The sequence below is a fragment of the Onychomys torridus genome, chromosome 2 (genome assembly GCF_903995425.1).
Source record: "Onychomys torridus chromosome 2, mOncTor1.1, whole genome shotgun sequence".
Lineage (NCBI taxonomy): Eukaryota > Metazoa > Chordata > Mammalia > Rodentia > Cricetidae > Onychomys > Onychomys torridus.
This window is the reverse complement of record NC_050444.1, coordinates 78,328,022-78,400,110: the sequence shown is the minus strand read 5'-3', so window position 1 is coordinate 78,400,110 and position 72,089 is coordinate 78,328,022. Positions and strand designations below refer to the sequence as shown.

Below are 72,089 nucleotides of genomic sequence, written 5' to 3'. Positions count from 1 at the left end.
ATAATAATAGAGTATTTTAAAAGACAACCCAGGGGGCTTGACATGATCAGTAAAGAAGATCTTAGTGGGGTGAAACTTAATGTGGGGGTGGGGGGGGTATGAAAACCCAAACAGCTCAGCAGGGGGACAGGAGGTGACACCACATATGGATGTAAGGGGTGTGAGGAGTTCTCAGTGGTGGATCAGTGGGAAGAAAGGGCCAATCCTACCTATAAGCTTCTGTGACATCTTCAGAATGTCTAAGTATTGACTACGTGAATTCATGCATTTTTTTTTTTCCATAATAGCTGTTTGCCAGTCTCCCTGCTTAAATGGTGGGAAATGCATAAGACCAAACCGGTGCCATTGTCTCTCAGCCTGGACAGGACACAATTGCTCCAGGTAAGACAGCCCAAAACAAACGGTGAGCTACAACTCAACTGTATGGCAGGGACAATAGAAGTTCAAGAGCCAGAAGGTGTCTCTAGCTGCAGTGTAAACTTTGTTAATCACGGGATATCTAGGTATTCTCTCCAAACCGTCACTAAACCCAAAGCATGAAGAAGATGAGATCTCAAAAATGAACAGTACTGGGCTCCCTTCAGCGGCACATATACTAAAACTGGAGGCATACGGAGACTGACGTGGCCCCTGTGTGAAGGTGATGCATATGGAACTTGTGACCCTCCTGCCTCAACCTCCCAAGGCCTGGGACAGACTTTTCCATGACTAAAGAAAAAAAATTCAGGGCTGGTGGGATGGCTCAGCAGGTGGAGGTGATTTCTGTGAAGCCTGAAAACCTGAGTTTGATTCCTGGGATACATGTGCTGGAGGGAGAGAATTAGTTTCCGCAAGTTGTCCTCTGACCGCCACACATGAGCTGTGGCACAGGCACATACATGTACACACACACATACATGCATGCATGCACACTACATAAATGATAAAGATAATATTCTTGAACAGAAAATAGAAAATAAACAATGAACTTAACATATTTTATTGAAAATGTCCCAGCAAGGTAGAATATAATGGTGTACATCTTTAATCCCAGCATTCCAGAGGCAGTGACAGGAGGACCTCTGTGAGTTCTAAGCCACTCTGGTCTACATAGCAAGTTCCAGGCCAGCCAGAAGTGCATAGTGAAACCCTGTCTCAAAAAAATAATAAAAAGAAGGAAGGAAGGAAAGAGGAAGGGAGGGAGGGAAAGAGAGAGAGAGAACCCCAGCCAATGTGTGAGCTTTTTGACTACACTATCACTATTGATGTTGATAAAAATGTTTCCTAATACTTCAATTTTTCCATGCCCCTTCCTTCTCCCAAGGAACAACCCTCATCCTTAACAAGTATTTTTACAGATATGCCTACGGGGCTAAAATTTACTGCCCCCTCTCCATGAGTACCCCAAAATTCCTCCCTACCTCAACTTCATCGCTCCTCTTGAAGCTATTGGTTTTGTTATGTTTTCTTTCTTCAGGAGGAGGAGAACTGGGTTTTGACACCCCCCCACCCCCCACCGCCTCTCCCGAAGCAGGGTCATCTCCTCCTGGTAGCTCCTGGAACTCACACCAAGGAAGACCAACACGGTGCTTGGGCTTGTTTGTTTTATAAGCTTAAGGTTGACTTCTTAATTTTGTGATCTATTTTGTTATTCTTTGTGACGTCCTTTCTTACATGTTTCCATTGTTTAAATATGCTTGCATTTTCTATATAAAAAGTTATATTAAACAGATGCTGCTCCACCCTCACCAGATGTACATACTCTGCTGTCTGCTGAGAAAGTCCCTGGAACACATTTTTGTTCAGTTACTTAAAGATGACTTTCCATTAAAATATATTTTGCTACTAAATAAGATTTTGCTGGGTAGTAGTTTTTTTCTGAGGCGTCTGGGGAACAAAGAAGAGGACTTATGAACTTCCTTCTAACCCTCTGGCAAAGCACATGGTCACATGAAATGCACTGAACAGTTAGGATAAAAGAGGTCTCTCCTTTAGTCCTATCTTGTTTACAGTGTGTGGCTGTAGAGGGCCCCTTTCTTCAGTAAGAGGACCCCTGTTGGACCCAGTGCCCTCTGCAAAATCCTGTCCTGATGTTGAGGGTGACACTTAGAGGATCCTTTTCCTCATTTGGAAAGCCAAAGACATCAACTTAGTGGTGAGGGGTGGAATGATCATAATTTATGAGAAAATATACTCTGAAAATTTCTAAGAGGTGTCTCCTGGGTCCCCTGGAAAGAAGGAAAAAAGGAAGGAAGGAAGGAAGGAAGGGAGGGAGGGAGGGAGGGAGGGAGGGAGGGAAGAAGGAAGGAAGGAAGGAAGGAAGGAGAGAAAGAGAAAATTACAGATGGTAGCCAGAAGACAGTCCAGCTGTACACAGTTTCCATGACTTCATCTACATCCATCATTACACTTACTTCAGAATAAAGACTTCCCAGACTTCAGAAAATGAAGCCAAACCCTAGATTTTGTTTAATATACTGAATATATAACTATATTGGCTCTGCTGTCTGGGAGAACTTCTCCCATGGGGCACAGGGCGCACTGTAGCACAGCAGAGATACAGGACAGGTGACAAGGGTCTTGCTGTTCCTGATGGTCTCTTTGTCATTGGCTCATTCTCTTGACATCCCCCACTTCTCATTCTTATGTCCTTACAGGCCCGCTTGTCATTCAGTTTGTCTACAGTTGGGCTTCCATCCTGTGTTGATCCTTGTCATTTATAACCATAAAAATGCAAAAATAAAGGTTAAAATCTATGACTAATGAAAAGAAAGCCATTGATAGTAATACTTGATTCTCAGGGTACTACTGATGAAACACACCTGTAGCTTCTGTTACTTTGAATAGGTTTAAAAGTTTAGAATTTGGATTCTTTTACTTTGAATGGATTAAAAGGGTTATAAATCCAAAGTAAGCCAAATTAGATGTGTTAGGCAAGGTTTTAAGGAAGCAACCCATCATATAAGTGAGGGTTTTTTTTTTTTAATCTTTGGGGTGGGGATGTATGATATTTAGGGGGGTGCACATGTGTGTGCATGCATGAACATACACATAGTGGTCTTCACCTTGTTTGAGACAGAGTCTCTCATGCACCACGGCACACACCAGGCTTGCTGGACTGCAGGCTTCTAGGAATTCTGTCTCTGCTTCTGATCTCGCTGTCGGAGCCCTCGAGTTGCAGACATGTGCTCCTGCACTATGCTTGGACCACATAGTTCTCCTGCTCTTCAGAGCAGCTGTGCCTGCTTGCAATAGAGCATCAGGAACAGACCCGCAGGAATAACCGCTCCCTTGGAGAAGGAGGTGACAGGGCAGCTTCCTGGACCCTCACCTGAGACAAAGCCAAGCAAAAACATGTTTTAGGATAAGGCAGCTCACCATGGCACTGTCTTTATCAGTGAAGGTATGCACATAGACAACATCCAATGTTAGGAGCCCTCAGGTATGCTAACTTTATATTTGCAGAATTAAATATTATGCAGCCCTCAAAAATAATGCAGCATCATGGAACTTTTCAGAAGCTGAAAGCCATGGTGTGACAGGTGGTAGGTGAGAATCAGGATACAAAATGTTCTAGACCAGGGTGTAGTTCAATGGCAGAGTAGGTACTTATGTGCAGGAGACCCTGGATTTAACCCCAATGATCTTCTTACAAACTTCCTTGGCAGAAGACTTAAAAACTCTGTTTTAAAAATAAGAAGGAAAGGCGGGGCAGCAGTGGTGCACATCTTTAATCCCCGCACTCAGGAAGCAGAGCCAGGTGGATCTCTGTGAGTTTGAAGCCAGCCTGGTCTACAGAGTGAGATCCAGGACAGGCACCAAAACTATACAGAGAAACCCTGTCTCGGAAAAAAAAAAAAAAAAGAAGAAGGAAAATGCCCAACATCACAAGTCATCTATGTGCATTATGTCTCAATTTAAAATGTGAGATGACTCAGATATTAAAAGCACTTACTACTCTTGCAGAGAACCAAATTCAGTTCCCAACACCCACATCAGGTGGTTCCCAACGATGTTAGTTCAGCTCCACAGGATTTGAGGCCTTCTGCAATTATATTCATAGGCGCGCACACACACACGCACACACACAATTTAAAAAAAAAAAACTGAATTTAAAAAAATTTAAAACAAGGTATGTGTGGACCCAAATATCTCTGGGTCCAGTCCCGGTGGCTTCTCCACAGGGAGAAAGTGGAACAGAATTAGCCGTGATCTGAAGGAGAAAGAAGCAAACACAGGCAGCAGCACAAGGAAGTCTTCTATTTGCGTTTTGCAAGATATGACAGGCCCTGGTGTGTCATCACAGTCGACAGATGAAAGCCCAAGGGCAGTGTCATGTGATTTAAGATGGTTTTTAAAAGTGAGACAGACAAGATCAGGCGTGTTCAGGGTGGTATGGCAGTAGACTCCAAGAACACATCAAAACAATTATCCACCATGATCAGTAGGCTTCATCCTAGGGACGCAAGGGTGGTTCAACATACGAAAGTCTGTCAATGTAATACACCATATAAACAAACTCAAGGAAAAAAACCACATGATCATCTCACTAGATGCTGAAAAGGCCTTTGACAAAAATCCAACACCCCTTCATGATAAAGGTCTTGGAGTGATCAGGAATACAGGGAACATACCTAAACATAATAAAGGAAATTTACAGCAAGCCAACAGCCAACATCAAAGTAAATGGAGAGAAACTCAAAGCGATTCCACTAAAATCAGGAACAAGACAAGGCTGTCTGCACTCCCCATACTTATTCAATATAATACTTGAAGTTCTAGCCAGAGCAATAAGACAACATAAGGAGATCAAGGGGATACAGATTGGAAAGGAAGAAGTCAAGCTTTCCCTATTTGCAGATGACATAGTATACATAAGTGACCCCAAATTCAACCAAGGAACTCATACAGCTTATAAACACCTTTGGCAATGTAGCAGGATACAGGATTAACTAAAAAAAAAAAAAAAAAAAAAAAAAAAAAAAAATCAGTAGCACTCCTATATACAAGTGACAAATGGGCTGAGAAAGAAATCAGAGATACATCACCCTTTACAATAGCCACAAATAATATAAAATACTTGGGATAACTCTAACTAGACAAGCAAAGGACCTGTATGACAAGAACTTTAAGTCCCTGAAGAAAGAAATTGAAGAAGATAACAGAAAATGGGAAGATCTCCCATGCTTATGGATAGGATTAATGTAGTGAAAATGGCAATCTTACCAAAAGCAATTTACAGATTCAAAGCAATCCCCATCAAAATCCTAACACAATTCTTCACAGACCTGGAAAGAACAATACTCAACTTCATATGGAAAAACAAAAAACCCATGATAGCCAAAAGTATCCTGTAAAATAAAACAACCTCTGGAGGCATCACAATCCCTGACTTCAAGCTCTACTATAGAGCTACAGTAATAAAAACAACTTGGTACTGGCATAAAACTGACATGTGGACCAATGGAACTGAATTGAAGACCCTGACATTAATATACACACCTATGAAGCCCTGATTTTCGACAAAGAAGCCAAAACTGTACAATGGAAAAAAGGAAGCATCTTCAACAAATGGTGCTGGCATAACTAGATGTTAACATGCAGAAGATTGCAAATAGATCCATATCTGTCACCATGCACAAAACTTAAGTCCAAGTGGATCAAAGACCTCAACATAAATCCAGTTACTCTGAACCTGATAGAAGAGAAAGTAGGAAGTAGTCTTGAATGCATTGGCACCAGAGATCACTTTCTAAATATAACACCAGTAGCACAGACACTGAGAGCAACAATCAATCAATGGGACCTGTTGAAACTGAGAAGGTTTTGTAGAGCAAAGGACATGGTCAACAAGACAAAGCGACAGCCTACAGAATGGGAAAAGATCTTCACCAACCCCACATCTGACAGAGGGCTGCTATCCAGAATATATAAAGAACTCAAGAAATTAGACCCAAAATACCCAACAGTCCAATTAAGAATGGGCTGTAGAGCTAAAAGTGAGGCAAATGCCAAGAGTAAGGAATGCAGGGATATCCGGTTCACTCTTGAAAGGAAATAACCTCACCCTCATACAATCAAGGTGAGTTAGGAGTGTGACTATAAAGAGATTTTTGCTGCTGTTGTTGTTGTTGTTTTTTGAGACAGGGTTTCTCTGTGTAGCCCTGGCTGTCCTGGAACTAGCTCTGTAGCCCAGGCTGGACTTGAACTCAGAAAGACTCACCTGCCTCTGACTCCTGAGAGGTGGAATTAAAGGTGCACACCACCACCACTGCCTGGCGATAAAGAGAATTTTAAGTGACTCCAGTCTGGAAATAGAAGCAGGAAAAAAAACAAAAAAAAAAAAAACCACTAAAAGTAAATCTACATCCTAAATCATGGTTTCGTCTCTGTATAATTGGATTTCATATTACTTCTCTTATCTCTTTTGTTTCTAAATATTGTAGCTTTTTATACTGATAACACAGATCATTAAAAAAACATTATTACTAAAAAGTAGGGTTACATGAAAATGCAGTAGCTTGCAGGGAGAGCAATTCAAAAGAATGTAAAGAAGAATAATTGAATTAAGACCAGTACTAGAATGCAATTCAGCTTCGAGTAGCTCAGTTTGTTGGTGTCTATGGACTAAAAGGAAAAACCTAGAACACACAAACGTAGGTGATAAGCTCTCACTGGTAGCTTGGGGCCTCTGAAAAAAAACGGATCAAGACAGGGTCAGGCAAGTGAGAAGAGAGTATTAGAGGCGGTGCTTACGAGACAATGGATAATGAGAACAGGGAGTTCCTGGGCTCTTAGTCACACACTGTTACTATGACAAAATGTCCGAGGTAATCAGCTTAATAAAAGAAAAGGTTTGTTTTGGCCATATTTCAGTCCAAAATTGCTCAGCCTTATTTCTATGGGCACGTTACCACAGGACATCAGGGCAGGAAGAATGTGCTAGAGAAGGCCTGTTGACTTCATGGGAAAAAAAGACAGACAGTCATGGGCCAGGGTCCTGAAAATCCTCTCAAGAGCACAGCTCCAGCGGCCTGCCTTCCTCTCACCTCTCAAAGACTGCACCAGCTCCCATCAGCACCTCGGGTGGGACCCGCCTTCCAACACACAGACCACTCACTGCAGGCCTGACCTGACCCTAAGGGAAGAGAGGACAAACCAGGACTAACATGGCACCTGACAGACAGGAATTCTCGGGGAGTTGAGCGGGACCATCGGAGAGAAGTTGCCCCAAGGAAGGGAGAAGGAGCTCTCAAACTTGTCCCTTGACCTCCACACACTGTGCAAGTGTGTATGACCACACTCACAAGCATACCTCTCTCTCGTGTACAATAATAGTCCATTTAAACAATTTAAGGAAGGTATCAGTTAATGTCCCTATGAAAACACTTATTTTAGACAGAAATATGAAAAAAGCAATCTGGTACCAAGAGAAAGAGAGAGAAAGAGTGGGGAGGGAGAGAGAGAATACTTGTGGAAAATAAAGAATTATCTACATTTTTTCCTAACAAATTGGCAGACCTGCTGCTGCTGGTGGTGATGCTGGTGATGGAGGTGATGGTGTGATGGTGATGGTGTGATGGTGATGATGGTGATGGTGATGATGGTGATGGTGATGGTGATGATGTGATGGTGATGGTGATGATGGTGATGATGGTGATGGTGATGATGGTGATGGTGTGATGGTGATGGTGATGATGGTGATGGTGTGATGGTGATGATGGTGATGGTGATGATGGTGATGGTGTGATGGTGTGATGGTGATGATGTGATGGTGTGATGGTGTGATGGTGATGATGTGATGGTGTGATGGTGTGATGGTGATGGTGTGATGGTGATGATGGTGATGATGGTGATGGTGATGATGGTGATGGTGTGATGGTGATGGTGTGATGGTGATGGTGATGATGGTGATGGTGTGATGGTGATGATGGTGATGGTGATGATGGTGATGGTGATGGTGATGATGGTGATGGTGTGATGGTGATGATGGTGATGGTGTGATGGTGATGATGGTGATGGTGTGATGGTGATGGTGATGATGGTGATGGTGATGATGGTGATGATGTGATGGTGATGATGGTGATGGTGATGATGGTGATGATGGTGATGATGGTGATGGTGATGATGGTGATGATGGTGATGGTGTGATGGTGATGATGGTGATGGTGATGATGGTGATGATGATGGTGATGATGGTGATGATGGTGATGGTGATGGTGTGATGGTGATGGTGATGATGGTGATGGTGTGATGGTGATGGTGATGATGGTGATGGTGATGATGGTGATGATGGTGTGATGGTGTGATGGTGATGGTGATGATGGTGATGATGGTGATGGTGATGGTGATGATGGTGATGATGGTGATGATGGTGATGGTGTGATGGTGATGATGGTGATGGTGTGATGGTGATGGTGATGATGGTGATGGTGTGATGGTGATGGTGATGATGGTGATGGTGATGATGGTGATGATGGTGATGGTGATGGTGATGGTGATGATGGTGATGGTGTGATGGTGTGATGGTGTGATGGTGTGATGGTGATGGTGTGATGGTGATGGTGTGATGGTGATGGTGTGATGGTGATGGTGTGATGGTGATGGTGATGATGGTGATGGTGTGATGGTGATGGTGTGATGGTGATGATGGTGATGGTGATGATGGTGATGGTGTGATGGTGATGGTGATGGTGATGATGGTGATGATGGTGATGATGGTGATGGTGTGATGATGGTGATGGTGATGGTGATGGTGATGATGGTGATGATGGTGATGATGGTGATGGTGATGGTGTGATGGTGTGATGGTGATGGTGATGATGGTGATGGTGATGATGGTGATGGTGATGATGGTGATGGTGTGATGGTGATGGTGATGATGGTGATGGTGATGATGGTGATGGTGTGATGGTGATGGTGATGGTGATGATGGTGATGGTGATGATGGTGATGGTGTGATGGTGATGATGGTGATGGTGATGATGGTGATGGTGTGATGGTGATGGTGATGATGGTGATGGTGTGATGGTGATGGTGTGATGGTGATGATGGTGATGATGGTGATGGTGATGATGGTGATGGTGATGATGGTGATGGTGTGATGGTGATGGTGATGGTGATGATGGTGATGGTGATGATGGTGATGATGTGATGGTGTGATGGTGATGGTGATGGTGATGATGGTGATGGTGATGATGGTGATGGTGTGATGGTGATGGTGATGATGGTGATGGTGTGATGGTGATGGTGTGATGGTGATGATGGTGATGATGGTGATGGTGTGATGGTGATGGTGTGATGGTGATGATGGTGATGGTGTGATGGTGATGGTGTGATGGTGATGATGGTGATGGTGATGATGGTGATGGTGATGGTGATGATGGTGATGGTGATGATGGTGATGATGGTGATGGTGATGGTGATGATGGTGATGATGGTGATGGTGATGATGGTGATGATGGTGATGGTGTGATGGTGATGATGGTGATGGTGTGATGGTGATGGTGATGATGGTGATGGTGTGATGGTGATGGTGATGATGGTGATGGTGATGATGGTGATGATGGTGATGGTGATGGTGATGGTGATGATGGTGATGGTGTGATGGTGTGATGGTGTGATGGTGATGGTGTGATGGTGATGGTGTGATGGTGATGGTGTGATGGTGATGGTGTGATGGTGATGGTGATGGTGATGATGGTGATGATGGTGATGATGGTGATGGTGTGATGGTGTGATGGTGATGATGGTGATGGTGTGATGGTGATGGTGATGTGATGATGGTGATGGTGTGATGGTGATGGTGATGATGGTGATGGTGTGATGGTGATGGTGATGATGGTGATGGTGATGATGGTGATGGTGTGATGGTGATGATGGTGATGGTGTGATGGTGATGGTGTGATGGTGATGATGGTGATGGTGTGATGGTGATGATGGTGATTGTGTGATGGTGATGGTGATGATGGTGATGGTGTGATGGTGTGATGGTGTGATGGTGATGGTGTGATGGTGATGGTGATGGTGTGATGGTGATGGTGATGATGGTGATGGTGTGATGGTGTGATGGTGATGGTGATGATGGTGATGGTGTGTGATGGTGTGATGGTGATGGTGATGATGGTGATGGTGTGTGATGGTGATGATGGTGATGGTGTGATGGTGTGATGGTGATGGTGATGATGGTGATGGTGTGTGATGGTGTGATGGTGATGGTGTGATGGTGTGATGGTGATGGTGATGATGGTGATGGTGTGTGATGGTGTGATGGTGATGGTGTGATGGTGTGATGGTGATGGTGTGATGGTGATGGTGTGATGGTGATGGTGTGATGGTGTGATGGTGATGGTGATGGTGATGATGGTGATGGTGATGGTGATGATGGTGATGGTGTGTGATGGTGTGATGGTGATGGTGATGATGGTGATGGTGTGTGATGGTGTGATGGTGATGGTGTGATGGTGTGATGGTGATGGTGTGATGGTGATGGTGATGATGGTGATGGTGATGGTGTGATGGTGTGATGGTGATGGTGATGATGGTGATGGTGATGATGGTGATGGTGATGATGGTGATGGTGATGATGGTGATGGTGATGGTGATGATGGTGATGGTGATGATGGTGATGGTGTGATGGTGATGGTGATGGTGATGATGGTGATGGTGATGATGGTGATGGTGTGATGGTGATGATGGTGATGGTGATGATGGTGATGGTGTGATGGTGATGGTGATGATGGTGATGGTGTGATGGTGATGGTGTGATGGTGATGATGGTGATGATGGTGATGGTGATGGTGATGATGGTGATGGTGATGGTGATGATGGTGATGATGGTGATGATGGTGATGGTGTGATGGTGTGATGGTGATGGTGATGATGGTGATGATGGTGATGATGGTGATGGTGTGATGGTGTGATGGTGATGGTGATGGTGATGATGGTGATGGTGATGGTGATGATGGTGATGGTGTGTGATGGTGTGATGGTGATGGTGATGATGGTGATGGTGTGATGGTGTGATGGTGATGGTGTGATGGTGATGGTGATGATGGTGATGGTGATGGTGTGATGGTGTGATGGTGATGGTGATGATGGTGATGGTGATGATGGTGATGGTGATGATGGTGATGGTGTGATGGTGATGGTGATGGTGATGATGGTGATGGTGATGATGGTGATGGTGTGATGGTGATGGTGATGGTGATGGTGATGATGGTGATGGTGATGATGGTGATGATGTGATGGTGTGATGGTGATGGTGATGGTGATGATGGTGATGGTGATGATGGTGATGGTGTGATGGTGATGGTGATGATGGTGATGGTGTGATGGTGATGGTGGTGATGGTGATGATGGTGATGATGGTGATGGTGTGATGGTGATGGTGTGATGGTGATGATGGTGATGGTGTGATGGTGATGGTGTGATGGTGATGATGGTGATGGTGATGATGGTGATTGTGTGATGGTGATGGTGATGGTGTGATGGTGTGATGGTGATGGTGTGATGGTGATGGTGTGATGGTGATGGTGTGATGGTGTGTGATGGTGATGGTGTGTGATGGTGATGGTGTGTGATGGTGATGGTGTGTGATGGTGATGGTGTGTGATGGTGATGGTGTGTGATGGTGATGGTGTGATGGTGATGGTGATGATGGTGATGGTGTGATGGTGATGGTGATGATGGTGATGGTGATGATGGTGATGGTGATGATGGTGATGATGGTGATGATGGTGATGGTGATGGTGATGATGGTGATGGTGTGATGGTGATGGTGTGATGGTGATGGTGGTGGTGGTGGTAGTGATGGTGGTGACTGTGGTATTTGCCTAATATAATGTGCAGTTGGCTGTTAGATAAGATTTCTGAGGCCACTGTAGTGGGTGGAAACAACCTGTCCTCGGAACAGTTGGTAACCATGAAACAAAACCACTTAAAGCAGGAATTTATACTTTTAGTTCAGTAATTCTCTGACTCAGAAGAAATCCCATAAGGAAACCTAACTTTGCAGTATATATGTGCATAAAAAAATTATTACTGCATTATTACATCATTTTAAAAGGTGACGGTTTGTATAATTTAAAAACCTGGACTTGCCTCTGTGGTTCGTGGTTTATTTATGGAATTAAATATTAAAAAGCCATTAAATATTTTGTAAATATATTAACAAAGATTGTTAATGACATGAAAAACCAGTACGACATGGTATGATTTGAAAACAGAATGTAAAACGTGTTTCTAGTGGTTTTCAGTTCACACACAAAGTACGCGGATATCTGCCGAATTTTGCTAATAGTTACTTTCTGTAAGACAGAGAACTGTGGGTAGTTTTTACATCCTAATTCAGTTTTTCCTTCTATGACTGACTTATTTTCAATGAATATATGTCACTTTTAGAATCAGATGTGATGGGACAGGCCTGCAAATCCTCATACAGGGTGGGAGGACCCCAAGTTTGGGGCCATCCCTGTGCTAGATATCAAGTGCCAAGCCAGCCTGGACTATATAATGAGACCCTATTTCAACATCAAAAATCAAAAGCTGCATCACATTTACATTTGCAAATATGCTTTCCTACCCTTTCTGTAACAAGTGATGATCTCCATAAAAACTCATTGAAATATGATCCCCACATGAATGTCTATGTACATATAACTGGTTCATCATATTTGTAGGCAGATACCATATAAATTTAAAACCTGCCTCTATTTAGTTTTGTTTAAACACACCTTCAGAAATCACTGGAGAAGAATTAAGATCACAATGACTATTAGTTTTGTATGATGTAGGGAAGCTGCCAGATGATTAAACTAAGGTGTTTATAAGTCAAGCATTAAAACCAACCCTGCCATTTAGCCTTGTGTACTATATATTCTCCAGGTGAAGGGTTCTACAAGAGGCAGATATTTATAATATCTCAAATTCCCCGGCCATGTCCTACCATAATTCATTCTGCGGTTCTTTAGCAACCAGCTTAACAACCGGCCGTGGATGACGGCTCCTGCGGTACTCTCCTCCTGGACACTTTAAGACAGTGACAGCAACCTCCTTTTCCTGTTAATGTTAGATAAGCCAATTCGAGGAAACCTCGGCTCAGTGTTTGTGTTTGTGCAAAACCTGAATGAACAATCAGTCCTGACCATGAGAAGTAGTGAGCCAACTACCACTGGGCTTCAGGGAAGCATAGTCCCGTGTCCTCAGCTGCCAAAGCCACTTAAAATGCATGCCTTTACAGGTCCAACATTTCTGAATACCTTGGGCTTTTGGAGAGTGAAGCCACAGTAAATAGCTACCCCCCCCCCAAAAAAAAAAAAAAACAACAACCAGGGTGCTGGATGTCTGGCCAGTTAGAAACCAAGCACTGCACACCTCCTCTTGTGCTCACCGGAACGTTTATCAAGTACATTTTCTCTTAAGTTCTAGGTCCTGAGCTTGTCTAATCACACACCCACTCGTCCGTCAGTCATTAAGATTTCTCTTTTCATCATGTCCACCTGATCTCTTTGCTGTCCCAGCAAGGTTCAAGGGAGGTTAATGCTTCTTTAACTCAAAGTATCTCCTATCATGGCGGGTAATTGGGAGCTGAGTCAAACTAGAAAAACCTGCCAGGAGAGACTGAGGCAAAAACCGCAAAGAGGCTACCTACCTGCATTTCCCAAGAACACCACCTTCTTCAAACTGATTCTTGTGAATGGATGATGTGGTTCGAGGGGAGATACTCCCAAAGCCTTTCTTGACACACCTTGAAGTTTGTATTCTGCTTTGTCATTTAAAATGCATTTTTCCCTACACTGTCATCTAAAGCTTCAAGGGTTCAAAGCTCTTTGGACATCTGTCATTTTACGAGTAAGCAAATCAATCTCTGTGGGCTCTTCTTGTCCCTGCTTCCTGCTCAGCCTCTCCCTAGCTGCCTTGGCACATTCTACAAAGCTCCTCTTTCACTAAGAACTCAGAAGCACAGAGGAGTCGTGACCAACCCCAAACCCAGGTCAGGCCATCGTGGCACCCTTTCCAGGGAATGATCCTTAGCTGGGCCCTGACCTCAACATTTTCAGCCTCATGGAAGGTTTATTAGTGTGGTGGTTTGTTCATTACAGCCTATGTGTGTGATGTTTGCGAAAGAAAATGTCCTAATCACAAGGCACCTCTGGTTTAGGAGAGAGTCCCACCAAATACCCCCAGGCTGTGTTTAAAGAACAGCTCAAATGTTCCTGAAGTCATAACTGTGAAACAAAGAGGCACTCATGATGAATGGCTTCCGGTCTCTGACTACGACGGCCTCTCATCCGGAGGCCTTTGCACAAGGTATTTCCCTTACTGGTACCGCCTCTCTCTACTTCCTGGTCCCACTAGCTTGACCTTCATGACCCCACCTTCACAATACTCTCCCTACATCTGTTCTCCTGTGGGTGCATGTTTGCGTGTGCGTGTACATGTGAGGGGCAGAGGGTAACCTTGGAAGTCACTGTCTTGTTGAAATGGTCTCTCACTGGCCTGCAACTCACCAAGTAGACTCGGCTGACCCTTCACCAAGCCGCAGGGACCCACCTGTTTCCATTTCCCCCAGCACTGAGATTACAAGCACTCACCACTATGCCTGGCTTCTTTACTGTGGGTTCTGGGGTGTAAACTCAGACCCTTCAGCTTACAAGCCTTAACTGAATGAATTATCTCCCCAAGAGCTAGCATCTGTTCCTGAGCTCTCAAGTGCTATTGACCTTGATATACACCATGCTCAACTAATCTAGGAAAGTAAAAGAATGAACTCTGCCCTTTCCTGTCCCAAGGTCCCTTCTAGTCAGTGATGAAAATGAATAGAAAAGACAAATGAACATGGGTACCCAAACATAGAAGGAAAACACTGTGCATGTGTGCGAGCGCGCGCGCACGCGCGCGTGTGTGTGTGTGTGTGTGTGTGTGTGTGTGTGTGTGTGTGTGTTGAGACTCAGGAGAATCAATAAGTTTGATATTAACACTCTCACACATATACCACAATCTATTTATCACTAGTCAAACAAGTCCATGACCTTGGTGTTGACTCACTGCCTAGCTTTGTAACCAAACAGGCACCAAAACATAGACCTAGACCCCAGGAACAGAGGCCTACAGTACAGTGGTGTTTCACCCCTGTGTTCCAAGAGTATCCTGCATGCTGGAATTGTGGAAGGAAAAACAGGCACAAACTGGAACTGAGGCCTCACTCTGCACAGGCTGCCAAGGCGGTCGAGCTGACAAGCCTACAGTAAACATGAGTCGAAACAGGAAGGCACGCCCCATATTTGTATCCTGTTCTTGTGTGCATCTTTAAAGCCCTATACTATTTTGCTAATTCTGTAGTTCCACTGAAGGCAAAACAGAGGTTCACAACACAGTTGTGCTTCACCCCTTCCAAGCAACAGAACTGGTCTTCGTGGTCTGGTCCACTGAACGGCTGTCTGACTTCATGAACCTCTTCCAGAACAGAAATGTTCACTGGCCGGGAGGTGAAGCTAATTAGATCTCAGATACTCCTGAAGATTGCTTGTTTATGCTTTAGATTTCAGCCATGTTAATACACCTCTGAAGATTTCGGGATCCAGAGCCTCAACTAGGAGTAAAAGAATGTACAGGGCACACAAGCGTGGGACAGTCAGCTCTCTCCATTCCTAAGGACACACAAGCGTGGGACAGTCAGCTCTCTCCATTCCTAAGGACACACAAATATGGGATAGTCAGCTCTCTCCATTCCTAAGGACACACAAATATGGGACAGTCAGCTCTCTCCATTCCTAAGGACACACCAGAGCAGGACAGTCAGCTCTCTCCATTCCTATGCCCTCCCCTCTTAGACATGAAAGATTATAAACGATCGCAGAGAATTCTTTCTGGCTTCTCCCCTCATTGTGCATCAGGACACATTTTAACTCAGCCATTTAACTCCTTTCCTTCCTGCTGCCTTATCTCGTACAGTATCTCCACACCCCTCTGGTCCCCATTGACCAGGAAGTGTTGCCCTGCAGTCCAGTCTGGAGCAGCCACTCATCTGGCCTCCTCCTTGGAGAGAATCATTGTGTCTTCTTCATTCATTTATCCTTGGTAATATTTGGTGTCTAGCAAGCAATAAGCACTGTGGAAGAGAAAATTAAGACTTAGAGGAAGAAATAGTTCATACAATTTAAGTAAAAACATTCAGGAGAGTTTCTAGGAATATTACATCATAAAAAATAATGGAATAGCCTAGATAATGTTTTTATGTTCCTGTATATACAAACACACAGCTGATTTTTTTTTTCCCCTCAGAGCAAAGCAACCTTTCTTTACTTTTAATTGGAAGAAAGCACTTGTGGCCTACAGTTCCAGAGCAAGAGTCCATAATAACAGGGAGAGGCATGGCAGAAGGAAGCCAGAGCAGGAAGCTGAGAAATCGCATCTTCCGCTGCAACCATGAAGCAAACAGCAAACAGGAAGTAGGGTGAGCTTATGAATTCCCAAAGCTAACCCCGGTGATGGACTTCCCCAGCCAGACTCTAGCACCCCCCCCCAAAACCTAACATTTTAATTCTGATTTTATAACCTGTCTTTCCAACACCAAAGACAGAATAAATACATCTGAAAGATACAGTCATTGATAGGTACCATACAGTGGAGGCTGGCTACATTCATCGAGTACCCAGAGGAGCTGTGCGTGGCCACACATGGATGTAATGCTGAGGCTTGGAAAGTGGTTTAATGATGAAAATGACTTTATCCAAAGAAACGTTCAGAAGCACATTAAATCACTTATGAGGTTTCCAGTGTAAGTGACCACCTTGCTGGGGAGTGTTGCAGCCCAGCTCCTCTGGAGCACTCACCGCTGTCTCGAGGCCTCGGGTTCCATCACTGCCGATTGTTTATTGTTATACTTTTAACCTTACACATGAAGTTATGCTTCATCTGCTGCCCGTAAAAACTCTGCATTCTCTTTTATCTCCTCACCACGTAATTGTTCATTAGAAAGGTTTTGAATCCATGGATACAAGCTCTGAAAGTACTGAGCAATAAAATGTGTTGTTTCTTCAAATGACAATGTGGCTGATTCACTCCCAAGCTCAGGTTACTTATTAGCATGTCAGCTCCTTGAACCTAACTAACTCTCCTTTGGGCTTCGTAGCACTTCAAACATCTCTCCATTAAAGCAAACATCTCTCTTTGCAGGCTGGCTAGTTTATATGTCTGGGAATCTTTAATAGCAAGGCTTATTTTTTATTTATGGGTGCAGAGCTCTAGAACTCCACCACCCACATCAATTGGTACCCAGACCCTACCAGCCGAGTGACTTGGACAACGTGCTGTTCAAATGCCTCAGTCTCCTGCTAGTGTAATGGGGGCACGGATGGAGTAAAGGTGAGGCCTCGGACTACAGGTACTCACCCAGTCTGTTAAGTGAGTCAGCTTCTCTCAATAAGAACCCTTCTGAGTGAGTCCATGGTCACACTAACCATTAATGAGACCAGGCTCTAAGCTCTGATTTCCTAACTCCACACTGGATCCACTGTAAACAGAAGTTTCTGTCCCACCAGCAACTCCCAAATCGTCAGCAGCCACTTCCCAAATTATCACACAGAGGCTTATATAAATGATAAATGCTTGGCCTATGGTTCAGGCTTCTTACTAGCTCTTACATTTAAATTAACCCATATTTCTTATCTATGCTTTGCCACTTGGTTTGTGGCTTCTTAGCTCATTTTCTACACACCTTGCTTCCTCAGTGGCTGGCTAACTCCACCCATCTCCTTCCCAGAATTCTCAGTTTGGCTTTCCCACCTAACTTCCTGCCCAGCTTTTTATTAACCAATGAGAGTAATACATATTCATAGTGTGGAAAAGGATTATTCCACAGCAATCCACCTAAGTGGGTTAAATTGAAGAAGCCTACACAGCTACCATCACAATTATATCTGCAGCTGAGAGACTCCCTTCCCAGAGGAAAGGACAGCCAGCATATGGCTCTGGAAACTTAGTGTTCCCAAACCTCTTCCAGGAATGAAGAAGGACCAACATTAGGAGGTGAGGCTTTGTTGGAGGAAGTGTGTCACTGTGGAGGTGGGCTTTGAGGTCTCATGTATGCTCCAGCCACTCCCAGTGAGACAGACCACTTTCTGCTGCCTGTGAGTCAAGACGTAAGCATGCTCAGCTCCTGCTCCAGGACCATATCTGCCTGCATGCTACCATGTCACACCATGATGATAATGGACTAAACCTCTGAAACTGTAAGCCACCACAATTAAATGTTTTCCTTTACAGATTTGCTATGGTCATGGTATCTCTTCACAGCAACAGAACACTGACTAAGACATGTGTTCTGAGATCTAGTGACCAAAACATTTTTGTTCCAAACCTCCCTTCCTGGTTCCTCTGCTACAGTAACTACAATCCTCCTCACTTAGCTTCACAGGCCTCTGTTCAACGTTCAGTCGAGGACTAATGAAACCTCAAACAGAAGCACCCCACCTAACACCCCCAGATTCAAGTGTCTGAATCTCAATCATACTTTTCAACCAAGTTAAGCCAGTGAAGGCGTTAGATTCATCCAAAAACCCTTTTTCACGTTTGACATCTCTGAAATGGGAATACCTCTTCTCACAACAGAAAGGCACAGGGAGAGTGTATGACACTAAGAGTTAATGATGCCTCTTACAAACTTAGACTCAATGAAAACTGATCGAACTAAGCCCGCAGTGTCTATCACTGTCTCGTGATACTGCGCATAGGAAAACGTACAAGCTCAGGTGAATCAATCACCCCAGACTTGTGTTTTCTGCGTCTAAGAAAGCCATGTGATGCTTTTGTCTAGGAATCTTGTTCTTAAACTACTGGACTGCAGAGACAGCTCAGCTGGTAAGAGCATTTGGCTGCTCTTCCGCAGGACCTAGGTTCAATTCCCAGCACCCATGTGATGGCTCACAACCATCTCTAACTCCATTCCCAGGAGATCTGAAGCCCTCTTCTGGCCTCCACAGGCACCGGGCACACATGTGGTGCACAGACGTACATGCAGGTAAAACACTCGTACACATAAAGAATAAAACAAATGACTACTCCACTATTTCTAAGAAAAAAAATGAAAACAAAGGAAAGCAGTGTTGCGTGAGTTCTCTGAAACTCTGAACTTGAAGGCACCTCCTTAAGCATTGGTTTTTGGTTGTTTGGTTGCCTGCTTGCTTTTTTTAATGAGTCACTTTGCACCGTGCACTGACTCGCTAAACACTGAAGGGGCCTGGTCATTGATTTCCCTAAGAACTGAGTAGAGAATACGAGAACAAGGAGTCAATTGAGAGCTTCTCTTTGCCGTTTATAACAGGCTCATCCACTTTCACACATTCAGACTCCCTCTCCACCCATCACTGGCCATGTCATCCATTCTCTGGTGAGTCACATAGACACACAGCAGTCATACCTCTTTGGCAGCAGTATCTGGACTCCGCCCTCCCCTGCTTTGTCTTCCTGTTGCTAGTAAGATCATTCTTCTTTTCTCTCTTGTTTGCTTCTGCTTCAGATCATCTGGGAAATGATCTCCCAGCACCATCTTCTGCAGGGAACCAGGACTCTTCAGCCCCCTCCACAGTGCAATGCTTAGAAGGGGACTTAGCTCAGCGCTGTACGTCTTTAAGGATCAGGGCCTGTCTTGATGTTCGGATCGAAGAATTAAGGCTCAGGTAGTGTGAGAGTTACCATAGTGACATCATCGTCAGTGAGAGAGTGGAAAATAACCACTCAGCCACTGCCTCCAGCCCTTCCTTCCTCCAGGTTCCTGGCTCCTTCAGCCTTGCTATCCTCTCTCAGCTCAAGAAGAGCAGAGAAATCATAACACCATCCATGGTACAGTCCTGGAGTATCTAAAAAGGTATGGTCATGCACTGCACACTACTCTTATAACAGTGCCTTTAAAGATACAACAATGTGGTCAGAAAAAAAGCTTAAAAATGTGTGTGTGTGTGTGTGTGTGTGTGTGTGTGTGTGTGTGTGTAAATAAACTGTGAACCAATAGCTGAGGAGCCCCCATGGAACTGGACTAAGACCTCTGGATAAGTGAGACAGTTGTTTAGCTTGAACTGTTTAGGGGACCCCCTAGGCAGTGGGACCAGGACCTGCCCTTGGTGCATGGGCTGGCTTTTTGGAACCTAGGGCCAATGCTGAGACATTTTGCTCAGATTCAGTGCAAGGAAGAGGGGATTGGACCTGCCTCAACTGAATGTACCAAGCTTTCCTGACTCCCCAGGGGAGATCTTGCCTTGGAGGAGATGGGAATGGGGTATTGGGATGGGGAGGAAGGCTGGGGGGTGGGAGAAGGGAGGACAGGGGAATCCGTGGCTGATATGTAAAATGAATAGAAAATCTCTTAATAAAAACAAAAAACAAAAAACTGTGTGTGTATGTCTTTGAGAGCAAGGAAGGGAGATGAGAAAATGGTTAAGTCAGTAAGTGCTTGCACCATGAAAATACGAGGCTCTGAGTTGGACCCCACAGAATCCACATAAAGAGCCAAGTGTACCCCATCTCTAACCCACAGCACTGTGTAGGGGGACAGAAATAGGAGGATCCCTGTAGACCACAGGTTGGGCAGCCTGCTGAAGCAGTGTGTATAAATGGAATGACTGAGGGAAATACCAAATACCAAATCTGAGCTCCACACACATGTGCACACTAAAGCACACACACACATGCACACATACACACACACACACACACACACACACACACACACACACACACATGCCACACATGAGCACACACATACAGGGAGAAAAGAAGACCCATAAAGAGAAGATGATGTGAAGAATCAACAATGGGTGTGGTCCAAGCTTGTCCTTTGGCATCCTCACTCAGTCAGACAGTAAGTCCCCACTCTTTGCTGCGTCTCCTCCAGGTTCCTTTCCTGGCGAGATTTCTTCATTGCCCAGTTTTTGCAGCACAATTATATGGTATTGACTGAGAAGCTGTCCTTCTCCTCCCTAGGTGTTTGCCATGGTGACCGCCCTTCTCTCTCAAGCAAAAACATTTGGTAACACATGCACAAATACACATACACACACATGCAGGAACAGACACATAATCCTATCAAGATTCAGCAATTCTGTACTATGTAAAGACAATAAAGTCAAAATTCAACAGACTTAAGTGGTGGGGTGCAAAGGGCCAGGTGAAGTGAGTTCTGGCCAACCACTGGACCCCTTGCTTTCTAAATCAGTGTGGCCCTCCCTTCCCGGACTTCAGTGAGGACACCCAGCATTATAGAGAAGCCAAGTCAGAAATTTCCCCTCTCTCCTCTTCTATATTCCTTTAACACTGCTTGCTTTTTTTTTTTTTTTTCAAAAGTTCTACCTCTCTTTGGCACTGATTCCTAAGTATACAACACCTCTGGAATACACATTAAGGAATTATTTTCAGCACCTGCCTTTTCCTACCAAATGTCCATGCCCGTGTTGATATCCTGTGCCAGTCAGACCTGCTTACAACATGCTTATACTGCACACCCATTGTGGCGACAGTCTGACCTGACGGACGTCAAAGGGCATTCATTCACATCCCCAATGCCATACATATATTTGTGGAACACCCAGTCATCTTGAGGATAATTCCAGTCATTCCTCAGAGTGGGATGGAAGTCCAGTCTCTAAAACTCTGTTTCCCTACATCCTGCTCTTTCTTCCCAGCAATAATCCCCACATACCTTCCACTTAAAGCCTGGTGTTTTGTTTTGAAATTTCAACATGTATACTTTCAATTTTTGGAAGTGATTATGCAGTCTCCCAGGCCTCTCTGCTTTGCTTTGCTCTGTGTTTTATCTATTAAGAAGTAGAGTGTTCCTACTATGGCCAGGGTATGTTGTTGCAGAATAGTATAGTTGTTGAACTATGTAAAGATGTGTTACATTTGTTTAGGCTGCATTTGTTTAGCCATGTAAAGATGTGTTACATTTGTTTAGGCTGCATTTGTTTAGCCATGTAAAGATGTGTTACATTTGTTTAGGCTGCATTTGTTTAGCCATGTAAAGATGTGTTGCATTTGTTTTACCTTGTCTGTCTAAGGCACCTGATTGGTCTAATACAAAGCTAAATGGCCAATAACTAGGCAGTTGAGGGATAGGTGGGACTGTGGGCAGAGAAATAAGTAGGAGAAGGAATCTAGGCTTGAGAGAGAATGGGGGGGGGAGTGCCAGGGGCCAGCCAGGCAGCTGCCAGATAGAAGCAGGAAAGTAGGACATACAGATTGAAAGAAAGATAAAGAGCCCCAAGGAAAAAGGTAGATGAGGAGAAACAGGTGAATATAAGAGCTAGTGGGACAAGCCTAAACTAACACTGAGCATTCATAACTAATAATAAGTCTCCGTGTCATGATTTGGGGGCTGGTAGTCCAAGAAAGTCTGCTACAGTCTGTGTTGGTGTCCACGGCCTGTATTGCCACTGAACACTATGAGGATGTCCGTGATCTGTGCTACAGCCTGAAGCCATGTTGATGTCCAAGGGCCATACTACTTCTGGGGACCATATTGATGTGAGTGGCCTGAACTGCCGCCTGAGGCCAAGTTCATGTCTGTGATCTGGGCTGCCTCTGAGAGCCTTGTCTAGATTCATGGTCCTACTGCAGATGAGATCAGTGTTCATGGTCTGTGCTGTCACCAGAAAACATGAAGAAGCCTATGATCCATGCTCCTGCTGACTGTGAAGAGCAAGGAAGCTACTTTTACAGTGATACTCATGACTGCAGATGCACAGTTGAGAAAGAGGCATGTGGAAGGCTTCTGTGACAACCCTACCTTCACTGCACCCACCCTCACCTCCCCTCCAAAAAATAACAGCCAAAACAGGAAGCCATGGAAAAAACTCTTTAAAATCTACGGTAAGGACGCTAACATGTAGCTCTCCACTACTGAGGACTTCTTGCGGGGTGCTGGAGGAGAAGGACTCAATTCTATTTAAGGAGCAGGCCTCTGGGAGTTTGACCATGCTCCAGTGAGTATACAAATTGGACTTGGTCCCCCCCCCCTTTTTTTTAATTTAAATTTTTTCGGGGGGGGGTGTCACAAGGATCAGGGGTGGACATGGAAGGACTCAAAAATGAGTGTGATCGGGATACATGATATGAAATTCCTAAAGAATCAATAAAAATATTTTTTAAGTAGAATGCCTCCAGGTTATAAGGAGGGTGATCAACTACCAATGCCAGTGCCAAGGAAGACTACCACAAGTGGTTTTGTTCAAGATATATTCATATTAAGCAAATTTGGAATCATGGACCATGCCTTTTCCACATCCTACATATACCCAGCAGGCTTTGATACAGTTCTCAAAATAGACAATAACTGTCTTGGTTACTTTTCTAAAACACCGTGACCAAGGCAACTTCTAAAAGGAAGCATTTAATTGTGCCTGTGGTTTCAGGGTGTTAGAGTCCAGGATGGCAGAGGCACGGGGGCAGGAACAGCTGAGAATGCCCACCTTGATCCATAAGCAGAAGGCAAAGAGGGAACACTAGAAATGGCCCAAGTCTTTTGAAACCTCAGAGCCAGACCCCAGTGACATACCTCCTCCAACAAGGCCACACCTCCTAAGCCTTCCCAAACAGTTGTACTGACTGGGGACCAAGTATTTGTATGAGCCTATGGGGCCATCCAACCACCACAATGACATTCAGTCAAGGCAGAATTATGTTGAAAACCAGCAGTGGCAAAGGTGCAGGGTTTCACAGGAGACTGTTTATGCAAGAGCTAGAGGGTGGGGAGTGCAGATTGGTGGTGGAGCACTTGACTAGCAGGTGCTGAATTCTATCTCAGGAAAGGTGGGAGGGTATCATTGTTTCCTTTCCCATTGCTATGATAAGATACTCTGATAACAGCAACTCAGGAGAAAGGGGTTATTCTGGCTCACAGTTCCAGGGAGACACAGTCCATCTGGTGGGGAAGGTATGGCAGCAGGCAGTGAAGACATGGAGGCAGAAGCAGGAGGCTGGATGGTCACATTGCATCTGTACTGAGGAAGCAGAGGCAGTAACAGAAAGCAGGGCCAATTATAAAGCCTTAGAACCTGTTTCCAGTGACCCACTTCCTCCAGTGAAGCTCCACCCCTTAAAGGTGCCACAGTTTTCCCAAACAGCACCACCAGCTTGAGACCAAGTGATTAACTGCATGAGCCTATGAGGGCCACATCACATTCAAATTATATCAGGAGGCTTCAAAAAAAGAAAAAAATACAAAAGAAATACAATACAAAAGAAAGAAAGAAAGAAAGAAAGAAAGAAAGAAAGAAAGAAAGAAGGAAGGAAGGAAGGAAGGAAGGAAGGAAGGAAGGAAGGAAGGAAGGAAGAAAGAAAGACAGGCAGATAATAGGCTTAGCCAGGAAGGAAGGAAGGAAGGAAGGAAGGAAGGAAGGAAGGAAGGAAGGAAGGAAAGAGAAAGAAAGAAAGAAAGAAAGAAAGAAAGAAAGAAAGAAAGAAAGAAAGAAAGAAAGAAAGACAGGCAGGTAATAGGCTTAGCCAGGCATGGTAGTACATGCCTTTAGTCTCTGCACTTGGAAGGCAGAAGCAGGCTGATCTCCAGGTAACCTGAGTTCCAAGCCAGCCTAGTCTACATAGTGAATTCCAGGCTAGCTAGGGCTAGAAAATAGACCATGTCTTAAGGAAGAAAAAAAAAGGCTTGCAAATAGTGAAATTTGCTGTTTTGTCTTCACGTTGCATATACATGTGCACAAAAGCATGGCTTAACACAAAAAAGGGGGTGTAAAGAATTGTTAGTTAACTAAACTGCTCTATACTGTAAATTCTCTGGATTGTTTTGCTTCTATAATGAAATAGTTTTAGCAAACTCCCAAAGATATTTTCCCCAAACAAGCCGTGGCGAGAAAGTCCATTTCAATACACTCAAGACCTAGGCTTTATTTCCTTTTAACTATTCATCCTTATCCCTGAGTATAAGTACCCAGTGACTAGTAGCTTAGTGTGGTTCATGGCTAACAGACTCATTTCCATAGATAATCTCATTTGATCCTCAAAACTCAGTAAGATCACCCCACTTGATGGAGTAACAGCCATCAAACATGTTTAGGTCTGGAGTAGGCAGAGGCCATGGTGTCTTTTGAGGAACAAAATGGACTAGTAATATGTAAGTTATATAGTTCTTTACAGGTTCCAGGGTAGGCAACATTTGACTACAGAGCAAACAAAAGCCATGTGGGCTAATGACGGGATGATTAGCCAAGACTCTTCAGAGAAAGAGAGCCGTGTGTGTGTGTGTGTGTGTGTGTGTGTGTGTGTGTGTGTGTGTGTGTGGCTTTATTGAACGGGTTCATAGGATTGAGACTCAAAGATGACAAGCCCATGATCTTCAAACAACAAGCAGGTTTGTCCTTTACCCTAAGTCTCCAGGATGAGAAACAGAACAACTCATAGTTCAAGGTCAAGACAAGATGAGACGAGGTATAAAATGTGGCAGAGAAAGTCCTCCCTCCCCCACCTATGGGATAGCAGAGGGATAGTGCTCAGTCACACCCAGAAGAGCCATCCTGAGTTAATCTCCTCCCCCAAGACACACCCTGCAGGATCACTTGACCTGAGTATCTCATCGGAACATCTCAGTTTAGCTCAGGGAGTGCCAGGGTTTCAAGAGCAAAGAGCTTAAGACAAACAGCTGTGAGTGAAAAATACCCACCGATGAGAGGTCAAATGGCTTGCTTTCTCTCTGCCACAGAAGCAGCCAACAATGGAGTCAGCATTATATGCTTTTTCCGTGAAATGACGCAAACTCTTTAAATTGCATTCATGGGACGTGAAAATCCTCAAGGCAGATTAATAATCGGGGCAATAGAAAAGTGGCAGTACTCTATCGAAATCAGTGTCAAGGTTCCTCAAAAGATGAAAATAGAGTTGCCATATGGCCAACCGGTGCCACTCCTTGGTGTGTACCCAAGGGACCACACAAATACTGGTACAGCATGTTTGTTGCTGCAATATCCACACTAACCGAGACACACAACCCGCCTAGATGCCCATCAACTGACAGTAAATAAAAAAGATGTGCCACATGTACACAGTGTAATTATTTTCAGGTATAAAGAAAATAAAATCATGACATTTGCAGGGGGGAAAGTGGAAGAAATTGGAGATCATTAAGTTAGGTGAATAAACCAGACTCAACATGACAAATAATACATGTTTGCTCTGAGACGAAGGCTCTGGATTTAACTGTATGTGGGGGTGCGTCATGAAAGTAGGGAGGGGATGAGGAGGAGGGATGAAGAGAGCCTAAGGGAAGACATGTGGAAGAGAGGGTAATAACATGCAGGTGCCGAAGGAAGACTGTCTGAGGGGAGGCTGGGGACCAGCAAGAGGCAGAAGTGGGCAAGGGGCGGGTAGTGGAGACAGGCATGAGTAAGGACAATGGCAGTAGCATCTGTATGAAAATGCCATAATGAATTGCATGGGCTTGTATGCTAATGTATGTATGCGAACCTGATTGCAACTGAAGGGACCCTAGAATGATAGAGATACCTGATGCATCCCAGTCTTATCCGCAGAATCACGTAGGACACACCCCAATCCAGAACATCCCAAAGCATCCAGAGGTGAAAAACCATTCTGGGATTCTCCTACTTCTTTCTTGTGTCTCTCTGGGTATTTCTGTTATTTCTGACTAACTGTATCTTATTCTAGGACATGGGGTGTCAAACAAGGCCTCTGAGCTAAATTCAGTATAGTGTCTGCTTTTAGAAATAAAATGTCTATCTGTGTATTGTCTCTAGGTGCTTTTGTATGACAGAAAATGGTTGCTAACCACTCTTTTAGAAGACACAGAGATTTAAGCTGAGTGTGGTGACACAATGCCTTCAATCTCAGCCCTCCAGAGGCAGAGGCAGGAGGATGACCAGGAGTTCAAACAAAACAAAGATAGTGACTCTTCTACAAATGCCAGTGAAAGGCAATTTGCAGAAACAGGCAACTTGAGCTGAGTCCAATAATAATAAGACTGCCATTGGCAGCCAACACTTCACCAAGAATATGAATCGTGTGCTGTCTTGTCAGTGATGTGCAGAGCAGTGGTCCAGTGGATAAGGAGAACCATATGTCCTTTGTACCCTTTGCATCAATTTCCTAATTTCACTTGCAAAAAACCACTTGAGAAGACCAGAGGCTAAGTTTCTCCCCAGTTAAAAAAGCTTCTGGCCATACCTCCCAGAATGCACTTGTCAAGCAAAACAAAACAAAAATCTTCTGAAGACCAGAGTGTGATTGTTGAGAACAGTGCTGTTACAAAATGTCTCCCACAGGCTCATGTATTTGAAGAATTTTAAAACTCATGTTTTAAAAGGTTGTGGACTTGGAGCCTTGCTGGAGGAGTGGAGCCAGAGGGTGAGAGTTCTCTCCGGTTCTAGCTCTAAATCTTTTGCATCCCGGTTCACCAGGCTGTGAGCAAGCTATGCTACAAGCCACTATTGAAGAGCCAAAATAAATCCTTCCTCCACTAAGGATGCTTCTTAGTGGGTTGGCCCCAGTGACAGAGTTACTGACACAGCTGCCTTGCTCAGTGGTTTACTGGGAAAGGCCACTCCAGGAGGGGAACTGTGTGCCTCTCTACCCCACAACTCAGTCACAGTTCCTAGTACAGGGTGTCAGTCAGAAAAATACATGAATGATTGAAAAGCTGTTTCTCCGGTTCAAAAGTCTTTTGAAAGCACATTGTGCTTTGCTGAGCACACTCCACATTCAGTGAACATCCTCTAATTGCAAGACAGAGGCTAGGAAGGAGTCACAGGGCCATGCTGACGACCATTTTCCTCAATTTAGATGATGGATTATCTTTTCATTGTTTTTAAATTTTCTTTAAATATATGTATGTAATTTTAATTAAAATGATAGAATATATAGTATTTTACAAACATTTTTGTGAGATGCCTGAGAAAAGTAAGCCCTTTAACTTTTTATTTTCATTCTAAGACAATCTACTTTTCCTATTGTTACAAGTTTTCTTCGGGCGACATCGCCAAGCCTTGTGACAGCCACATTAGTTGTTATAAGTCGCAGAATTGGCTGTGCAAAATTGGAGGTCCAACCTGACCTATTCCAATCTTATTTGTAAGCTACAATTTTTTTGTTTCCTTCTATTTTTGTTTGTTTGTTTGTTTGCTTGCTTGTTTTGCTATTTTTTCGAGACAGGGTTTCTCTGTACAATTTTGATGCCTGTCCTGGATCTTGCTCTGTAGACCAGGCTGGCCTTGAACTCACAGAGATCTGCCTGCCTCTGCCTCCTGAGTGTTGGAATTAAAGGCATGCGCTACCACCACCCGGCCTCCCTTCTCTTGTTTTTCTCTCCCTTAGAATGAGCTTGTCCCCAGGTACCATGGTGGTGAATACCTTTAATCCTAGCACTTGGGAGGCAGAGGCAAAGGATCTTTGTGAGTCCAAGGCCAGTCTGGTCCACAAATCAAGTTCAAGGGCCACCTAGGACTGCATAGAGAGACCCTGTCTCAGAAGAAGAGGAGGAGGAGGAAGAGAGGGGGATCGAGGGAGGTAGAAAAGAAAGGAAGGGAGGAAAAGAAAGGAAGAAAAGAAGGAAGGAAGGAAGGAAGGAAGGAAGGAAGGAAGGAAGGAAGGAAGGAAGGAAGGAAGGAAGGAAAGAAGGAAGGAAGAAGCTGGAGAAAAGGTTCAGTGGTTAAGAGCACCCACTTTTCTTTCAGAGGACAAAGTTGAATTCCCAGAACCCACATGGCAGCTCACAGCTGTCTATAATTCCTAATTCCTGTTGCAGTGAATCATTGATATCTAGGCAAGCATACAGTACACATATAGACATGCAGGCAAAACACATACACAAAAAAGTAAAATGAATTGTTTTTTAAAAAGAAAATAATTTGTTTGTACCCATACTACCCTACCACTAATTTTATTTCTGTTTATTCATGAAAGAATAAATGCCCTCCTCAACAGGAACCTCCTCATCACAGCAATCAATGTCTTCCCCCTCTCTGCTCACCTAAAGCTGGGAACACTGGATCTCTTCCATAACTGGGATGTCTAATCACATGACTAAACTATGATAATTAGGCTGATAACTTCTGCCTTAAATATTCTAACTTAGTAGCCTCCAATATTTAAAGTATGAGGCCATATATTCCAGTTTCAATCTTTCATCCCCCATGAATTTTTATATCATTAAGAAAGTGGGGGAGGTTGGTGTGTATACATCTGGGGGGATGCACATGTGTGTATGTGTTGTGTGGTTACACTTACCTGTGCGGGTATGTGTGGAGGCAAGAAGGTTTCATCTGGGTGTTTTTCCTCAACTACTTTTCCAATTATTTGTTTATTTCCTTGATTTCCAGTCTCTCATTGAACCCAGAGTTTTTGCTTTCCATTAGACTGGCTGACTCACAGCTGATGTCACAGGCAAATGCCCTTATGTAGGTTCCAGGGATCCACACTCAGGTCCCATGCCACTGATTCATCACCCCAGCCTATGTGCACATTGTTTATTAATGATTCTTCTATAGCAGCGTTATTCATTCTAGCTATAAGCAATCCACATGTATGGACCTCCTTATTAACTAGCCCTTCTTCCTTTCCCTCTTCAGCACTGGGCTGCTCCAATCGGGCAGTTTGTCTAAATCTACCACAGTGACTCTTTCTTATCATGCTTTACAACTGTGAAGAACTTTTAACAGGAATCTATGCCTCTCACTTTACAAATAAGAAAGCTGTGAAACTGAGAGCAATTTTGGCTTTTGGGGTCACCCTGAAGTTAGGCATAACAGAGGTAAAGTAAAGTTGGTGAGAGAAGTTTGGCACACTGCCCAACAGAGGACAGAGACCTTGGATGTGAAGGCTCATGTTGGAGCTCCTCCTTCCCAGGACCTGGAGAAATGAAGTCACTCTAAGGCCACCTAAATGGCAAAGCTAATGAGCAGTAACTGCTTTGGGATTCCTCATCCAAGAATGGATAAATCCCACCTTGGGAGCTATGGAGAGAGAATGATGAAGACAGCATTTCTTGGGGACTGATTTTTAAAAGAGGCGTGTGCCTGTCCACATTCCCATTTTAATCAGTGACTATTTCTGCAAGGCTGACAATGGTGGAGATCTTGGACCCTTTTGTGTCCTTTAAATACCTGAAGTACATACAGAGTTGATAAATATTTGCAGAGGATACTGTCATTTCTACCTTAGAGGTGGAGACTGTCTTCTGCTACATGGCTGAAGATAGAGTTAAAATATAGTCAATGAAAGAAGGAGGGTCAGGAGGGGATTGTAGACAGAGAGAAACAAAGACTTACACGAAGGACTTTCAATGTGTGGAGATGAAGAGTGAATTCTCTTTGGTGTCCCAGTCCTTGCTATTCAAGTCCCACAGAGACCTTGATTCAAGGTGAAGCCCTCATTGGCATCAAGTGGGAGCTTGGTAGGACTTCAGACTCTACATCAGACCCACTGATTAAGAAAGGACCTGCATCCTGAGGCTGCATGTTACTTTGTGTGCATGCTGATGTTTAAAAGAACGACTATCAAGATCCATTTCTAACTGAGGCTCTCTGTAGACCCGTGAATGAGCTACATCAGCGTGGCATTTGAAACTCAGGCCTGCCGGGCGGTGGTGGTACATGCCTTTAATCCCAGCACTTGGGAGGCAGAGCCAGGTGGATCTTTGTGAGTTCGAGGCCTGCCTGTGAGTTCGAGGCCTGCCTGTGAGTTCGAGGGCTACCAAGTGAGTCCCAGGAAAGGTGCAAAGCTACACAGAGAAACCCTGTCTCGAAAAACCAAAAGAAAGAAAGAAAGAAAGAAAGAAAGAAAGAAAGAAAGAAAGAAAGAAAGAAAGAAAGAAAGAAAGAAAGAAAGAAACTCAGCCCCTGGTCATCTCATGTAGTTTTGTTGTTGTTGTTGTTGTTGTTGTTGTTGTTGTTGTTGTTGGGTTTTTTTTCCAAGTGAAACTGGGAAATTGATGCAAAAAACATATGGTTCTCCCTATCCTATGGACCACTGGCCCAAATTTCACTGACAAGACAGCACAGGATGCTTACTCTTGGTGAAGTGTTTAGCTGCCAATGGCAGTCTTATTATTATTGGACTCAGCTCAAGCTGTCTATTTCTGAAAACTACCTTTCACTAGTATTTACAGAAGAGTCACTATCTTTCGTTTTGTTTGGTTTCATTTGAACTTCTGGTCATCCTCCTGCCTCTGCCTCTAGAGTGCTGATATTGCAGGCACTGCATCACCACACCCAGCTTGAATCATGACATCTTCTAAAAGAGTGGTTAGCAACCATTTTCTGGTCATACAAAATCAAATACATTTTCTGAAAAAAAAAAAAAAAAAAAAGTTCTGCAGCTCCCAACATGCCTCTCTGGATCTGAGCTATCTCCTTTTAGCCTGTATGGCATCATCACACTCATCCTTTATGAAGTATAGCAGGGCTGCCTCAATTTTTCTACTCAAGAAAACTCAAAGACCTTTCTTTGTTGCTTATGAACGTCAAAGTCCTTCTCTGAAACCCTTCTGTAACCCAAACCCTGGTCTCTTAGCTTATCCTAGTTTTCTTACACCTCAGCTCAATCCTGCCCTACATGGGAGACCTCAGTTTTCAGACATTGGTCTTCCATGGAATTCACATTTCTATGTTACATGTTAACAATAGAATCTTCCATAGACAGATTCATTTTTATTCCTCTTTACCATCAATGATTTTCATAACTTTGTTTGAAGCTAAGAAAAGTTCACAAAGGAAAAGTAATGGTATTAGCTTTTATATTTTAATTGACTACGTAATAAATAAGTATGGATCTGTTGTAGGAATAGATACATAAATCACTTGGAAGTGCCTTAAGATTGCATTATCACACATGACTTCTAGTAGTTTCTATGAGAACTAGTACAAAGCAATGGGAAAATTTTATAGTAAATTGGCTGGAGAAAAATTTTTTTCTCTCCCTTCTTTCTTCACCCACAAAATTAATTTGAAAAATACTAAAGAGTCTTTCTGTGTAGCTGACCTCAAACTTGAAGTCCTCCTGCCTCAGCTAACGTTCCACCATGCCTGAGTAGTATTTTAGTTAGCTAATGGTTAGGTACATCTTTATCCCTTATGTATTTTTAACCTTATATTTGTTATAATAGATATTTAAATCATTGTCTAAAAATAGCTTAGTTTGAAAACTAAAATTTACATTTGACACCAGGAAAATTTTAAGAATACATAAAGAACCACAAAATAATCACATATTTTAAAGCACGTGATGGGAAAAATGACTTTCTGTCCAGAGCGTAAACAAGTCAAAAATCTGCCCTTGGAGCAGCTTTCCACTCCCGTGTTAGAAAAATAAAATTAAAAATTAAAAAAAAAAAAGCCTCTCACGTCCCTTCATGCACGTAGCAGGGGCTGAGAGAAACAGGAGAATCATCTCCATCTTGGTCTTTCTTTAAATCCTTGGCATTTGCTTTTTTCTTTTTTTTTCACACACTCCCCAAAAGGCATAATTGTCCAACAACCCCACTGTCTCGGCTCCTTGAGCCTGTGCCAGTGAATACAGCTCCTTCCTGTCCTGGCCTTGGGTCAGAGGACGCACTACAGTTTTCTTTCCTGATAGTAAAGGGTCACCGACGGTCACGAGCTCCATGGATGTCATGAAATGGAGATGCCCATTTCAACCCTAGATTTCCAGCAAATACAATTTTAAAACAACATTTCTGTTTTGAAAAAGATAATGTATTTTATTTTGTGTATATGAGTTTTTCCCCTGCATGTATGCATGTATATCACACGAATGCTTGGTAAGAAGGAGGTAAGAAGAGGGAGTCAGTTCCACGGTACTCGAATTACAGAAGGATGTGAGCTACAGGTAGGTGCTGGGGACTGAACCAGGAGCCTCTGCAAGAGCAACAAGTGCTCTTACCGCTGAACCATCTCTCTAACCCCACAAACACAGTGATTTTTCTGACAAACAACTCACTTTTTTGAGTATTGATATTGAAAACTTGTTATCTAGGGATGGCAGCGGTTTGTTACATTCATTATCAATATTACACATTGTTCAGCTAATACACACAGTGACAGCCATACTAGGTTATAAATTATTAAAACACATGGCAGAAAACTGGGAGAGGGGCAATAGCTCAGTGGTAGAGCACTTGTCTGGTGTGGTCAAGGCCCTAGTGATGTGTGTGTGTGTATGTGTGTGTGTGTGTGTGTGTGTGTGTGTGTGTGTGTGTGTGTGTGTGTACATCATGCATGATGGACAATAGCCTTGGGTCTCACTACTCTATCTCTTGTCTCACCTCACTGAGGTTGAACAGATCCCTCCTTGGGAACATCCTGGTTCTCTCCCAAATCCAATAATCAAAAGGGTTAATGCCTGGCAGGAACTGAGCAGATACGCTGCAGATACACTTCCCATCCTGGCTGATTAGCACCAAGCCACTAAGGGGTTAAGTGTGTTGACTGTCATCCCACAGCTCTGGGGTGTTGAAGCTGCTATGCACCTTCCTGACATAGATCAATCCAGTTGTGTTTTGTTAGGTTTTGTTTAAATCTACACCAATACTGCTCAAACTCGAGCATGCAACAGAATCCCTGGAGGACTTGTTAAAGCATGTGCTGCTGGGCCTCACCCTCAGAGGTTCTGAGTTAAGTCCAGGGTGGGGTCTGGGAATGTGTGCTGTTCCCAGGCCATGCTGATGTAGCTGATTCACTGGTCTACAGAGAGCCTCAGTTAGAAATGGATCTTGGTAATCACAGTTTTAAAATATTAGCATGCACACGAGGAACATGCAGCCTGGGGATGCAGGTTCTTTCTTAGTCAGTGGGTCTGATGTAGAGTCTGAAGTCCTAATTTCTACCAAGCTCCTAGGTGATGCCAATGAGGGCTTCACCTTGAATCAAGGTCTCTGTGGGACTTGAATAGCAAGAACTGGGACACTAAAGAGAATTCTCTCATCTCCACACATTGAAAGTTCTGCATCTAAATCTTTGTTTCTCTCTGTCTACAATCCCTTCTTTCTTCCTTTCTGTCTTTCTGTCTTCCTTCCTTCCATCCCCCTCTCTCCTTGCTTCCTTCCTTCACTGACTGTATTGTAACTCTGTCTTTCTTCTTCTTCTTCTTCTTCTTCTTCTTCTTCTTCTTCTTCTTCTTCTTCTTCTTCTTCTTCCTCCTCCTCCTCCTCCTCCTCCTCCTCCTCCTCCTCCTCCTTCTTCTCACCAGCTTCATTCTCCCGTTCATCTCTCTACTTCTTTCCTTCCCACACTTACTCTGTGGTATTCTTGCCATCTTCAGAAGTTTTTAAAGTCGTGGACTTCTCTCAGGACTGTGTCTCTATGTCAGTTTTTTAAATAGCAAACAAAGTAACGCAGAACAAAAACACGGCCTTGATTGCTCATAAGGAAACTCTCCCCAGACTGTCTCGACTTTCACGTTTCCAAGGACGATGTCAGGAATGAGTCTAGGAAAATGCCTGTGAGCACATGTTAGGGGAACAACACAGCCAGCCAGGTCCAAAGGGAATGCCCAGACTTCTCTTATTCTAAAAAGTTCTTAACTGGGACCATTTTGTCTGAGACTAGAAATTTTCTCTGTTAGTGAACTAACGTAGCAAACTTTTTTTTTTCAGATATGGGTTTTATAAATCTGACAGTTTTCTGGCTTTTTATGCTGCTTAAACCCTATTGAGAACAAACAGGCTTCTGTGTGCCTTCCTCTGTACTCTCCTTGCCCTAGGGCTGGGCAAGCTGCTTGGCAGCAAATTCTGTGGCAATCTGCAAGTCTTAGCACTGGAGGACAGAAGTATGGCTCAGCCTCACAACCCTCCAGCAACCAGAGACTGAGGCAGACGTTTGTCATTAATTAGCTGTGTCTGAAAGTTAATTCTAAACTATCTCCTTTAGTTTTGTCTTTCTCTGTGACAAGTAGCCAGGGCTTGAATTCTAGATCAGCTCTAGCAGCATGAAGCTTCAAAACCTGTGTCACATTAATCACTTCACCTTATGGTGAGGAAACAAAACTATCCAGGAACTTGCAAGGCAAACCACATGAAAGTGACGCCTAGAAGTCAGCACTCCGGGATGCTAGTGACACCCATGCTGTTGAATATCCTACTACGCCAACAAGCCCCCATCTGCCATGATAGCAAAAACTACGGTCCATAGCATCCATAGGGTTTTGGCTGGAAGGCCTTGCTCAGAGGATGCTCAGTCTGTGTCCTATCTGTCTTTCCTTCTTGAATGAAACTGAGAGAAAGGAAGGGAGAATTCATGAAGGTAAGACCTTCAGTCTGTTGATCTTGTTGCTCTGAGAAATTGAGAAACAGAAGCCAGGGCCAGATTTGTTTTTTGTTTTTTTTTTTTTCAATTCTGGAAAATTATAAATTGATTGCTTTTTGTTTTTTATTTATTTTATTGGTACATCTTGCTAGCAAAAGATTTTAATTTTTTATAGTCTTTTAAAAGCTGTAAACACAAAGATGGTGCTACAATAAAATGTTATGTGGCCCATGAAGCTTAAAATATTATTTGCTACTTAGAAAAAAGGTTTTTTTTGAACTCTTATCCAGTGACTGATGGAAACAGATGCAGAGATCCATGGCCAAGCCCCAGGTGGAGCTCCAGGAGTCCAATCGGTGAGAGAGAGGAGGGATTGTATGAGCAAGAGATATCGAGACCATGATTGGAAAAAGCACCGGGACAAATAGCCAAACTAGTGGAAACACATGAACTATGAACCAATAGCTGAGGAGCCCCCATGGAACTGGACCAGGCCCTCTGGATAAATGAGACAGTTGATTAGCTTGAACTGTTTAGGAGGCCCCCACACAGTGGGACCTGGACCTGTCCTTGGTGCATGAACTGGCTTCTTGGAACCTAGGGCCTATGCTGAGACACTTTGCTCAGCCTTGGTGAGGGAGGAGGGGACTGGACCTGCTTCAAGTGGCAGGCTGGGCTGACTCCCCAGGGGAGACCTTGCCTTGCAGGAGGTGGGAATGGGGGGGGTGGTTGGGGAGAGGGGAGGGCTGCAGGTGGGAGGAGGGAGGACAGGGGAATCTGTGGCTGATATGTAAAATTAAATTAATTATAAAATAAAAATATTTTTTAAAATAAGTTTGCCAACTTCCAATTGTGTGAAAGTGAAGTTTCTTTATAGTCTAAGTGATTTAGAACAAAACAGCAAAGTTCTGGAATCTGTGAGTCATGAAATGAATTTACAGGAAGCTTATTATAGGATTAAAGTGTTAGTACTTTTCTACACAGCACAGTTTTTTTTTTATTCTTTAGGGATTTCACATTATGCACCTCAATCCCACTCATCTCTTTGTTCCTTTGTATCTGCCTTCTGCCCTTGCAACCTCCTCCTGAAAAGTAAAATAAAAATTTTTTTAAAAAAAGACAAAAACAAAAATTTCATCGTGGAAGCTGTAGTGTTACACTGAGTCTCCATACATCTTTGCTTGCAAATGTTCCTTAAGTTGAGTCATTGGCCCGATAAGCGGCCTCTGGCTTCTGCTACACTATCAATCCGGATCCTCACTGGGACTCCTCTTAGATATCCTATTGGTGCCCTGTGTCATGGAGATGCTGCAGCTTTGGATCTGCAGGACTGGCCCCTTCCCATGCTCCTGCAGTTCATAGATGGGGTGGCTGTTGGGGTGGGCCAACTCACAGCTGTGGATCTGGGCCTGGGTGATAGCTGAGTTGGTCAGCCCACCAGCTCTCTCGCAAGCTCTCCACCACTTCCCTGGCTAGCTTAACTCTTGCCACAGGCAACAAAGGGCAGTGCCAGCTCTCCCACTCTCACACCTTTGGGGCCAGCTCACCCACACTGATACCACCAGGGCCAGCTCTACTGCACTGCCCAGTCAAGGTACAGGGTGCCGCAGGTGGCAAGGTGCAGGGATGGGCATCTTTTCCTCCACCACACCACTGCACGCCAGATGAGAGACAGCACATAATTTCTTCATCATTTCTAAATGAGCTCGGCTGTGAGTTTCTGACGTTTTCTGTTTAGGTGGGGGAGGTTGGAGAAGAAAGAAATGTGTAGAAATCAATGACCAAAGAATAAGATCAAGATGAGAGAAACTGACGACTGGCTTCTGAATCCAAAGTCCTTGGTTTTCAGGTTCTTGGCTCAACGACTAGTTGCCTAGTCACAGCCTAACGGTTGAAACTAGGTTCAAAGTCTGCCAAAGTTCCAGGTTCTGAGATGACCCATTCAATGATGTCACAGGAAAGATACCTTTATATTCCATCCAGAATGCCACAATTAACAGGACAGCCACAGAGGTCCACCTGAACCAACAGGAGAGGATTATCAGTGAGTCCCAGATGTTAATCATGGTGCAGATGATTAATGACATGGTAAGCACTTCGCTGGCTTCATGAGCTATTTCAGGATCCTGCAAAAGCAATATTCAATGAGACTTGTGAAACACTTGGAATTATTTCCTCTATCCAGGATCCCGCTATCGCTCTCTGTCAAGGGAGATCTTTCCATTCTTTCGTCTGTTTTATGTATTTTGTCTTGGGGTCTCACTAAAAGAAGAGCCCATGTAACTCTGGCTGACTTGGAGCTCACTATGTAACCACAAAAGCGTGGGAGGAGCCAGGTTGGTGGTGATGTTGGCTGGTACTTGCAGCTAGTCAGGAGACAGTGATGGGAGAATTGCAAGTTAGAGGCTAGCCTAGGTTATATAGTGAATACAAGGTCCAGCCTAGGCAAGACAGTAAAAGTCTATCTCAAAATAAAGAGTAACAAGACGGCTATAGACAGACCTCATCTAGCTCATGCTATGCCCTGGGTTTAATCGCTAATACCACAGGAAACAGAGATGAAACTGGGAAACAGTTGCCTGTTGGGGCTGCCTGACAACCCAGTCACCCATCCTGCAGAAATACAGGCCCAGGAAGTAGGAGCACCTTCTTTGAATCATCAGCCTCACCTGCCAGAAACTAAACCGAATGGGAACTTAATTATCAAGTTCCCCTTGCTGAAGGGCAAGCATGCCATCTCTAGGAGATTAACCCCACCCCTAATGGGGATAGCTCTGCTCTGCTTAATGAACTAACCTGATTAACACCTAGTCCAGGGGTGCTTAAGGTGATGCTGTTCACCACAGGGAAAAGAGTGCAGTTCATCACTGGGAGAAATCAGTATTGGTTGAAGAAATATGCTCTGTAGTCAGGCTGCCAAAATGAACAATCCCAGCCACACCACCACTGGCGGGCTGGCTACAGGGAAGTTGGGGAACGTCTGTGTCCTTGGCTGGGAAATGGATAGGATGAGAATATGCACTGAACATAAAGACTACAGTTGGGAACATCAGAGTGGATGAGCTAATCTCAATTCCAGTGAATAATGAGAAAATCAACTGTGAAGAGCACTCACTTCCTGTAGCCATCCTTCTCCCATCCAGTGGGCATTCCATGAGGGCTTGCCATCTGCAAGTGAGGGGCTAGGAACAATAGGGGTGAAGCAGAGTCACTCCAATAGGAAAAACCAGGCCCCAAATAGCTAGTTTAGGACAGTCAGAAGCAAATATAAATACAATGACCTGAGGTCCCAAGATGGAAGACTTTAATTAAGTGATATCAACAATCATTGGAAATTTAACTTAGGGAGTTTAGGGGGAAAAAAGTCAAATCATTAAATGAACGGTATTAATACTTCAAGAGTAATCACTCCCATGAAGCAAGACATTTCACCACGGATGCATTTTACCTGTCTTTAAAATTATTAAATACAGAGATCCAGCTCACACAGTACTTTTCTCCTCACATTAATACTTTCATTTCTCCCTGGCTGACCCGCTTCTACCCAAAGGTACCTGCTGCTACTGTGCCATTTGGTAAGCAGACTTCTAACTTGTCTGCCAATATATCATTACTTGTGTGTACTCACCAAGAAAAGCTATGTCTAGTCTAAGACTCACTAAGAAAAGGTTGGACCAGCTGGAGGACAGGAAGGTAGGGTGCCTGGATTTGAAGACTTCCCCAATTCTTGTACCCTTTGCAAGATTTTCATTTTATTTCTTGCAAGACTTTGTGAGAGTCTGTGACCCCGAACATTTCCCCATTGTTCTGGTTTCAGGATGAATTGAAAGAGTTGTTAAGGGTTGCTGGGAGCAAGCTTGTGGTGGTGGAGTTCTCAGCAGCGTGGTGTGGCCCCTGTAAAAGGGTTGGCCCTGTTTTCCAGGTAAGTATTTCCAGCATCTATCTTATAGCTGCCAAAGGAATTTTGGTCCCCAAAAGTTTTTCCAGCCACTTTTAAAAGTTTTTCTACTTCTGAACTATTCCTAGGGTGTAGTTCTGTTGTTTTGTTTGGTTGGTTGATTTTAAGCATCCCAGTGAACCCAAAGCCAATATCCTGGAATCTCATTAGGCGATACCCAAAGAATGGGATTATTTGTCTGTGGGCAGTTCACCAAGGAACACCAGGATATGCTGAAGAATTATTGCGTACAAATGAATGGGAATTCTCTCTGTGAGTTCAAGGCTAGCCTGGGCTACCGAGTGAGTTCCATGAAAGGTGCGAAGCTACACAGAGAAACCCTGTCTCGAAAAAACAAAACAACAACAACAACAACAACAAAAAATGAATGGGAATTCATATCACTACATCTTACCCAAGTTGGAGCTCAGAACTTACAAATATTGAAAGAGACCATGGATAGACACACTATTTATGTTTAGCCGTATTATATGTCAGTGACCACTTGTAATGCCTGGTGTCCATGAAAGCCACAAGAGGGCATCAGTTCCCCTGGAACTTGAGTCACAGAGAGTTGTGAGCTGCCATGGGCTTGCCCAGGACTGAACCCCACTCCTCTGGAAGAACAATCAGTGCTCTTAACCACTGAGAAGTCTCTCCAGCCCCCAGGTCAGGGAATTTTAGTTTCCTTTCTTGTAGTTATACAAATGTCTCCCGGTTATTTTGGGTCACTTTTGTAACATGTATACCTTCCTTCAAACACGAAGAAGTTTTAATTCCATGATGACTGTCTTAGTTAGAGTTTCTGTTGCTGTGAGGAGAAACCATGATCACAGCAACTCTTACAAAGAAAGCATTTAATTGGGGTGGCTCACTTACAGTTCCACAGGGTCAGTCCATTATCATCATGACAGGAAGCATGTCAGTGTGCAGACAAACATGATACTGGTTACATCTTGACCAGAAGACAGCAGGAAGTCAACTGAGACACTCAGTGGTATCCTGAGCATAGGAATTCTCAAAGCCCGCCCCCACAGTGACACACTTCCTCCAACAAGGCCATACCAAGTCCCAGAAAGCCACACCTCCTAATAGTGCTACTCCCTATGAGATTATGGGGGCCAATTACATTCAAAGTACCACAACGATACAACTAAAAACCTTCTATTCTGTTTTCTGTGAGGTTTTTTTTTTTTGGTTTGGTTTGGTTTTTTTTTTTTTTTTTTTTTTTTTTTAAGATTTATTTATTTATTATGGATACAGCATGCATGACTGCAGGCCAGAAGAGGGCACCAGATCTCATTACAGATGGTTGTGAGCCACCATGTGGGTGCTGGGAATTGAACTCAGGACCTCTGGAAGAGCAGTCAGTGCTCTTAACCACTGAGCCATCTCTCCAGCCCCTCTGTGAGGGTTTTAAACATCTTGGATTTCCTCACTTGGCCTCTTGAATCTGCCAAAACTAATTCTAACAACAGTCACAAACATCAATATTTAGTTGTGAATGAACTTGTAGCAGATAAAGAAAAGAATTACATGACATTTCTTTTTTTTTGGCATTTGTTTATGTGTAGTGTACATGCATGCATGCATGTTCACATGTGCAGGTCCAAAGTTGATGTAAGATGTTTTCCTCGGTGGCTCTCCATGTCACATATTGAAGCAAAGATTCTTGCAGAAATCAGAGCTAATCTGGCTAGCCAGATTGCTCTAGGGATCCATTGTCTCTACATCCTGTATGCCGAGCATATAGGCAGGCTACCATACCCAAAGGCTTTTACATGGGTTCTAGATATCTCGGTCTTTACACTTTCATGGCAAAGGCTTTACCCACTGAACCCCCAATCTTCTACATGACACTTCAGCATCCATACTATACCTGAAATTCTTGAACTATCCAGAAGGAACATTTTAGTGTTTGACAGACCACTCTGTCACTCAAAACTAAGAAAGAAGACTCCCTAACTATTCCACAGAAACAGCCAGTGCTCAGGTACCAAAGTGTGTATCCACTCAGGTGACATACAGTTAATGCTGTTGCTAGTAGCCAATAAAAGGCACATAATATGCCGTGTGTGTGTGTGTGTGTGTGTGTGTGTGTGTGTGTGTGTGTGTGTAGGTGGAGGCCTAAAGACAACCTCAGCTACCGTCATTCCTCAAATACCATCTACCCTCTATGTTGTTGTTATTTTGGTTTGGTTTAGTTTGGATTTTTGAGGCAAGGTCTCCAACTGGGCTGGAACTCACTCAAAGGCTAACCTGGCTTGTGGCTAATGAGCTCAGAGATCCATCTGTCTCTAGCTCTCCAGAGCCGGGATTACAAGTGAACACCACCACACCTAACTATTTTTCACATGGGTTCTGTGGATCAGACTCAGGTCTTCATGACTGAACATCAAACACTTTACTAACAAACATTTCTCCAGCCCTAAAATCCAAGTCTTTTTTTTTTTTTAAATAAACTGGTGATGGATGTGGAGAAACTGTATTATTATATTTTTGTTGATAGAAAGGTAAAACTAGCCAGGCAGTGGTGGTGCACACCTTTAATCCCAGCACTCAGGAGGCAGAGGCAGGTGGATCTCCATGAGTTTGAGGCCAGCCTGGGCTACAGAGTGAGATCTAGGACAGGCTCCAAGCTACACGAAGAAACCTTGTCTCAAAAAAAAAAAAAAAAAAAAAAAAACCAAAAGGTAAAACTATATAGTTACTCTGAAAATAATTTAGTAATTATTTATAAGGTATAACATACATATATATATATATATATATATATATATATAAGAATGTTAGAAGAAAAAATAAAGGCCTATAAATAACTTAGTATAGCATGTTAAGTCATTAATTAACCTGTGACCTAAAAATTAACAGTGAATTAATCTATGGCCTGACAGTTGTGCTCTTGATCAAATGAAATGACCCTCCTCATGAACATTCATAGTATATATATCTTCAATATTTGAAGGCTAGGAGAAAAGCTCATGTCTTTCAATAGACAGTGACTATAAAGGAATGAGAGGGAATTATGTAAACATCATTTATGATATATGTGGATAAAACAGAGCAGAAGGACACCTGGCCAAAGAGGATTTTTTTTTTTTCTGTGAATAAGTGACCTGGCCTAGACCTCCATATACTACCCAGCAGGCCTCAGGCTTGTGAGTCTCCTGCCTCCACCTCCCAAGTGCTGGGATTAGAGTAGCACCACCACACCCAGCTCAGAATCATCATTTTAATCTCAGAAATATTCTCAAGCCCCAAAGGTCTCTGTGTTTATTATACAAACATTTTCTCCCATATCACCACTTCGAGGGACCACAGGAGAAAGAACCCCCACAGAAGTCACACTCCACACACAAAGCTGCAGGGAGGATGCCAGCGGCAGGCTTTCACACACACACACACACACACACACACACACACACACACACACACACACACCCGAGCCCTCCCACACCTTGCAGCTTCCGGCCTCTCCCTCCCCGGGGAGAGCTCCAGCGGGTATTGACTCCACTTGGCCAAGCTTTGGACACCTTGTATGTCACCTTCCGGGAGCAGTCCCATCTGAGAGAGGTGACTGCAAATGCTTGTGACGTGATTTTTTTTAAACAAATCAAGAGACTACCAAGTGCCTATGGAGTGTGCACACAGCTGTCTGAACATAAATCTGGGCTGACGTGAGCCACCACTGTCCCTCATCCTCATCCTCACCCCGGAGCCAGGAACCTGATGTCACCACTTCCATCAAAGGCATTTCCAGAACAGGGTAGAAGCAGGAGCTAACCCCTTTCTCCTTCCTACCACCTTTCGTGGCTTCCCATTGGCTAGCTGGAAGTTAGCAGAGTCTGGAAAGTCCAGTTTCAATAACTTGGTAGAGTGCAGGGAGTGGGGGTGGCTTGGAGAACACTAGGCTAGTGATGGTCATCAAGAACCTTCTCCTGCCTCCAGCATCACACCTCCCAAATCCCATCAAGATGAGAAGGTCAAAGCACCAGGTTCAGAGAACTGCATCTTCTGCATCTTCTGCCCAGATGCCAGGACCTTGGCCCAGTTTCTAACGCTGATCGAAGCCCACCCCATTACCCCAGATAGATTTTGAAAACCATTACATGTAATCCCTTGACACCTTCAGGAAAATCCTGCTTTACCCCCTGCACACAGCTCAGTTGCTCTGCTTTTGGTCCTCAAATCTTGAAACTCCAGTCTTCAGTTTTGTTCTTTGACTCTGCAATGGATCCTCACTTGACCTTGAGGGGCTTCAAGTTCTGGGCTGTAAAGAACCTTCAGAAGGATGCTTAGGTCTCTTTAACAACCAAGTCACACATTTCTTCTTTTCAAAGAGACGTTTGTGGTGCAAATGTTAATATTTATGTTATTTTTTTCTTTTGTCTTGAAGGCTATGTCTTTAAAATACCAAAACGTCATGTTTGCTAATGTGGACGTGGACTCCTCTCAGGTAGGACTCTGAAATCGTCTGTGTGGACCATCAAAACCCGAATGCAAAGGCACCGAGTCGCTCTTTGAAAGTGATGATATGACCTGTTAAAACAAGTGGGACTCCACATCTTTGTTTTCGTGATGAACGTAGCAAGCTGTTTTACATAATTTTCTTTTAAATCTTAGGAGGTACTCCCTCTGCTGTAGCAGACATCACCAGTCAATTCCAACCGTCTTCATCACTTGCTCCCCAGCCTGTCACTACAGGCCAGGGGTTCTCAACCTGTGGGTCATGCCCCCCTTTGGGATCACATACCAGATATTTACACTATGGTTCATAACAGTAGCAAAATTATAGTTATGAAGTAGCAACCAAATAATTCTGTGGGTGGGGGTCACCACAACATGAGGCACTGTACTAAAGGGTCTCAGCTTTAGGAAGGTGGAGACCTGGTGAGCTAGGCAGACATTACAGTGAAGCCAAGGTGAAAAATTATTTTTAGGTTGTGGTAAGTTAATAATTTTCTAAAACCTAACTAAATAATTACAGACATTTTGACATATCTCATTTTGGTAACCTGTGTTTGGTTTTTTTGGGGGGTGCTTATATAGCATAAAAATTTCTAGGAAATCCTTCGCTCCTGTCCCTAAGATCCATCCTCCCCTTCCCCCCCCCCAAATAATCAGCCTCCTAGTCTCAAGCCAAATATGTCTTACTAATAATTATCTCCTAGGGATTATTCGTCCTAGGATTTGTTAAATTATAATGAGGAAATGTAAATGTATGACTTAGCTTTCTGACACTATAAAAATGCCTAAGAGAAAGAGAAAGGTTTATTTTGTCTCACATTTTGGAAATTTGAGTCCTCAGTCAAAGCCTAGTTGCTTTTGTACCTGTGGAAAGCAGCACATTTGGACAAGAGTGCATGGCAGAACCAAGTGATCCCGCCATCACTAGGAAGCAAAAGAGAAGAAGAAGGGGCCAATGTCCCACAGTCCCCTTTAAGGGCATGGTCCAAAAGGAATAAAGGCCTCCCAGGAGGCCCCATCTCTTAAAGGTTCTGCTACCTCCCAATAACTCCATGCTGGAGACCAGACTAACCCAGGAGAGGCATTCCACATTCAAACTAAAGCAGAAAAGATACCCAAGCATTAGATTGAAGCTGAGCCTTAAAATGATCAGAAAACCAAAAATTCATTATCTTCTGTGTCATAATTAGTCATAATTTTGTTAATGACACAAATTTGGCATACTTGGGAAGATTTGAGCTATTGTGATACTATTTATATAAATTTTACTCGCTGCTACAGTAGAGAGTTCTGATTCCCCACATTCTTGCCAACACAAGTTACTCTCAGCTTTCCGATTATAGCTCTCTGTCTTTTAAGGCAAAGCAAATGTTAATTTCTAATAATAACTTTTGGATTAGCTGTTGCTGTGGCAATTATAATTAAAAATACAACTTAGTGTGTGTGCAATGCTTCTTTGTGTTTGTGTGCATTGTAGATGGAAAAGAGTTAAAGTCAATCACATGGTATGTCAACGAGAGAGTGCAATTCTGTTGTCAGCTAACTGTATTCACCTTCTAAACAAGGAGAAGAAAAATGCCATTTGGAAGACATTCGGTCTGGATTAAAATTGTGGCATTCTTGCCCCTTCTCTTGTCCTTGGGCTCCAAATGTTTCAGAAGTAAAGATGAGTTGTGAGGGGGAAGGGAAAACTGTGCCAGTCTTGAGTGTGTCCTGCCTGTCTTCAGTGCAACTGATGAAGACATGCTGTTCCTTCCTCTTTTTGCAATATGTATTTCCATAGAGGCTTCCTGGGGCTCCTCCGCCATCATTCAGCGTTGTTAAATACCCTCATTTAACCGCTCCTCATCCATTCCGTTTGACCTCCATCTCATCCCTCGCGTAGAGCTCTGGGATGAGAAACCCCGAGAGTGCCAGAACGGTCCTCTTTACACAGGGTTGTCCTGGAGGCTTTGAGGGTATGTTAGGAAAATCCCGTGAAGTGTCAAGTGCCCTTGGGATTTAAGGCAGTACTTCTTAGAACTCATCAAGTAGTACACTTGGTACAGAGAAAGTCACCAAAACTGTGATTTCACAAAGACAGTGCTTCTTAGAAGTCACCAAGTAGCACACTTAGTACAGAGAAAAGTCATCAAAACTGTGATTTAGTGACATGTCTTTTCTTTCCCAGGAATTGACTCAACTCTGTCACATCAAAGCAGTACCCACATTTCAGATGTTCAAGCACACCCAGAAGGTATGTTTCCATGGAAACCAGCAGGGATGGATTAGATGCTAAAATAAAAACCCTGGTGTTCCCTGGTAAGATGAAAATACTTGGGTTTTTAAAATATAATTCTTCATTTCAAACACAATACACAATAGTGAGAGATCAAGAAAATACATGACTTACAGTAAATCACTCCCTATCTGAGGCATTCAAATCATAAAAATCCCACTGTCCTCTCTACTCTGGGACAGAATTATCAAGAACCTGCCAGAGAGGGCATGATGAAATTCTCACACTAGCGTATATAGTCATTAAAAGGATATGCAGAAACATCTACCAAAACGTATCATAAAGCAATGCAGCCTCGTGACTGAGTATGCCTGGCCTGGGGTCCATCCCATGGTCCAGACACCAGTTCTCGCGTTCTTAGCTATGGAGCCCTTGGTGGTTCATGTAGTCTTTTCAGGTCCTTGTTTCCCTATTATAAAATAGAGATCAGTCGAAAGTTTCCCTCATTTATTGTGAACATTAAATATGTCACCGTGATTGAAGTGTAAGAGTCCCCCCCACACACATTAGTGGTTTAATGTGTTCTCTTAGTTGTTCTCTTGTAGATATGAACGGGGTAAAATGGCTTAAGCATCAGCACATGACAAAGCTAGTATTTTCAGACATGACTGGAGGCACTGATAGTCACTCACACATGCTTCATGAACTATTATTTTGTAGCAAACTCAGGAGGCACAAAATACACATTGCCTTTCACACCAATATCTTGTCCCTGGGAACATACGCTGTAGAAACACCTCAAGGGAAAAAAACAGTAACTGAATATATAATTGTAACATTAATTTTAACATTGACAATAGAAGCAATTACAATGCCTCTTTCAGCGGAATGTCTAAATGAGTCATGAGCCATCTGTTCTATGGAATAGTTTGCAACTAAAATGTTATGAAGGATTTTGTGACGTTTAAAAGTCGTGCTTAGGTTTTAAAGATTATGTCTAAATTGGGGGAAATTGAAGCATTTATTTGATATACCAGCTGTACAAATTTATTTTTTGTTTCTATTTGTGGGTAAGTATTTGCTGTAATATAATTGGTGCAATAGATTTAAGATATTTTTTAAACACTACATATTTCTTCCTGTGGCTTTTAGTTGAAAATAAAACTACTTAACACATGTTTCCTCACCTTGCCCCACCTACATGTCTAATTGCCTGTGTCTGTCATCTTTGCTACCATCTCAAACATGAGAACATGTTCTTGTAAAATCAGTCGCATCTGTACCCCTCATCTACATCCCCTCCGTCTGTTACCTTCTTCTGGCTTGGTGTTTTCCCACCCAGCACCACACCCCCTTGTCTATTAGGAGCCCTATTTCCTACCTTTAGTCTCAAGACTCCTTTTCTAGGTTCCAACCCATCAATTAACTCTGTCCCCATCAGATATGGACTCCTTCGTTCAGTCAAACCCATTTATATCACTAATGCCAGAATTCGGTTGAAGGGGCTATGTCAAAGTATTTTCTTTTGCTGCTGCTGGATTTACATTGGAGAAGTGCAGGACAGAAGCTACAGCAGAGCTCATCTCCACATGGGACCTGATAAAGAAGCCACCATGCAGAGGAAAGCAGAATCCAGCCAAGATATCAGTGCTTTAAACTCTGAGTTGGTTGGAGGTGTAAGGAGGGCTCAGCGATTATGAGCACTTACTGCTCTTGCACAGGACCTGGATTTAGTTCCCCTTACCCACATGGTGGCTTATACCTATCTACAACTCTACTTCTAGGGAGTCTGACACTCTCTTCTGGCCTTCTCAGGGACCAAGCATGCACAAGGTGCCCAAACATACATGCAGGTAAACACTCATGCACACACAAACACACACACACACACAAAAAAAAGTTAAAAATAAATAAATAGTAAACTTGGAATTTATCCACAACTTAAGCCTAAATCATTCCCATAGAGTCTCCATGTTTATAAACTGGATGTATTTCAGCATCAACTACAACCAAAAACATGTAATAAATTTAAGAAGAGGAAGAGAAAGAGGTTGGGGTCCTATAATTAATTCCCCTCTAGAGTATGCCTTCAATGCCCTGAAGACCTCTTACTAGTCCCCACCTTCTCCCCACAGAGTCCTGGGGAGCAAGAGCTACCATTTGGACTTCTTGTGGACACTTGACATCTGAAAATAGCACTAAAAGATTCAGATTCACATTTGTTGATAGGCAACTATCAGAAAACAAAATTAACTGAATTGATGATGTTACCAGCAGCTACTGTAACTCCTTAACTTCTATTCCAGGACCACCCAACAAGCCTCTGATTATAATATACATGGACATGTTCCAAAAAGTTTCCTTAAGAATTGACGTTTTCATTGACTACTATTAGCATAGCATCCTGATTATGGAGTTTCAAACCTGAACAGTTGGGCTGGAGAGATAGCTCGGTGCTTAAGAGTTCAGTCCCTAGCACTCATGTCGTATGGCTCACAGCCACCTGCAACCCCATCTCCAAGGGATCCAATGCCCTCTTCTGGCCTCTGTGGACATCAGCATGTATATGCAAATATACACAGACACACTGAGAGACACAGAAAAGTCTCTTTTTTTAAACTAAACAATTTGAAACAATTTCTACAATGTATGAATGCATCTATTTCGAATCACATATGAAAACCTGCTCAAAAAATAGCAACAAAAACAAAACAAAACAACCCTCTACACCAAAAGCGAGAGCCAAGAAAAAGATGTGGAGATCTTAAGGGGACAACACTCTAAATCTTTTACTTCCTTCGACTCAAACCTCAAAATGGGGTCGGAGCAGGTCTTTAGGGTTCTGTGGGACCCGGCTTTTCTCACTGTGTCAAGAGTTAGAGTTAAACCATGGCATGTCTGGATCCTTCTCCCCCAGTTTCTGTCTCACAGTGGTCTGCAAAGAGAGTCACTGCAAAGAGGGGGGTCGGGGGGGCCTAGGATGGCCAAGCAAAAAGATGCATTCGTTTGAATGTCTTTCTGTTAGGAGAACAGAGCAAGAAAGCTTTCATTGGTACCAACTGTCTTCTAGAGGGCAGAGAAAAATGGAATTCATATCTTTGAAACTACTTCCAGAAATGGGCTCCACCCCTTCATCTGGGTCATGCAACTGGAAACTGACTTACTGAAGCAATTAAGTGCCATTTCTCCATTTTTAAAAGCTAGAGTCCAGTTTCTATTGAGGGTTGTTTCAAGAAATGTCTTTATGATTCCAGTAAGTCATCTGGCAAACAGCCACTGTACACTGTGCCTCTTAAACGTTCAGAGTTTTAAAAAAAAAAGTCATAAATCACCCTAGACGACAGGAGACTCTCTTCCTCCTTTGGGAACACAGGGTGTGTCCTTGTATCAGATAGGAAGAGCTAGGGTTCCCCTTTTGTTCTGTAGATGCTAAGAATCTCAGGCTTGCTTTGCTCCAATCCCGAGACCCCCTACCTGCTGTGTCTCCAGCCTTTCCAAGTAGACATTTCCTACACTACGCCTTCCTTGGGCTTCCAGTCTCATTTTTGGCCGTCATTCTTGCCCATGTTCTTTCTAGTGTATATACATCATGAGTAAAGTAGAACTTAAAAAAAAACGAAAACAAAAACAAAAACAAATAAAGCCATCTATCATGACTGGGGCTGTGGTACTTAGTGGTCCTTCCCTGGCTGCTGGAAGTTTTCACATAAGAAGTTGTTTGGTGGGGATGCAATATAAGAAATGACTGTGGTGGATAGGGAGATGGCTCAGTCAGTAACCTTGCCACAGAAGCACATAGACCTGATTTTGAACCCCAAAACTCACATATGAAAAGCCAAGTGCGGTAGTGTGCACTTTAAATTCCGGTGCTGGAGACAGAGGCAGGAGGATGCCTAAGGACTGCTGTCAACCAGGACAGTCTAATTGTTCCATACCATGTGAGAGATGCTGTCTCAAAAACAAGGTGGATAGTGCGTGAAGAGTGATACCTGAGGTTGACCTCTCACCTCTACATACACCTGTACAAACACACACACACACACACACACACACACACACACACACACACACACACACACGCACGCACGCACGCATGCACACACAGCAGATTCCACATTCCAGTAGTAAATCAGGTTGCTGTTCCTTTCTGTTATATTCCTTAGTGTTTTCATCTAAGGCATCATACCACGTTCCAGGAAGATTCACTGTGGTAAATACTGGCTGTAATTCTACTGTCCATGCACTAGTCTCCCTTTGTCAAAACAGAATTCATTCCAAGACCACAGACTCTACTGAATGATCCTATCTATAACATGGAGGGGCTGCCCTATTCATCTTTACTGTGGGTCTTAGAAATGTATATAATTCTTTTAATTCCTTAGTAAGTAAAGAATGGTTTACATTTCCATGTAAAATGAATATTTTATAGCTTCTCTCCAGCCACCAATCATTGCTCTTAACAGTCTGGCGTTATTAGTAAGAAAAGCCAGGATTACTTGAGCATAGCACGCAAGTCTGATGATGAGATGACGGATTCCTAATGGACAGGTAGAAGAAATGATTCACTCCTCAAGCATGAAAGTTCATCATCTTTCTCCAAGTGGCATCTAATTTTAGGTTTTTTGTTTACTTCAGGAATTTTCTATGTAATATATCAGATCATGATTACCGAGGTAAGAAAATCATAGAAAGTAGAACTACATACAAGGTGGATTATATTTTATTAGATAGATAGATAGATAGATAGATAGATAGATAGATAGATAGATAGATCATAAATTTTATGGACCATTCTAAAAATCCACTAAAGGCTACAAACTCTCTTCGGAAAAAAAATGAACAGACACACACGTAATGATATTTGCAGATGATTCTAAGGGATTCCGTGCCTCTGAGACTTAACAATGTCTCCACTATACCAATAACTTTGGTGTCATGCTCAGCAGATGTCTGCAGAGCATAGGAAAGGAAGAAAAACAAAGAATTAGCAAGTCTTGGCCAACTGCTTATGCCTGAGCCAACTATCAAAAGTTAATTGCAACTTTTATCTCTTGCGTTAGAGTAAAATTGTCTCCTAAAGCACTTAGGCCCACTAGTAAGAGCAATGGAAAATGGGCATGTACATGCTAATAAACAAATTATTCACTTGTGAATAATTCATAACACAAGAAATCATTTACTGGACTCTCACATAAAGTAGGAGGAAGCTCTTACCCAGATGTCTGCAAACTGTAGGGCTCCTGTTGACATCACAGAAGTCATTCCCAACAAGCACCTGCCGTAAAATAAAGCAGGTGTAGAGGCAAAATGCATCCTACATCATTTACTAGAAAGAGAATGGGACGGAAACAGGGCTCACACAGTGGCCTAAAGGCCAGGAAATAGATGAAGCAACAAGGAAGGGGTTGTGCCTGAAAAATCCTCCCCAAATGCTTGTGTTCGAAAATACATTATGCTTGGCCTTCTTCCCAGACAGTACTTGCAACCAACTCTCACTATCCCAGGAATTAGACCACTGTTGTTTGGGTCCTCTCTCTTCCTATTACTGAGTGACTTAGGAATGTAGTAAGCCATGCTAAGGTTCATTTTCCTTCTTTGTAAGATGAATACTACATTACTCATCTTTGAAAATTTGTCTTGAAATTCTTCAAAAACCTGCACAGAAAATGCCAAGCACTGGACATGATACATACCTTATAATATGATCATTATAGTTGATTTGAAGGTTATGGCTTACTGCTGAGTTGTTTAACAATATGGCTGATATCAGACCCTCAGGATCCAGCTGTGTCTACCTCCCTACAATTTCATAAATAAATAGAAATTTAGAAATAAAGTCTGAGAGACCATTTTTAACTCCCCACATATGTACAATGTCTGCTTTCACAGAGTTACCATCACTTGTTTACTCAGTAAAATCTATCCTGCTACAGACAACAGCAGACAAAGGAGTTCTTTCTAGGGGACTAGAAAAAAGTCTCACCTGGTCCTCAGGTTCTGGTTAGCTGTCAGTCAGTCTCAAGAGCAGCTGATACTCTAGACAGAGAACTGTGGAGTTCAAAGACTAAGCAGGATGGAAGGGAAGTTAACGAACTGAGGTAGCTTTCAGCTCAGTTTAGTAATCCTTAGTACCACTGCAAAGGATATGCTGTTGCTTTAGCAACTGAGAGGCTCCTATGTGTGTCTTCTCTGAGATTAGCCAACACAAATCACCCTCCAGTGTTGTGAACCATGCTTTTATTTCATGCTCTACATTCTGTCCATTGAGGAGTTTTGTATTAAATTTTAACAGTTAAATTTCGATCCAAATGTCATTTATCTTGCTTACTAAGGGTTTCCCACCCTTTACATTTTTTACCCAGCCCTGTTCATCTCCTCTGAAAATTCAGAGATATAGCAATGTTTCATTTGGTGATTTGTGAGAAATAGGAAGACTCAGAGTTAAGATTTATTGCATTAAAGAATATAGAATATCCCAGCACTTGGAAGGCAGAGGCAGGTGGATCTCTGTGAGTTCAAGGCCAGCCTGGTCTCCAAAAGCAAGTCCCAGGAAAGGCGCAAAGCTACACAGAGAAACCTTGTCTCAGAAAAAAAAAAAAATAGAGAGAGAGAGAAAAAGCAATGGAAGTACTCATTAGTGGGATCCAGAAAGATCTTTTGATACCCTCTCTCATCAGTGGACACAGATTGCCCCAGAGCCATGCAAGAGACATTACCTCTTTTCTCACAATGAGTCATGCAGATAATCAAAATATGACCTTTATCATGAGTAGTTGTGGTGCTAGCCAGTACTCATAAAAGTTCATGGCTGGGCCCCATGTGAACAGTGGTTCTCTTGAAGTCTAGACCTTGAGATGGCCTGCCTATGAAAGGATCTAGGCTTGCACAGGTGAAACTTTCTTGCCCAGATGAAGAAGGCCCTGCTGCTTTGCATGATTCTCAAGCCCTAAAAGGGAGAAAAGAGTGGTTGGTGGCTTCTTACCTGTCTGAAGATGACAAACCTGGGCCCACATTCCCCAGGATGTCTACAAAGACTGAGGGGAAAGCATGTGCCCTTAATCAGAGCACCCCAAAAAGAGAGAAGCTAGACATGAGCTTATTTGTTCAACTAGGCTTCAAAGGCCCTCACTCTGGCCTTGGTGAGTAGAAGTGGGAATGGAGATAAGCCAAAGGTTGTCGAAAGCCAACACTGAAATTCTGAGTGGATTTTCCCAGTAGAAACATGAGGATGGGTATACACCATTGAAGAGAATGACCCTGAAAGCCGTGTTTACCCCAAAGAACAAAGTCCCATTCCACACCCCCAGTGACAGGCAAGAGATCATCTCCAGGAGCCACAGTCCAGAATGGCCTTTCCTATTCTCAAGGTGGCTGGAGATGAATGCCAACATCATACCACATCCCCTTCAGTGGTAAGCCGCACTGTATTGAGGACATAGCCCTGCAGCAGCTTCTCACATCTGGTCAACAGAATCAGCTGGTGGCACAGGATAAGAATTCACATACTCCAGCCAAAGCTGACCCGCTACCTGTTCATAAACGCGCACACAGGGGCACAGCCATGCCATAAACGCGCACACAGGGGCACAGCCATGCCAGCTTGTTTCCCTAACGCTGTCTGCTTTTGCATTTCCACAGGACATTTGAATAGCCTACCAGGCCCCAAATGAGTATTCTATGAACAAAAAAGTTAGTTACTACCACAGAAAAAGAAACGTATTTCTGTCATCTTTTGTGTGGCTGATGCTCAAAGAGCAGGACATGCAAGCAGCTTCAAGCAAAGAGAGTCAATTAGTGTTTTGCTGTTGTCTCGCAGTCAGAGCAAGTTCAAAAGGTGCCATCCGGCAGAGATCAGTGGTGGGAACAGGAGCCTGACTACAGCTAATTGCCCTTATCTTGAATTTGAGTGCACCTCTTCCAGGTACCTCCTGGGTATATTTTAGCTCAAGTCCAAAGGCTTTAATTGAACTACTTACATTATCAAGGTCCACTTGAGGCATAGGAAAGGCAACGAGGTTCACATACCTGCTCATGATGTAAGTGGTCCTGGGGAGATGAGTGCAAGGAAATCAAGAGAGAATCCACAGCAGTCACCACTGTCCCCTCCTCTTCCGTGAGGCAGCTTTAAAAGCTTCTGTCATTCAACTTATCTTTTCCGTCTTATCCATACCGTCTAATCCCTCAGTAAATCCATCTATTTGAAGGAGAATGTATTCTCCTTTTCTTCGTGTTACAATACATTATAAACTGCATTACAAACATCTCTACAGTCATCCCCCAAGGAGATCTTGTGTTGCTTGGTGAGACTGCATTGTTCCTTTTTGTGGAATTGTTGCTGGTGCATTGGGGGTTGCTATTGTTCTTGTTGTTGTTAGCTAAGTAAAAATGTCTGAGAAATTGATGAGCTCAATCTGGACCATGCAGCTGATCCAAATATAACTTCAATATTCACTCAACCAAAATGGTACAACAGCTGGCCAATGCATTTTATTATAATTACCCTATGTATGCATCATTAGTCTAATTTTGTCTCTCAGATATCTATTTGTTAGGAAGGGACCTCTGTTTCCAAGTCCTTTGCAGTTTCCTGGTAACAACAATAGACTGCCTGTAAATGTTAGAATGTCTTCGGCATTTGAGAAATATTGCCTCTGGTTAGACCTAAGTGACAGGTAAATCAGGAAAGAGTTACTTCATTACTCTATTTTGTTCATTTGTTTGTTTGTTTCTTTTTGTTTTCACTTTTTGAGACAAGGTTTCTCTGTGTAGCCCTGGCTGGCCTGGAACTATCTGTAAACCAGGCTGGTCTCTAACACGAAGAGCCCCTGGTCTCTGCCTGCCTCCTGAGTTCTGGGATTAAAGGTGTGGGATATCACCACGAAACAAGCTTTACTCTATTTATGTGTGTGTGTGTGTGTGTGTGTGTTTGAGAATGTCCATAATGAAAGCTGTTTTAAAACATGTTGGGTTTTGGTATTTCTGTAGTACTGAATAGCCTCCCTCCTCCCATTGACCTCAGAAAACCAGGATCTTATTTTTGTCAAAATTATTTCCAGCATGCAGCAGCATCCCATGAAGAATGACCCAGATAGGTGTGGTGGCACACCTATAATGCTATCTCTTGGTTGACTGAGGCAGGAGAATTGCAAGTTCAAGACTAGCCTGGGATGCATAATGAGACCCTATCTCAAAGTGGGGTGGAGGGGGTGCATAGTGAGACCCTATCTCAAAGTGGGAAGGGGAGGCAGGCAGAAATATTTTAAAATAAAGGAGATGTTAAGAGAGCTGTAAACTCACTTCCTGATGCTTCTGGTCGAAGCCTTTGAGAGACACAACACAGCATCAGATTAAAAGGAAGAAACACTTTGGTCAGAATTCACAAGCCATTTATAGTTGAATTTACATATCCGTGGATTCCACATTCTTGCATTCAATCCATGGATCAAAAATATTTGAAAAAAATTATACTGAAAATGTACAAGCTTCTCATTCTTGTTATAATTTCTAAAACAATAGAGGGTAACAACTATTTTCACAGCATTTATACTGTTATAAATAATCTAGAGAGGATTTAAAAATTATGAGAAAACAGGCCTGAGTTTTAGGCATGCACTCTGGAGCATCTGTGGACTTTGATGTTCCCCCTACTCCCCAGTGATATCCCGGGACAATTGCAGATCCGGTTATCAAGGCCGTTGGTGGAATAATCTCTGATCAGCAGCTTTTCCTGGTTTATTCAGTCTGCTTATTAAGGTCCCAGATACAAAGCCCAGCTCTAGACAGGGAGATGACATTTGTCTTTGGTCGACTAGACAAAGAAAGAAGACAGTAGTGAGGCTGCAGCTTGGTGACCGACTCCTGGTGACAGAGCTCCTGGCCAGCACGTGGGAAGGCCCTGAGTTCAATTCTCCAGTGTAACAAAGGAAAGTAGAGGGAAGGAAGGAAGAAAAAGGAAGGCTGGCAAGAAAGCAGGCAGAGAGTTAGGCAGGAAGGAAGGAAGGAAGGAAGGAAGGAAGGAAGGAAGGAAGGAAGGAAGGAAGGCTGGCAAGAAAGCAGGCAGGAAGGTGTCTTAGTTACTGTCATGACACTGTGATAAAATACTCTGAGAAAATCAATTTAAGAGAAAAAGGATTCATATCCAGTTACAATTCAAGGTATAGTCCATCGTGGCAGAGAAGCCAAGGCAGGAAGAGCTTCAACTGCTGGCCACACTACAACTGTAGTCAGAAAAAGAGAACACTGAGTGGATGCATGCCACTCATGTGCCTTTCTTCACTTGTACAGTCCAGGATCCCAGCAAATGGTGCCATCTACAGCCAATGGTCTTCCTACCTCAACTGATGTAATCCAAGTAATCCTCACGGGCATACCCATCTCCAGGTAGTTCTAGATTCTGTCAAGTTGGCAGTTAACACTAACCATGGGGGTGGGAGGGAGGCAGACACGACACTTAATTCCTGAAATTTAATACAACCCAGGGTCTTGAACTCACACTTCAATGTCCAAAAATGAGTGTAGCAGAACCCATTCTAATAGAAGCTAATTTGTGTGAGAGTTTCAAACTGGACACTAAAAATATGCTGAAAAAATATATATATAGTCTCCCTCCTTGAGCTAATGTTCAGACTGATGACAAAATCAGTTATGTCATAGTGGAAAGTCCAGAGTGCTATAGGATGGTGAAGAAAATGGTTCAGAAGGCTTCATGAGGTAACCATCATCAGGGAGGGATGGGACTGGATCGGGAGAAGCAGAGAGTGATGGAGTAGCATGGGTGAGTATCTGGAATAATTTCCATGCTTATATAACAATAGCATGGAATTATTATTAGCATATAAGCTCCTAAGAAGTTTTATCTGTTTTGTTCACAGTGCCCTAGTTCACTGTAGGTACTCATTAAGTGCAGGTTCTAAAAGAAAACCATGTGACCATAACCAAAACATCCAAAGTCAGAAACAATCCAAAATCTGATACTTTGTACCAGCATGATGCTGAAAGACTGATGTTTCAGTGTTCATAGACTTAGTTTTGTAAATAAAAGTTAGAAAAAGCATTGTACAAGCTTACTGCCTTGGTAAGCCTTCATTGTCTACTTGGCACAGGCTAGAGTCATCTTAGAAAAGCAGCAGCAACTGAGGAACTGCCCAAGTCAGGTTGGTCTGTGAGCATGCCCAAGAGGGACTCTCTTATCGGCTGATGTAGGAGTACCCAGCCCACCATGGGTGGCACTATTCCTCAGTCAGTGGTCCTGGGCTGGTTAAAGCTAGCTAAGCATGAACCAGGAATTGACTGAGCTGACAAGCATCTTTCCTCCATAGTTCCTGATTCCAGGTTCCTGCCTGACTCCTCGGTGACAGATTGTGACCTGGGAGTTGTGAAATAAAATAAACCCTACCTTCCTCCAAGTTCCTTTTGGTAAGAGTGTTTCATCATAGCAACATAAAGCAAACCAGAGCAGACTCTAGGATGTGAGACATGTGAAACATAGGCAAATTCCAAGTTAGATTTTAGTCCCTTTCCCAAGATATCTCATTATTTATTTTCAAATATTCCAAGATCTGAAATGCTTGCAGCCAAGCACATCAGACAAGAGGTCCTCAGTCCGTGTTTTATAAGCAAGCAAATCTTCTGTGAAGTGTTGCTAGAGTTCAGGGTTCATGTGAGGAATGGTGTTGAGGAGGAGGAGGAGACAAAATTAAGACATCATTAGAAGACTGGATTTTGTGGTGAGGAAGGAAACACAGAAGAAGCTTGGCTGTCACCAGCACATTTGTAGTTTTGAGATTCATGGGAGGGGGACATAAAAGGCACAAAACTGAATACAGAGAAAGTTGTGTGGCTATTGCTAGTGTCCATCTTAAAGGTGGCTAGTTAGGGATCCAAGGTAATGTCACTTAAAGCCACCAAAAACTGGTGATTCCCAATGTTGTCAAGGATATGGAGCAACTAGAACCCTCATCCTTTGCTGGGACAGTTAGTTCCTGGGACTGTGCTTGTAATTCAGTTGGTAGGATGCTTGCCTAGTTAGCAATGGATTAGTTTCCAGAATAGCATAAATTGAGTGTGGTTGTTCAGACACCAATTCATGGTTATCCTTGGGATGCTGTATGGTGAAGACCAGTCTGGTTACATGAGATTCTTTCTGAGAGAGGAGGGGTGAGAGAGAGAGAGAGAGAGACAGAGACAGAGACAGAGAGACAGAGAGAGACAGAGAGAGACAGAGAACTTCTATTCAAGTTTAAATCCATAATTCCATTCTTTAGGTATACAGCAGAAATGAATTCTTACATGCCCCCCACAAATACATAGACAAGAATGTTCACAGAAGCATTGTTCCCCATAGCCCAAGTGGATAAATTATGTGATACTCCTGCAAAGAAATACTGAAATACTTACAGACTGCTGCTGAACAGATAAATACCATGAGCTTGATACTGAGTAAAAAGAGTTGGACATAGAATGCAGTCTGTAGGGCTGGAGAGATGCCTCAGTGGTTAAGCGCACTGGCTGCTCTTCTAGAGGACTCAGGCTCAATTCCCAACACCCACATGGCAGCTCACAACTGCCTGTAACTCCTGTTCCAGGAGATCCAACATCCTCATACAGACATACATGCAGGCAAAACACCAATGTACATAAAATACAAAAATTAGTAAAATACAAAAAAAATACAATCTGTAGAATTGTACTTGTAAATTTCAAAAATATGCATAAGCAGCTCATTGTGAAGTCTCAGAAGTAAGGTTGCTTTTGAGTGTAAAGATGTGAGAGGGTGAGCATGGTGTCTGAGTATGGTTATACAATATGATTCCCTCATAATAACTCTCTAAGATTTTACGTAGAAGTTATGGAATGTTGTGCAATTCTGGCTCGTGTATTAGGGTGGGTGACAGATTGGATGTACCTCTCAAAAGACATCTACAGTAGCCACAATTCTTATTGCTCCTGGCTGTTCTTGGTGGCTGAAGAGTAGGAATCTCATAACCCCATAATCATGGAAATCACACTCTCCAGAGCTGCTGTGATCCTTTTTTTCTTTTTTTTTTTTTTACTCCATAGCTTGTACCATCCCACTATGAGACACAGCTTTTTCCAGTTTAAGAATTCTCTCTAGAGGGGGCCCCAACCTTTTTTTTTTTTTTTGAGTTCACACTGTCCTCTGAAGTAGAAAGTAGGCTGAATAAAGCAGACAAAATATGAGCCACTGAGTGTATCTCTAAAGAGATGAGGGCAATATCTTCTAATGGAGCCTTGGGAGTCTGGAGAGCCATCTAGAATTACATAGTGGCGGTTGAGGGAACAGATACACCATCTTTTCTCTGTGGATGTTGTTTCCCCCAAGCAGTCTCACTCATCCCTCCAATTGCATCGGACTCCCCAGTAGCAGAAGGAAAGATAAAGATTTAGGAGGATCCTTGGACATAAACTCCAAAAGAAGATTAAGCAGGAGCCACTGCTCTTGCATAGTGATTCCCACCCTTCCAGCTCCCATGGGAAACATGGAGACTGAAGTGGAATCCCAAACCTCCCACACTCTGCATTCCACTGCAGCTCTGGCTTGAGACAAGAGACAGTCCCTGTAAGAAGACCCGATAGTGAAACTCCCTTCATGCCCCAGAGCTACTCTCTAGTTCCATAATATTAGGAAGAATACTCCCCTCTCCCCTAAAACAAGGTCTAATGTAGCCTAGGCTGACCCCAAACTCACTATGAAGCTCCAGATGACCTTGAACTTTGGATTCTCCTACCTTTACCTCCTGAATGCTGAGGTTACAGGTGTATACCACCACAGTCAGCTTATGAGGTGCTGGGGACCAAAGCCAGGACATTGTGTGTGCTAGGCAAACATTTTGCAGACTGAGCTTTCCCCAGCCCTGAAAAGGAGACCCAATGGCAAATGCCTTCTGATACCTTCCTCCCCTGGCCAAAAGCCAGGAGAACTATTTATAGGGAGATGACTACAGACAGGCACCTCAGATAAACCGTGAAATTCTGCACCCACACATAGGTCACTCTATTCTCAAGACTCAAAAGAACATTGTGCTGTCTCAGAAGTGGAATGGAGGATGGGAAGGTAAGTGAAATGAAGCCGAGATGGAAAGAACCAACACCTGGGGTTGGCATTCAAGGCGTGAATAAAATGGCAGCCCCGGAGAGGATGCTGCTGAGTGGGGGAGCAGAGACAAGAGGTGAGGGGCCAGTTACTTCTCTGCAGCACACTGAGCACAGAGGTTTGTTCTGGAGTTTTCCAGCCCCTACTCCAAAGTCCTCACACATACCTGGCTTCAAAATCTTCTTATCAGAAGCTCAAGTCTTCACCCGATCCTCACCTCAGTTTACTTACATTCTTCCCTACATCCAAATAACCAATCCACCTATCATTGACGTGGCAGTGGGTTTAAAGGGCAGGTTGATGTCCTGGTTTCATTGAATGCAATGTTTTTATTTTGTGTGTTCATGTGAGTGTATGTGAGTGCCTCTGGAAGCCAGAGGACAACCTCAGCATGGTTCCTCAGGAGCCATCCATCTTGGTGGTTTGGTGTCTCTCATGGGAGATCACCTATTATCTAAACTGGCTGACCATCAAAACCCAGGGATCCATCTGTCTCTACCTCCCCAGCTCTGGGGTTATCATCACACACACTCTGCCACACCTCACTTTTCAGTTGAGTTCCAAGGAATCAAACTCAATACCTCATGCTTGTGTATCAAGCGCTTCACCAGCTGAGCTATCTCCCCAAACCAAATGTAAGAGAACTATTTAATGATGTTGCAGCAGGACATATTTGCTGTATGCTTGTAATCCTAGTACTTTGTGGGTGAAGGAAGGAGGATCAGGACTGGACTTTACGGCCAGTCTTGGCTACCTAAGACCTGTCTCAAAAAGAGAAAATGAGAGAGTTTATTATTTTATATACTACTAAAAAATGTTGCTATTCAAATTTACCATCCACTAGAAAGTGTACCCTGAGTTAGGGTTGGGGGACAAGTGCAAAGCATGCACTTATTAAGAGTCAATTATACAACCATGACCTGGGCAGGAGTCACAAAAGGACTTTTAGTTTTGGAAAATTGTGATTATAAATGAAGAAGCCCATGCCAATATATAAAAAGCTCTTAATTCCAAGGATTGGGCTTCTTCATCTCCAGCATAGTCATATGTTTTAGGTCATACATTAAGAAGAATTATAGAGACCTGGAGAAATATTCATATCACCCATTTTGAAAGAGTAGCACATTGTCTATGGCCATATCACCTGAATGCACCCAATCTCGTGACAAATAATAGGAGGTCTATTTAATGTATATTTGACTTGAAGTGCCTTAAAAATTATGGAAATGAGCAACAACCTGACAGTCAAATACACAACTCCTTGACATGTTGATGGCTTTGCAGCACTTGAATCAATACATGTTTTTGTGCCTTTGTGTATTTGAAACAGATTTTTGAACTTCATGGAGCAGATGTTAAAAAGCTGGAAGAGAAGATTCAAGAGCTGATGTGAGCTGCCACCCAAAATCAAATATACCTGGGACATTTTCTAAAGTGTCAGCAAGTGTTTCGTGTTCTGATTTCCAGCATGCCCTGTCTCTTTCTTTCTATCGTCTCTCTCCTGACGTTTTGTGGGAAGAACTTGGCATTATAGTCCTCCCAAGACCTTGATTGAAACCATTGCAGTAGCAGAATTGTGCTACTTCCCGAGGCATGTTCCTTGGGTGATGTTTTTGTGACCTTCGCAGCAGAGCCCATATGAAGCTAAGTAACAGCAGGTCACCAGGATTTCCCAAAGACTGCCAAAGTGCAGTTGTTCACATGATCAAAGAACTTGGCCATTCTTAGGTATGTCATTGTTGGGGTGGGAGAGGTGCTTCGTTTTGTCCTGTTTTGTTTTGTGTGGGGACCAAGAATCAAGCTCAAGGCCTCACACATGCTAAGCAAGGCCTCTTCCCGATGAACTACACCCTCAGCCTGGGGGATGTTACTTGTCCCAGTTTGCTTTCTATTATGTGGTAAAACACCAAGACAACTCTGCAGCACACAGTCTTAAATGGGATGTCCTCATCAAGCCCCTCCCCTCAAGGTTCAGGGATATATGTAGAAGAGGGATAGCTCCAAGGAAACAGTGTCTTTCAGACACAGCAGGACTGACGGATGCACATAGAGACTCACAGACACTGTAGCCACATACACAAGACCTGCACATGATGAAGCCAGAAAAGGTTCCAGCATTAAGGGGGAAGTGGACACAGGCTCCCACCCCTAACTGAGAAGGTATCTGCAATTGATACCCACCAGCAAGGGAAAAGTTGGTTTTCACCAATGGAGTCTCACGGGAATATTAACCACACTTCAGGGCAGGTCCCATGGCCAGGAGTAGTTGACCAACAGAAATTAACTCAGCGGTATTTGTGTAGACTTTTTGTATTATTTTGATTTATTTGGGTTTGTTTTGTCTTATTGGTCTTTTGATTGTTATTTTGATTTCCCTTTTTGTATGGGGTTTTTTTTTTTTTTTTTTTTTTTTGGTGGGGAGAGGGTGTTGTGTGTGTTTCTAGTGACATTTATGGTTTTTTGTTGTTGTTTGTTGTTTGTTTTAAAGAGAGAAAGAAACTGTAGAGAATGAAAAGGGAGGTGGGAGGGACTGGAGGAGGGAAGAATATGATCAAGATATATTGTATGAAAAACACTCTCTTAAAAACATTGAAGGTAAGAAATAAAACCTCATGACCAAAAGCAACTTAGGAAGCAAAGGGTTTACTTGGCTGAAGGAACCACAGTCCACCATGAGGAGAGGAGTCCAGGCAGAACCTCAAGGCCAAGCAGGAAGCTGACGGCAAGAACAAAGCAGCCACCATGGAGGAATGTGCTTACCAGCCTGCATCCCATGGCTTCTTCACCACAACAAATGAAGAGGTGATGGAGAGGTGGGCAAGATGGAGGAGTGGAGTGGGCTTTTTGCTGTTGTTGTTGTTTAATTAATACTTTTATTTTCTTTTGGTGAGGGATGCTGCAAGGGGGAAGGACAGAATTGGGGGACTGGGAAATGAGTGGAATTGGGGTGCATGATGTGAAACTCTCAAAGAATCAATTAAAAAATATGCTAAAAAATGGTAAGAGAAGAATTAGCATAAGCACATTGATACCTGTTATCCCTAAAGCACAAGAATAGAATTCATAAAGAGAACTGAATGGTCCTTCCTAACATTGTACAACAAAAGCCAATTTCTAGAATCCCCACATTCTATACTGATACAAATAAATCAGGAAAAGCAGGATACAAATCAGGAGACTTGAGTAAAGTGAGTCAAAGTCCATACAACTCTGTACAAAAGCAGAACTGTATGCCATTCTTATGGTACTGATGGACTTCACAGAACCCCTCAATATAGTCACTGACTCTCAATAAGCAGAGAGAGTTGTTTTACATATTGAAACTGCTAAATTTATTCCTGATAATAAAAAATTAACTTCACTATTCATACAATTACAGGAAACCATCAGAAACAGAATATATATATGTGATATCTCACATATCAGATCCCATAAGGGTCTTCCAGGACCTCTAGCACAAGGTAATAATGAGACTGATCAATTACTAATAGGTAATGTGCTAGAAGCATCAGAATTTCATAAGAAACACCATGTAAATAGCAAAGGTTTGTAGAAGGATTTCTCCATCACCCTACAGGGAGCAATCCAAAAGGTATACAAAGAAATGAAATTTGGCAGAGGATGTGTTTCATATAGCAGAATTTGAAAGATTAAAATATGTATACCATACCATTGACACCTATTCAGGATTTCAATGGGCAACTCCTATGAGTTCTGAAAAGGCTAATTCTGTGATTACCTATTAGAAGTTATGGCCATCATGGGAATACCTGTACAAATTAAGATAGTCAATGCCTCAGCATATGCCTCAAATAAAATGAGACAGTTTTTTGCTTATTACAATATAAAGCATGTTGCAGGTATACCACACAATCACACAGGACAAGCAGTCATAGAAAGATCCAATCGAACTTTAAAGGATATGCTAAATAAATAGCAACAGGTAACAATGACGCCTAGAAATAGATTGCATAGTGCTTTATTAACCTTGAATTTTCTCAGTGCTGATGAGAAAGGAACAACAGCTGTGGAGAGACACTGGACAACAGAGAAAACTCCTGAGCTAAACTAACTGGTTTATTTCAAAGATGTATAGACCTCAGAATGGAAACCTGGATATGTCCTACGTTGGGGAAGGGGTTTTGCTTTTGTTTCTGCAGAAGAAGAAAAGCTATGGATACCAACAAAACTAATAAAAATTTGATTTGAACAAGAGAAACCCCTTGGTGAAGAGAAGTAAAAGCTCATCCACAAATATGATGTCTCTACAAGTTGTAAGAAAAAGTTAACAAACAAGGGTTGGGGCAGGGTTCTGTTTTCTGTCTTTGTAGGATAATAGAAACACCCATCTTCCAGAAATCAGAAGGCCTTGGATATCCAGACATATACAACAGAAGGAAAGAATCTATTAGTACCAATATACTCTACTGGGTAATATCTCACTGCCTAACATCTATATCTCTTTAACTCTAGAATAGTTGTAGTCCCAATTCAATTATAAATCAAGCTGGCTTTGGAGTTGGAATTTAGCTCTCTCCTTCTCTAAACCCAAGCATATTAAAAATTAGGAGATTCTGTCTCATATCTGAAGAGCCAACTGGTGTGAGACAGAAGAAAACCAATAATTTAGGGACCATTGTCATCTAGACTCTATGTCTTTCTATGCTTTTCCTTGCCTTTGAAGAATTCCATCTCTATCCAGTATAAATCCAAAACTTTCTATCTTGATATTGAAAATGTTCATATTTTCCATAGGAAAAAATAAGTCTTTTCCAATAGCAATCTCTGAAGTCTCCAGAAGGAAGATGGGGTCCCTTAACAATGACTCTACTTAGTCCAGAATGGTGCCATGGTATTTATAAATATTACTCAATGATCAACCTTGGACTGAAAACTCTCCAAGATAGTTCCATAATAAGATGGTCCATCATACTGTACTTCTAGCCAGAATCTCAGATAACCTTAACCATTACTCTAAGACTGGCTACAGAATCTACAGTTAGTCCAACTGAGACCTAACTATCTAAGCTTTCTTACAGGACCCAACATAGATACTGTTGCCCCCTAAACAGCAGAAAGCAGTTCTAAGAACACGACGCCCTTTTTCTCAAAGGTTTCATGTTTCTCAGGGTTATGGATAATGGTTAGAGGGTTGAGGATGGAAGAAAATATTGGACTTGGTGTTCTCCTTAAGAAAAGAAAAAGGGGAATGGATAAGTATAGGATATTAAGGTAGATTATTGCATATACTAGTAAACTAATTTAGTAAATATCAGCCTTAGATAAATTGCAGTTATGGATTCTTGTATATTGATACAAATGTAAACTATTTTTATATTTTTTTCTTTCTTTTTTTTTTTTCTGAGACAGGGTTTCTCTGTGTAGCTTTGCGCCTTTCCTGGAACTCGCTTTGGAGACCAGGCTGGCCTCGAACTCACAGAGATCTGCCTCCCGAGTGCTGGGATTAAAGGCGTGTGCCACCACTGCCCAGCATATTTTTATATTTCTATTTGATAATTTGTATATTGATACAAATACAGAACTATATTTGTTGTAATGTATATATATTTCTACTCTTATTTGAAGTGTTTGTATATTGATATAAATGTAAAATTATACTTGTCATACTGTGTATATATTTGTTCTACCTCTGTTTAGGGTATTTTGTATATTGATACATGTTTAGGATTATTGTCATATTGCATATTGCACTCTACATTCCTACTTCTGCTTAAGCTATTTTGTGTATTGTCACAATTTTGAGGACATTATCTTTCTACCATACATTTACTTACAGACTGTTTACCTTGTTTACATGAAGCCTTAGTCCTTAGGTTATTTAGGTAGATAAGATTTACAGATTTATAGTCACCTATGCTTGTCATCTCTATAGTTATGTTAGTTAGATTATCCAGATTTACAGATATATAGGTCAGATGGACAGGTAATCTTCAAACACTTTATAGACCTAGAGAATATGGCATTTAAATAACTTAGAATTCTGTTGACATGAGACATGATTGTTCCTGGCTGCACCAATTTGATCTGGAGAGAATGTTGAGCTTCTAAGACATTTCCCTTTGGAAATTTTCTTCTTCTTGGCACAAAATGCTCTACTGGGCAAAGAACTGCCCTTGCCTTGACTGCTGACAGTACAAATGCTGTCCCTTCTGAATGAGCAGGACACAAGGAAAGCGACTACTGAACTCTGCCAAGACAGGGTAAGATGGTCTTTCAGAATTCCTGCTTCTGAAAATGGTCTGTCAGATACTCTAGGCCTGTAGCCAATTTGAATACATCAAGGATGCTGAATAACTCTACATGACTGTCCAGGCTGCCAGCTGTCTCTATCTACTCTCACAAGACTCCCAAAAGTTGCTTGTGTCCATCTCCCATTTCTCAGGTATTATTATATTCCTTCTCAGGTCTTTGATGGGATTGAAGACTAACAGTTACAGTTACAATCTTCTCGTATCTTAGCTAGAGCATATTAAATATTAGATTCAAGTTCTTCAGGATAAGACATTGCTGTGGATATCTCTCTGTATAAATAAAATGCTGATTGACAGGTAGCCAGGCAGGAAGTATAGGCGGGACAAGCAGAGAAGAGAATTCTGGGAACAGGAAGGCTGAATCAGGAGACGCTTCCAGATGCTGCCATGACAAGCAACATGTAAAGATACTGGTAAGCCACAAGCCATGTGGCAACTTATAGATTAATAGAAATGGGTTAATTTAAGATAGAAGAACTAGATAGCCAAGAAGCCTCCACAACCATACAGTTTGTAAGCAATATAAGTCTCTCTGTTTACCCAATTGGGTCTGAGCAGCTGCAGGACTGGCAGGTGAGAGAGATTTGTCCTGACCGTGGGCCATCCAGGAAAACTCTAGCTACAAATGGTGCCCAACAGGTTGGCAAGAGTTTCCACCTAAAACCTGAGAAAAAAGATTCTAAAACAGAGCTGAAAATAGCTTCCTAGTTGTCTCTCTAAGTTAGCAGCAGCCTGCGGGTTTAAGCTACTATGGCAGGTTTGTGGCGAGCGTGCTTGATCTGCAGTGTGGTGGAAATAAGGAATCTGCAAAGGACACATTATGCTGTGTGGTGGATTTAACCTTTGCTAGCACAAAAATAAAAATAAAAATATTTTTTAAATGTTTCTGGGCTACATTCTGCTTTGATAGAAGCATAAAACTGCTGTTTCTAAGAGTTGATGGCTCCCAGAGCTGGCGGTAAGTACCACTGCCATGTCGGGAAGCTGAGATGGGCAGAGCCACCAGCCAAAGCTGCTATTTTAGCCCTAGTAATGCTGCAGTTTAAAACAATAGATTCGCAATAAGACAGATTCAGATGGAACAATACTTTAAATGGTTTACAACTTGTGTAAAAAATGTATGTAGGCTTGAAAGAGAGAGAAAAAGGAATATGTGCAGTTATATAAACAAATAGTTTTTAGAAAATAAAGTCTTTAAAGAGACTGTAAAGGTAGTATAAAAATTAAGCCACATAAGATGAATATTACACAGAGAATCTGGATTGTGTTGTCTTTGGGATTTTTTTTTAAAGATTTATTTATTTATTATGTATACAGCCTGTATGACTGCAGGTCAGAAGAGGGCACCAGATCTCATTACAGATGGTTGTGAGCCACCATGTGGTTGCTGGATATTGAACTCAGGACCTCTGGAAGAGCAGTCAGTGTTCTTAACTGATGAGCCATCTCTCCAGCCCCATGTCTTTGGGATTTTTAACTGCAGAAAAATACTTCATAGTAAAATCTGTTAAATTAAACAAATATGTATATTTTAAAGGTACCTTGACTTCAAAATTTGGATGTAAGGATATGTTGCTTTGGAAAGGAGGCTCTGCTTTTATTTCCACAGAAAGCCAGAGGCTATGGATTTGTTCCACATTAAGATACATCAGGTTTGACCAGCCAAGACCCCCTACAAGGTCTCTGATGACACCATGGCCCAGATGATCCAGAATGGTTTCAAGGCAGTTGGCTCAGACAATACCTCCTCATGGACTACTCCATAATCCTAAAATTTTCTTTGTGTCCCCATAAGAAACAGTGCCCCCCTCCAGCAGGAAATAGTAAGAGAAGCTATGCCCAAATTCCCAAATATACCAAGCTGGCTTTGGAGATGGAATTGGCTCACTCCTTCTCTAAACACAAACATATTGCTAAAAAGAAAAAAAAAATGGTTGAGAGATTCTTTTGTCCCATATCAGAAGAGCCCTCTGGTGTGGGACAAAGAAAAACCAATATTTTTATTTAAATCAGGTTGATTATAAATGCAATCTCTTTTTAAAGGAGAAAAGGGGATAGTTTAGATAATGATAAGATAAAGGGGTAGATTATTGAACCTACTTTTATAGAGCAACTCGTTTAGAAATGTTTTACATTGCTATGGATTTTAGTTTAGATACAAATTTAAACTTAATTTTGTTATACTATGTATATATACATATATATATATACTCTTGTTTGAGGTATTATGTTTATGTAACTCATTTAAATTGTAATGGATAATTTAAAATTACAGATTAATAATTAATCTTCTATGATAGTCAAACTTATAGTCATGTTGTTTTCTAGGTATACATAGATACAATTCAATTAGGTAGCTAATCTTCAAACAATTCAAAGACCTAGAGAGTATGACATTTAAAATGTTTTTAAAACTTAGACTTTCTGGACAGTGAGACACGTCTCTTCCTTGCAGCACCGATTTACTTCAGAGAGGAGGATGGACATTGAAGACACTCTATATAGAGTTTATCTTCTTCTTGGCAAAAATAGCCATTTGGGCAAGAAACTGTTCAGCTGGAGAAATCTTCAGCTACAGGACACCCTTTGAAATGATCTCTGTAACATGCCATTTACCTGTGCTCCAGACTTCTCTGGATTTTAGTATTTGTCTCTTGTTTGATGTTTCTCTTGTTGGTTGTAGTTCCATTTGTTTATGTCATTACCCTTTATTTCTCCTTGATAATTATTCCTATTGTACATAGCTTTGTGTTAGGTTTGAACTTTCTTCCTTAGACAAAAGGGGGATTCCCCCTCCTGGGTCCCCCAACCAACTCCCTTATGCTTATTGTGAGTTAACCCAAAATAAATCCCTTTGATTATTAGACACACTACATGGAATTGCCACATTCACCTGCAGTTTGAGTTCTGCAAGGTCCAGTAGATTAAACATATTGAGTAAAGTGAAGTAATTTGGAATAAAATTTTGTCTTAAGAAAAAAATTCAGATTTTGTCTGTTGTGCTAATCTTAATGAGTCAATTGTAGAGTTGGAGATGTGGTTCGGGGGTAGAACACTTGCTTGGAATGATGAAGGCCTTGGATGAAGGCCCCAGCTCTTCACCAAAAATGAAGTAACAGAGAAGGAAGAAGGGAAGGAGAGGAGGGGAGAAAGGAGAAGGATTGAGTATGGATGCAAATTGCAGCTGTCAAATCAGACAGATTAAAAGTGGATATTAGTTCCCACAGCACTTTTTGCCCCTTTCCATTTTTAAATACAAATAATATTTTTCATGTTTTGTACTTTTTAGTCTATATCCTTGCCCCTGGAGGTGCAGACAGCAGCCTTTGTAGAGTAAGGAGTCTGAGCATGGCTTCTGAGGCTATAATTGCTTGTCTCAAACCTGACACTCCCTTCCCACAGTTTGGCCTTACCATAGGACAGCCAGGGCTACATAGTGAGATCCTGCCTCCAATAATGACATTAATCCATGAATCACCTGGTAAATATCCCACATCTAACACTGGTGCATTGTGGGGTTATGTTTCCAACATATTGACTCTTGGGTACATTGGGGGGTTATGTTTCCAACATATTGACTCTTGGGGGACATAAACTATTAGCCAGCACTGTTTGCAAGGCAGGCAGACCCTTGAAAATGTCTTTGAAGAGATAGAGCAAGGTGGAGAGTGAGCCCTGCCTGTATGTGACACATGAATTTTCCTGGTCCCTTAGGCATCTCATACTCTCTACATACAGGAACAGGCAGGTGCCTAATTTTTGGCATTGCTATTTCAGCCTAGCCTTTAGCAATGGAACAGTACTCACCTCAGAACCCAAGAGATATTATTGCTGTAGACAAAGGGCTGCCCCATCTCACCCTCACCAGCTAAGATTTAAGTGTGACTTTGCTTACTTAAAAGCAGGAGGTAGTATGCCTTCCTATTGCAACAGAAGAAGAGAAAGAAATGTAACTTGGCTTTTGCCTTACTATCTAACGCCAAGTTGTGGGTTTACTCATTTTTAAATTAATTTTTACTTACTAACACTATCATCTTCCAAAAATACAAATCAATCTACCTGTGGGCCAGCCTTTTCTTACAAAGAAAAGAATCAAGGAATGTCTACTGTTAGGATGGTAGGCATTTCAGGAAGCTTGCTTAGTCATCTGTAATAAGTTCATGCCATCAAATCTTTCTTATTGTGAAGTCACATCTGAAAGCTAATGGGAGGGAACCTCATCTGGGTAAGGCATGCTGGCCAGGTAATCTCAAAGAGAGGATGTGGAACCACAAGCCTCAGCACGTCTTGCAAGCTTCTTGGAAAGGCACACTCAGCCCCTTCCAGGTGCCTCAAGTTAGAAGGAGACATAAGGGAAATCTGGTGGTTCTGTTGTAAACACTGCACAGCTGAACATGGCAGGGGTGTGAGTGTGCTGGAAATGGCTCAGCAGTTATGAGCACTTACTGCCCTTGTAATGCCCTGAGTTCCAGTACTAGAACCCACATCAGCTTACAACTCCAATTCCAGGGAATCAGGTGTCATTCTGACCTCCTCAAGGAGCTACATGCAAATGGTGCACATAAACACACACACACACACACACACACACACACACACACACACACACACACATCTTAAGGAAAGTAAAAGCCAACATGGGAATGAGAGGTCGAAGAGCAGCAGCAGGAACCAAAACTGAAGCTGTGCTTTTCCACTTGTGTGTGCCTGACACCCAAGACTTGATCACATACTCAGCAGAGCCTTGTAAATGCTGGTAATGTCAAAGGCTACATACATGATTTCCCATAGGACATCATGGATGATCAGGCATCCATGTCTACTTCTACCTAGGAGGCAGCCAGAAATGGAGAGTGAAAAAATAATGTGCTCAAATTTAATATATTCCATACTCTATACCTGGCCCCGTGGGAAGGCTCAATATTGTCTGCACTATTCTCCAGTTCAGTGTCCCTCAACCTTCCTAACTCTGTGACCCTTTAATATGGTTCCTCATATTGTGGTGCCCCCCAACCATAAGACTATTTTCATTGCTACTTCATAATTGTAAGTAGCTACTTACAATTGTACTTGCTACTGTTATGAATCACAATGTAAATATGTGATATCCAGGATATCTGATATGTGTAACCCCTGTGAAAGGGTAGTTCAACTCCCCAGAAGGGGTCATGACCCATAGGCTGAGAACCACTAATCTAATTCCTCTATGACAGTGTAGTAGCAAATCACACACTGCATAGTTTCTAGACACTTTCCATGTCTTCAATCTGCTCCCACACAGACCACATTATGAGCGTGAGAATTATACAGAACTCACAGTCAAGCACAATAAACAGCAGCAGCAGCAGTCCTGACAGAGTCTACTCCCTGCTGTGACAGATTCTGTCTCTATTAATTTAGCTGCCAATTAGTCACTGTGTTCAGCTTTGAATCTTTACCATGGGGGCAATAAGCAACCATGGAAGGACCATGTGCTCTGATGTTGGGCAGACCTCAGCATGCAGCTATGACTCTGTCACTACCTAGCTGGGGGCCACCATGGAGATCAGTCCTCTCATCGGTAAGCCGGCCTCCAATGGATACCTCCAAAAAGTCCTTGAGAGTAGTAAATGGATATATGAAAAGTTTGGGGTGGCACTCACCCAAAACAAGTGTTCATGAGCCATGTGAGGAGAGGATGGTGAAGACAGGCATATTTTCATGTATATTCCTAGTCTTTGAGCACATTAACTTTCTTCTTTTTCTTAATCTTTCTCCCTCCCTCCCTCCTTCCTCCCCATTCCTTTCCTTCCTTCCTCCCTCCCTTCTCCATCTCTCCCTTCTTTTGTATTCTTCAACAGCCTCTACTATA

The 72,089-nt window shown here is 42.7% G+C and overlaps 2 protein-coding genes across 2 annotated transcripts in view; both read left to right on the top strand.

Annotated features, from left to right (window-relative positions):
- The window catches only part of Svep1 (sushi, von Willebrand factor type A, EGF and pentraxin domain containing 1), a 180,365-nt gene extending 178,503 nt beyond the window's left edge, over window positions 1–1,862 (top strand). Inside the window, exons 47-48 of the mRNA XM_036180091.1 lie at window positions 288–381; window positions 1,457–1,862. Of these exons, the coding sequence (XP_036035984.1) occupies window positions 288–381; window positions 1,457–1,478 (116 nt within the window). The 3' untranslated portion in view covers window positions 1,479–1,862. The remainder of the gene's footprint in view (window positions 1–287; window positions 382–1,456) is intronic.
- Window positions 1,863–37,295: 35,433 nt separating this feature from the next.
- LOC118577894 (thioredoxin domain-containing protein 8-like) lies at window positions 37,296–61,359 on the top strand. Its single transcript, XM_036178551.1, has 6 exons — window positions 37,296–37,319; window positions 39,049–39,153; window positions 43,565–43,624; window positions 45,806–45,871; window positions 59,862–59,927; window positions 61,297–61,359. Exons 1-6 carry the CDS (start codon window positions 37,296–37,298, stop codon window positions 61,357–61,359), a joined length of 384 nt encoding a protein of 127 aa, XP_036034444.1.
- Window positions 61,360–72,089: the final 10,730 nt, after the last annotated feature.

Excerpts from the sequence above, each read along its gene's own strand:
- LOC118577894 (XM_036178551.1), top strand. The coding sequence starts at position 37,296 with ATGGTGCAGATGATTAATGACATG. Across the intron at positions 37,320-39,048 it reads TGCAGATGATTAATGACATG|GATGAATTGAAAGAGTTGTT; the intron begins GTAAGCACTTCG and ends TTCTGGTTTCAG. Across the intron at positions 43,625-45,805 it reads TGGACGTGGACTCCTCTCAG|GAATTGACTCAACTCTGTCA; the intron begins GTAGGACTCTGA and ends TTTCTTTCCCAG.